At 37.5% G+C, this 72089-nt stretch overlaps 4 protein-coding genes, 1 long non-coding RNA gene and 1 pseudogene across 5 annotated transcripts; 5 read left to right on the top strand and 1 right to left on the bottom strand.

Annotated features, from left to right (window-relative positions):
- The first annotated feature begins 5209 nt into the window (after positions 1-5209).
- LOC110721683 lies at positions 5210-7654 on the top strand. Its single transcript, XM_021900884.1, has 4 exons — positions 5210-5525; positions 5928-6030; positions 6818-6979; positions 7099-7654. Exons 1-4 carry the CDS (start codon positions 5248-5250, stop codon positions 7231-7233), a joined length of 678 nt encoding a protein of 225 aa, XP_021756576.1. The 5' UTR covers positions 5210-5247; the 3' UTR covers positions 7234-7654.
- Positions 7655-12799: 5145 nt separating this feature from the next.
- On the top strand, positions 12800-16469 carry LOC110721684. Its single transcript, XM_021900885.1, has 4 exons — positions 12800-13198; positions 14088-14190; positions 15737-15898; positions 16012-16469. The coding sequence occupies exons 1-4, from the start codon at positions 12918-12920 to the stop codon at positions 16159-16161; spliced, it is 696 nt and encodes a 231-aa protein (XP_021756577.1). The 5' UTR covers positions 12800-12917; the 3' UTR covers positions 16162-16469.
- Positions 16470-20282: 3813 nt separating this feature from the next.
- Positions 20283-26709, top strand: LOC110721685 (myosin heavy chain IB-like). Its single transcript, XM_021900886.1, has 9 exons — positions 20283-20367; positions 20546-20686; positions 22285-22365; positions 22450-22538; positions 22697-22771; positions 24529-24593; positions 24670-24738; positions 24993-25190; positions 26325-26709. Exons 2-9 carry the CDS (start codon positions 20564-20566, stop codon positions 26414-26416), a joined length of 792 nt encoding a protein of 263 aa, XP_021756578.1. The 5' UTR covers positions 20283-20367; positions 20546-20563; the 3' UTR covers positions 26417-26709.
- A 2229-nt stretch (positions 26710-28938) lies between these two features.
- LOC110721350 (SKP1-like protein 1A) lies at positions 28939-30123 on the bottom strand. The gene is made up of 3 exons (XM_021900488.1): positions 29692-30123; position 29445; positions 28939-29166 (listed from the first exon to the last, which is right to left on the bottom strand). The coding sequence occupies exons 1-3, from the start codon at positions 30007-30009 to the stop codon at positions 28994-28996; spliced, it is 492 nt and encodes a 163-aa protein (XP_021756180.1). The 5' UTR covers positions 30010-30123; the 3' UTR covers positions 28939-28993.
- Positions 30124-30383: 260 nt separating this feature from the next.
- LOC110721376 lies at positions 30384-33175 on the top strand (annotated as a pseudogene).
- Positions 33176-37294: 4119 nt separating this feature from the next.
- On the top strand, positions 37295-39359 carry LOC110721686. The gene is made up of 2 exons (XR_002511455.1): positions 37295-37632; positions 38852-39359. It is a non-coding gene; the product is annotated as an uncharacterized LOC110721686 (long non-coding RNA).
- Positions 39360-72089: the final 32730 nt, after the last annotated feature.

Raw genomic sequence — 72089 nt, forward strand, 5'->3', positions numbered from 1 at the left:
AAAAAAATAAGTTTTGACATGCTTTATTGTTTAATGTGCGGTTTTTCATCGCTAAATATCTTTAATTTTGTAATGAAAAAAATCATGAAAATTACTTATTAATAAAATACACATTATTACGAATCTAACAAGACCCAAGATGTGTTTTTTCGTTATAGATTATCGTACACACAAAAGGTCATATCAGACCAAATCAGAGCATACCAGATAACATCAGATCATATCAGATAAGTAAAAATATGGTTATGAACTAAACAAGTCAGAGTTGTCAATTTGGGTATTCGAGTTACGGTCGGTGAAGTCGGGTCTATTTTAAATTTGAGTCATGCAAAATTATTGTGTCTAAACAAATCAAAATCTGAATCGAGTTTTGTTCAGATCGGATGGGTTGGTTTTTGTCAGAGAAAGGGCTTGATGAACACCACCACGATCCTGGTTAGTAATTGGGCAAATGCTTCCTTTACAGTGTAGAATCGGCCTTTCTGTGACAACATTCGCTTCTTTCTTCGAGAATGCGCAGAGCTTGGGGCAAGATTTACAAGATGACATGCCAGCACGCTCAATTCTTAGTCTAAATAGTAAGCCTTCGGCAATAGATGATGATAGAACTACCTCAATAAGAAAGCGAACTAAGAATATCTTCCCATGAAAAAATTGAAATGGTTCTTGCTTTAGAAAGATTGTAGGGGACCGTCGATCTCTTCCTTCAGGTGGCTCCGCCTTATCTATTCATCTCGAAAACTTACAGAAGCTTGCCAAACAAAGGCTAACACCTCTATGTATAAAGGCCATAAATAAAAGATGGCTTTGGGCCGGTTCGGTTTGGTTCGAGTTTTTGGCTTTGATGCATGGGGTATTTATAGGTTAGATCATGCAAGAATTAAGGTAAGAAATGTAGGAAGAAAAATGGCAAATTTAGTTTAAGGAATTACTTGGAAAGGAGAGCTAAAGAATTAAGGAAAATTTAGTTTTATGGTGATTAAGCAATTAAGACATAAGGTAAGTGTATAGTCATGAAATGTTAAATGGTAAATGGCTTTGCTTGGGGAATAATCAAGAAAGATTTTAAGGCAAATAAATAAGATGATCAAATCTTTATGAGGTGGGATATAAGAATTAGGGAAATAATATAAATTAAGGAAGATGATTAAAATACAAAATTACCAAAATAATTTGCTCAAAATTACCACATGGTGGCCGAAAATATTGAGCCTTATATGCTCATATTTTCGGACCTCCTCATTGGTTTTTAGGCATTATTTTGCTAGATTTTAAGGAATAAAAATGATTGTGTAAATAATATATTTTGTACAAAATAATTAATTAGAAAAAACCAATTAATCACTAATTAATTTAACTAAGAAAATCAGATTTTCTACACTTAGAAAATCCAAAATCCTAGCTAATTAATTAAGAGAATATAGTTTTTGCTTATTTAAAATATCCAATATATATATATATATTATCCTAAAATCCAAAAATAATAATTAAGTTTTAAAATGTTTTTGGCGCCAAAATTCATAATATCATTTTGACTCCAAAATTTAAATAGTAAAATAAATTACTAAAATACCCTTTTTAAAAAATATTAATTAATTAATTAATTAGAATATACGTCTCAAAAATATGGGATATTACATGTTGGGCCGAAATTGATATTGCAACACCATGGGCCAAGCATGGCATGAGCCCATGGGCCTTGTGGGCGTGTTGGACCAATCCATGGGCTATCCTCTACAAACCTATTAATTCTTATGTATATGACAGTACAATTAACTATGTATGCAATGAAGAATAAATTATGGCACTTATCATGAAACTCTCTTTGTTATTCCTTTTGCTTTGGAAGCTTATAAGTATGACATGCTACAAATCAACAACTAGTAGTTAATTCAATGTTTTCTTTTATCGGTGCTAGTCTATTTTGGTGTAACTTGGGCCATGTTTAGCTCACCTTATCTTTACTTATTTTAGAAAAAATAAATTCAAATCAGATCTAATCAGAAAAAATAAGTTTAGATTAGATCATCGTTTTATGTGTGGTTTCTTTATCGCTAAATATCTCTAATTTCAAAATAAATGATGCGAGAGCAAAGTGGATACTCAAGATTAATTATTTTTGGGTTTGGATTATTTTACAGATTAAGATTTTTTTTTTTTTAGAAAATTTTACAGATTTTAAGATTAAAACTAGTATTTCATCCAATTTGGTTCGTCAAATTTTGGATCCACATGTGAGTATATAATTAAATTAGGATTATTAGAGTTTTAGAATTATTTGTTAGTTATAATTTTATGTTAAGATATTGTAGATCTTATTGTGATCTTTGTTTCACAACTAAGATAGAATAATTGGTTTTATAATCTTATTTTTATTACTTAGGAATATTCTATATTTAATAACTTCGTCTATATAAAGACGTTAGGTTATAACTTTATTTGACACAGAGAGATTTGTCTTGGAAATTAATCCTTTGAGCGTTGCTTGTTTGATTGTGATCAACTTCTAGTTGCGACTAGGAAGATACCTTCTATTCTTGCGAGAATTAGAGTACCATCCCTTTAATTTCATCCATAATAACCATTTTTTCATCACTATAAGTTACAAAGCCATTAAACCATAATCGTGGTTGCATTCTACACTAAATCGGATCAAAATATGAAAATTACATATTAATAAAATATATATTAATACGAATCTAACAAGAACCCACTTTATATATTTCTTCTCTATAAATTATTGTACAAGGTCAAACTTTAGTTAAATCAGATTTGATTATACTAAATCAAATCAAATAAGATCAAACTAGATCGGATAAGGCAAAATAAGATGAATCAAACAAGCCCTTAGAGCACCCACAATGGTGGGCATTATTTTAGCTCATGGGCATTTTGGTGGGCAAGCATGTGAATTTATGGGTTACAATGGTGGGCTAAGGATAAGATGCCCATGGGCATGTCTTAAAATGCCCAAGAGTTGGGCATAAATGCAAGTGAACAGTGCTACGGTGGGCCCCACATATTGCTGAGAGAATTAAAAAAATTTCAGTGGACAAGGCAACTAAACGCACCGTTTAATGGTGCATGGAAGAAGAGCCTTGATCATAATGCAGCGTTTTGACCTGCGGTTTTTGAAAAAAAAAAAAAAAAAAGCTGACGTCAGTCAATGAACGAATGGTGGAGTTGCCAACGGTATAATTTTTGTAATGTAATTTCTGAAATAAATATTTATTAAAAAAATATTTATTTAATTGGAGTAATATTGTTAAAATATAAATGAAATTAATAAATAAAGAAGTGTTGTGTAGGAGAGAGAAAGTAATGGTGGGGTATTGAAAAAGTAAGAGAGAGAGTGGTGGGCAAGCATTATTTTTGCTCACCATTGGGAGAGAAATTGTGAAAAAAAATTGCCCATGAGCAAAACTGATTTGTTTAGAGAGAAAGTGGGTAGAGAGATATTGGGCAAGCATTATTTTTGCCCACCATTGAAAGTGGTCTTAGTGTCTGTCTTATACTTCGTACATTATAATGTGTTGTCTAGTTTTACTATATTTTTCATGTTTTAGCTTTTGTTCTACTGCGTGTCATTCTTTCTTTCTACTCCCTCTGTCCCTTTATTTTTGCTCCATTGCCATTTTTTGAGTCAAACTTTGAAAATTTTGACCATAATTTACCGTTAATTTATAAAAGATAATACAGTCATGAATGGTCTTGTTAGATTCGTCTCATTGTATATTTTATTAATATCATGTTTTTATAATTTTTACGTATATGGAAATAAAGATATAGACGTTTTAAGACGCGTCTTGAATACTGCGCACAATCAAATGGGGCAAAAAATAGGGACAGAGGGAGTAGTAGTTTGTGTATGTCCATCTTATAATATATCTGTTCTTCTGTTAAAAATATCTGATCAGTTAATAAACTTTTAAATAGAAATAAATTTGTCTTTTTCAAAAAAAAAAAAAAAAAAAAAGATTTGTCAAACTTGTAAACAATTACTCATCTAATTAACTTAGAAATAGATTTGTCAAACTTGTAAACAATCCACTCATCTCATTAACAATTAACAATTACAATAATGTGTATAGTGTATTATTTCACCAATATTAAAAAAAAAAAAAGATAAAAAAAAAATAAAAAAAAATAAAAACTAGAAATAATATGTATGCTAAGTTGCAAGTTCAAAAATCTCCCTCCTTTAAATGTAATACCCATGTGGCCATGTGGCTCGGGCCCATTTGTCTCAAAATTATGATCCAAACAAGTCTTTTACGGAGTAATAAACAAACAGAGTACATAGGTATTAGATTTAGGAAATAACTCTATTAACAATTTTATTTATTTATTTATTTATTTTATTATTATTTTTTTAAATAATGATGATTAACATTGCAAAAGAATGAGCCTTGAATTTGGACACTAATTAGAAGGAGATTAATATACTGACAATTATATTTATTTATTTTTTATTATTTTTTTGGAAGATATAGATTGACATATATCATTTAGTTGTCAATACAAGCTGTAAAAGGTAAATTGATAGTATAAGACTTGGTGCATTTACGTATAGTACTACACAGTATGACTAGATACTGTGGAATAATGGCAAAAATCAAGAAATTAGTTCAGATTATTTTCTTATTTGAATTTCTCCTGATCTTTAGTTATCAATCTTTACGGTATAAAGTTAAAAAGATAGAACTTAAAAAAAAAATGAAAGTTATAAAGATAAAGGTGAACATTACTTTTCTACCAATAATAAGTTTCCTTTTACCGAACATAATTACACGATAATATCTTTTCATAATATATGGAGAAGTTTTTTTTTTTTTTTTTTTTTTCCTTTTTTTTTAAAAGAATGGAGAATATATACATTAATGCATACTATATTCGTATTTGTAAGGCTCCGTTCACTTCATCTTATTTTGGTGAAGTGAATAGGCCTTACTGCTTTACATACACATTTTGAAATTGGCAAAAGTGAACGAGCATCCGGGGCGTTAGATAAGATTACTAATGTGGAAATATTATAGTAAAATTAACATAATTACACCGATCGACGCGTGATTTTGTCCTACATTCCGAACTTAATATTATTTTAAGTAATATATTAATTCCTTATCTAACGCCCCAGAGCGCTTGTTAGCAAGATCCAATGAAATTTCCCGGCTATAAATAGCATCAATCCTTTTCTCTTTATATCATATCATTTGCCAAAAAGCGTGCAAATAGAGCAAAGTAAAAATGCTAGCAATACACTCCCCAGTTTTATTGTTCACATTTATTTCATTTATTCTTGTTCATTCTCAATTAAAATGGGTAGTTGAAGCGCAAGTAATTCCTCCAAATTTCGACGGATTTGTGCATGGAAATCCAAGGAAATTCAACCCAAAAAGAATTCTAATTGAAGCTTTCTTTGATCCACTTTGCCCTGATACTCGAGACTCCTGGCCACCTCTCAAACATGCCCTTCACCATTATGGCTCCAAAGTTTCGCTTGTTGTTCATCCTTTTCCCCTTCCGTATGTCTCTAAATTATTTCTACTTTATTAGTCTTTGCTTTTATTTTTCGTGTTTATTATTTACTTCCTCTATTTCATATTACAATATCTTTATGAGGTTTCTATGATAAAGGTCTTATACGTAATAAATTCGATTGATAAGGCTTACAAGTTCAAATATTTATTGTTATGATTTATTTAAAAAGTTGATAAACTGATTATAGATAATATTTTCATATTGCATATCCTAAGTTTGAATTTATTTAGAGATTGATAGGACTTTCAATTGTTGTAATTAATGTTATCAAAAATATGCTTTGGAGACCATGTAAGATTAAAAGTGGATTGTTTGTTCATATACTTAGCTTGTTGATACACTCCAAATTAAATTGACTGAATTTTTTTCTTATAAATGTATTTTAGGTACCATGACAACGCGTATGTTTCATCTCGGGCAATTCATGTAGTTAATGAATTGAACAAATCTGCGACATTTCCCTTATGGGAAAGTTTCTTCAAGGGTCAGGTATATTCTTCATTCATGCTGGCGCTGTGTGTAATATTTGCCACAATGGAGAGTGTTGTAGACAGGATTTGTTCTCCTCGAATACCAACTTTTGAGACTTTAACCAACTAAGCTAACTGACCATCAGCTGGTTGTGTTTTTTTGAATTGGTTACATTAGGGTATGCTTTGATACTCTGCATCTCTATACATTTATCAGGTTTTTATTTCATGAATACTTTTGCGGATTTGTGCATTGTACATGTGTAAATTTTGTATACTTTAATATGGCATATCTTCTATCATTCTATATTATTAGGCTGTAAATATTAGTCCAAGATACTCTCAAACTCTGTCATAGCTTGTAGCTGTATTTTTTGCTCGTATATTATGCAATGTTACAACTCGTTTATGTCATGCCTATAAGTTAGGCTATAAAAGATACAAATATATACCAAATATATTAGGAGTATATTTGACTAATTGATTTAATGAATTAAGCCTTTTTCTGAGTTATGTACTTAACTACTTATGTGGTAGAAGATATATACCAGATATATCAAGGTTGTATGAGTAATTGGATTACCAAATATACCAAATCTTTCGCATCATTTTCTTCCTATTATCAGCTATTTATCATGTAATCTTTGGTTTCAAGACTCGGTGACATTTGACACTAAATACGTACATGGACATCTTTATTATTTCTGATACATACTGGAAATGTGCTTTTAGGTTTGAGATAATATACATAATTAAATTGCTGTTTCCTGCTAACTTAGACTTCCTATATGCTATATGTAATGCAGGAACAATTTTACAACGAGAAGACTAGTAATTGGACAAGAAATGAGGCCGTTGATCACATAGTAGACTTTGTAACAAAAACCGTAGGTGAAGAATACAAGTCTGATTTAATATCTGGCCTCAATGATCCGAATACTGATCAAAAAACAAGAGTTTCATTCAAGGTACATAAACCAGTATAGTTCCCATTAGAAATTTTCTAGTTGATCATAAATTCATAATAACTGTCTAAGAGTTTGTTTTCTATATAACGCTCATTGTAACTCTCTATGCTTGCTGGCAGTATGCTAGTTCACGGGGCGTGATTGGAACACCATCTTTCATTGTCAATGGCTTTGCTTTACCTGATGAAGGCTCTGCTATAGACTACAAAGCATGGAGGAAGGTTATTGATCCTCTGGTTAGTTCAAAGAAGTAAGATGAATGAGTGAACTAGGAATCTTAGTATTTCAAGTATCTAATTCGTACGAGTATATGTTTGTGTAGATTATCTTCTTTCTATTAGCTATAGCAATGTGGCGGAGGAACTATGTAAATAAAGACCACTGGTCTTTGCACTAGGACATTTCACATTTAAAATTTGAAAAAAGTGCGTTATTTATCCTTTATCTTCTCTATCGTGGGACAATTCTTGTGATTGATTTATAGTCTCAACCAACAAATATGAAGTACATAATTGATCTAAAAGGATTGGATTAAAAAAACGTGTTAAGAATTTTAGAATTAAAATCCTTGACGTACGAGGAGAAGGTTATATGAAGTATTTTTTAAGATGATTAGAACTACAAAAGAACAATCACGAATATGGTCAAAGATTGGTTTTTTTTTTTTTTTTTTTACAACAGCAACTAAACTAGAACTACAACTGAAAACTTAATAAGTTACTTCTACACAAATTCGCAATATTATGCGCTTTGGTTATCTGGTCCCTGCTAACTTTCCAAATCGTGCAAATGTTTAACGTCGCACCTTCCTTCAATAACTCCCCGATTGTCCATAGTAGTCTTACTTCCCTCCTTTTTGGGAGTAGATTGATTAGAGCTACTGAATCTGAAAAAATTGTAATACGTTGATAGCCCTTCGATCTTGCCCATTTGATTGCTTTTAAGCAAGCTATTATTTCTGCATGAAGAGCTGAAAGGGCCTTACCAAAATCACCTCCTCCATCCATAAAGTGTATGGCATCAAAGGAGTAAGCCCAACCAAAACCTGCATTTTCAGTTTCTTTTTTCGATGAGCCATCAACCATAATAATTGCCTCAATACTTCTATTTAAAGGAGTACTAGAGAGATCCACCTCACTTCCAATGTTATACCTGATAAAACCTGGTGGTGGTTCTCCATTACTAAAGATTAATGTTTGTATCAAGATGGAAAAAAAACATATTGATGCATGTTTAAATCATTTGCTTATTGATGTGCTACTAGTCTCTTTCTTTTCCACATGTCTAATGGAGACTAAGAAAAGTTGTAGATAAATAGGGAATTGAAGTTTATATGGGTATAAGATTATTAGACTCTATAAATGAACAATCATGAATATGGTTAGGATTGTATGATTTGTATCCATATGCAAAATAAGTAATTTTAAGCAATTGATTTTTCTTTAACTGTCCATATTATATAATGTAATTTTCAGTATATAATAATTGACCCTTTTGAGATTTACGGAATAATATATTAATCAAATTAGGTGACACATAAATTCAATTATATATATATATATATATATATATATATATATATATATATATATATATACACACACGGAAAGAATAATAGAATTTAACATAACTTTACAATCATAACTTTAACTATTTTGCAAATTTGGCATAACTCACACTACACCGCATAACTCACACTCCACTGCTTCAAGCTTGACACAATCAATGATTTTCGATGTGTTCGCATCTTTCCAAATAGAGACCTTCACAATTTGCGCTGAATTTTTAATTTTATCCTAGAGTTTACAATTAGTTGTAACTAGTTTTCATTACAAAGTCTAGTTAGCTAAGTCTATATATAGTCTGATTATCGTGTTTAATTATACCAGTGGATTAAAGTGACTCCTTGTCCCAAAAAACAAAAAAAAAAAAAAATTTACATCCGCTCACTCCACTCACCAAGTCATATGTTAAGTTTTTCAATTTTCTTACCTACATTATGTGCCCTTTAAGCCAAAATTTATCTAGACCAATGAATTTTACTCAATAACGTCAATATTTTTTGAAGTGTGTAATTTCAAATGACTTTATGAATCATAATAGTTAGAGTAGTGAGATTGAGAAATAATTTAGTTGATTAGAGCTTTTCTCTCAATTTTAGGGGTTCGTATCGAATTAACTAGATAGTTTAATAAAATCAACATAACCTAAATTAGATATTCGAATAAGAATTATATGGATCGGATTTTTTTTTTTTTTAAACCAAGTATTTAGATGAAACTCACCATGACTTTTTAGATGAAATGTATCATGAGTTCATAACTCATTGGCAGAATGATAAATTCGGTTGTTGGTCGATCACCCTAAGGCCAAACAATATTTCTACCTAAACCAACCTAAGACAAGTTTAGGGTAAGTAAAGGATCGTATCCACAGGGGATGGGTATGAGTGCACCAAGATTATGAAACGGTTGTAAGCTAATTGGGTCACAAGATTAGGGTTTTGATTACTTAACTACTATGGAGACACACACTAGGGGGAAATGGGAATCGACACCAACCAAATCAATAGATCAATACAATAGGTAAACATGAACACAAATTGGGTGATAGAAAGAACACTCAACATTGTCTTCTTTCGAAGCCACAACACTAAGCATGCCTAAACCAAACTCAACTAACAAGATAGGCTAACCAAGTCTTAATGATAGATAGAAAGTAGACTACTAACTCGGGTTTGTCGGTCTTTTGATCGGTTCAAGAAAGCATTAAGGCAAAAGTAATTGGGGATTTCTCACCTAATTATTGCAACTAAGACTATTACATTATCCAAACAAGGAACCGTAATCAAGAGGAATATAGCATAATCATACATGAGAAGGATTACAACTAGACCTCATCTTTCAATGCACGCATAGAAGTGAATACATGTGCAATAAGTGGCCATCCAATTACACATGCAATTAGCCAATTCTTTAACAATCAATCATCAACCCAAAGTGAACATGCAAGCACAAATATTAATCAACCCATGGCTTGGTTGGGTCTTTACCCAACCCCTAGCTAAGAATCTACTCACTAAATATGGTGTTCAACATCCTAACAATTCAACAATATCTAAGTTCAACATTAATCTAACAAGTTGAGAGAAGTAGTAAGAACAAAGTAGATTGAACATGCAACAACAATTAAGCAAGGTTAAGAGAGAAATTAGCCCTTCAAAGTAAATAAAAAACAAAAATAAAAGGAGATAAGGAAAGAGATTACTTAAGATGCTTCAAAGTTGAGAGGAATTGTTGAAATTAAGATCACAAACTTCAATTAAACTATTATAATAATTGAGTTATGAGAAGATCTAAGCTAATTATGAGAGTTCTAAGAAACTAAGAGTCTAAGAAGTCTAAAGGGGAAGAAGATCCTTACAAATGAAGCCAAGGGTGGTATTTATACCCTCGAAAATTACATAGAAAAATCCGTCAAGAAAACCGTGTTTGCATGTAGGAGCGCCCACTTCTACACATAGGAGCACCCGCTCCCGGGTCTGGTAGAATGTTGAAGATCAGGGAGGAGCGCCCTCTCCTCCATAGGTGCGCGCCCACTCCTGTTTAAATTCTTCGATGGCAGGAAGTCAGCATGAAGGAGGAGTGCCCTCTCCTTGGGGGATGCATGCCCGCTCCTGTTGTTCATTGCTTGCACTAAAGTTCTTCATTGCCTTGGCTAAGTCCTCAATTTGTCTTTGCACTTACAAACACGAGAAAACACACGAGAGGGACAAAAATACCAAAAGCTACAATTATGTACTAAAAGGAGTTAAAAAGGGATTAAAGAGGGGAAATAACTACAAAATCGTGTTAAAAAGACCATGATAAGTCGACACATAAAAAACTTATCACTCATAAGTCATAACACAAGGCTTTCTTTCTTTTCTGTAGGATAGTTACAATTTCTTACGAATGATACGTGCTTCTTGTCACATTTTTGATTCTTACGCATGCATTTGTATACTTGTCACCTTCGTTCTATGTTTCGTGACAGCGGGTCCTCTTAATTTTTTTGGTAAACTAGCAAATAATTCAAGTGTGCAACCTCGCAAAGGTTGTCTCGTCATGCTTATGTTGGCTTTATACCAAATTCTAAATGTTCACATCCTGCGGCAGTAAGGCCTATCGAAGTGCTTAGCTTCTCGAGCTTCTCATGCCATGTTAGGCACTCGGGCTTGTAGCAGTCTTTCTAGGTCATACCGTTTTCGTGTCATGTCAAACTGGTCTGAGCATGGCCAATTGTACTTCCACGCCATTTTTCTTTTCTCGGTATGACCCTATAAATCAATAACATAATACTAAAATAGACACCAGGAATGACACGTGTCATTTCCTGGTGCTGTTATTTTCCCTCCAAATCATTTTTGTTTTACATTTTTGTTTACTTGATCAAATCGTTAATGAATATTTAAAATATTATAATAATATTTCCTTCCCATTTATCCATAATCACAATTTTTTCTATGCAGCCTTGTTATACCGTGCGGCAGGGGTTGCTCGAGTTACTCGGTCAGGGGTTACTCGAGTTGCCGAGCTTACTCGAGTTTCTCAGTCAGGGATTACTCGAGTTACTCGGTCAGGGGTTACTCGAGTTGTTGGGGTTACTCAAGTTACTCGGTCAGGGGTTACTTGAGTTATTCCTGACCGAGTAACCCCTCGAGTAATCCATGACCGAACCCCTAGAGTAAACCCTGACCGAGTAACCCCTCAAGTAACCCCTGACTGAGTAACCCCTCAAGTAACCCCTGATCGAGTAACCTCTGACCGAACTTCTTAAGTAACCCTTGACCGAACTCCTTAAATAACTCCTACTCGAGTAACCCATGACCGAGTAACCCCTCGAGTAACCCTAACCGAGTAACTCGAGTAACCCTTGACTGAGTAACTCGAGTAACTCCTGACCGAGTAACCCCTCAAGTAACCCTTGATTGAGTGAACCCCTCGAGTAACCCCTGTCCGAACCCCTCAAGTAACCCCTGACCGAGTAACTAGAGTAACCCCTGACTAAATAACTCGGGTAACCCCCTAACAAAATACTCGGGTAACCCTTGCCACACGGTGTGGCCTGCTGCACCAAAAAGTTGTTGATCCATAATATATTTACCATATATATTCAACTAAAATATAATTTCAAATTCTATTTTTTTATTTAAAATATAAAATATATTTTTCTTTTGGTAAATTATTACTCTGTGTGATTGAATTAACAATTCATTATAAATTTTTGTAATAAAATCCGTGCGTTGTACGGGATTTTAGCTAGTCTAATATATAAAATTGTCTGTTCAATGTCAAGCGGAAGTAACATGCTTTAAGACATCGGGTTAAAGCCTTTAAACCGCCGTCTACAACCTAAACTACTTTAACCAAAATCCAACATCACCTAACTTGTATATGACTCGACATGAGCCTAAATTGTACCTGAGCAAGCATATATCTAACTTAATTTGGCTTGATATGATAGTGGTGTTTCAATGAAGAAGTAAATATGTAAAATCGCACCAATCTTAAAACATGCTAATAAAGTATAAATTTAAAATTTTAAGTTCAAAGTGTAGGTTCATTAAATTTTTTAATTTATCATAGTAAGATTTATATTACAAGTAAGATTTATACGGTATTAAAAGTATTCGCTAAATTAGATGATTCAATACGGATCATGTTGAATCGGGTCAACTTTTGACAAGAAATACATATGATGGGGGTCTGTGATTGTTGCAAATGACGCGTGCTTCTTTGTATTGCGCACTTGTGCGCATCTACTGATCATTCATACGCATGCATCTGTGTACTCTACTTGTTACCTTCCACGCCTTTTGTTTTTCAATTTTCTCGACCATAAATAGCTCCCAACTCGAACCTGGACATAATATTGTCAAACAGATTAGAGAAACAAAATGCGGGCCCAATTCACAATTCTTTCCTTTCTTCTTCTTAATCTGATTATTACAATTATTCATCCCCAATCAAAATGGGTAGTTCATGCTCAATTAATTCCTGCAAAATTCGATGGATTTGTGTATGGAAATCCCAAGAAATTTAACCCAGAAAGTATTTTACTTGAAGCTTTCTTTGACCCTGTTTGCCCAGATTCTCGTGATGCTTGGCCTCCTCTCAAACAAGCTCTTCATTTTTATGGCTACAAAATCTCCCTTGTTGTTCATCCTTTCCCTCTTCCGTAAGTCCACCCTTTCAAATTTTTTAGTGTTGCTTCCATTTTAGTGTTTATCAATGACATTATTTTTCTGGGTATTTCTTTGATTTTCAATTTGATTGGCTTTGCTCGTGTTTTGTATGATGCGTCACACACTCAATTGATGTCGGGTTCTTATTACCTTTATTGGGAATTGATTGTAAGATTAAGTAAATGGGTTTAATTTAAAATTTATAGACCAATAATCCCAATTACTGATTTTGAAGTTGGATTGATTAAAATCAAAGCAGTACATTGTAAGAGAACAATCTTGGTTTATTATCTTACTAGAAGGAGGTTGGAGTAGATGAGTCAATGCATTGATTTCTGACTAAATTTTCACAACTACAATATTGTCGCCATATTCAAGTCTATATCATGCCTTAAATGGGATTTGAAAAGGGCTTGAATCGCACAAAATTGACTCCCTAATTAGTCTAGGAGGATTAGAAACGGGATATCTATCCTACAATCGAGTGTAAAATTACGGGTTTAAGATGGACATTGTATACTAAATAGTATAAGAGATTTGATTTCCAGATGACTTAAAAGAACATTATCTTAAAGAACACGAAGTGTTGACATGAAATCTTTGATAAGGAAAAACAATAATTCATGTTTACTTTAGGAAATTAGTATTCTTTAGAAAAAAAAAAAAAACAAACTTGGTAGTTAGTACCATACTACCATGATTATGAGCATATGTATCTTAAATTAAGAAATGTATTTTGATCAATTTATAGACAAATTAGGTTCTATAGCTCAAAACCGTTTTTATTGGTGTAGGGGTTTTGTCAGAACAAAATCTATTGGAAATCCTTCGCCTTCATAATGTCTTATTTGTGATGTTGATGCTATTGTGATTGTATTTCAGGTACCATGATAATGCGTTTGCAACGTCTCGAGCATTGCATATTGATAATGAATTGAACAGTTCTGCAACATACCCCTTATGGGAAAGTTTCTTTAAAGATCAGGTAAAATGCTCTTGATGGTTTTTCTCTTCATATGTTTCTTGAATTCAGTCATATATGTTGTTTCTAGTATAAATTTCGTGATTAGCCCAGCTCTCTGCCTGAATTGTAACTGTTTCTGCATTGCTGTTTTGGAATTGTTTTATTATGTGTTCTTCAATTTGAGATTTTATGAACGACGTGTCCTCTCTGGAAAATTGGAATTGTTTGTTGTGGTCTATTTGCGATTTGGTGCAACACTGTAACCATTTGAGGTTGCAAGATTGATGGATCTGTCATTAATTATCAGTGTTAGGCTCATTGGCTGTGCAATATCTGGTCCCATACTTAATGACTTGATTGAAAGTTCATGTCTTTTCCTACCATGGCTGGAATTTAGCCCCTGCTTGATTCTGTTGTGAAGTTGAAGCTTAGAGGATTTTAGTAGAATGTAGTATGTACAACTAAAAGACCAAATCTGCTTGAAACAACTAATGTGAATTTAATTTGTTATCTGTAAGATGTAGTATTGTGCTGCTACATGTGATTTATGAGCTATGATCCCTGCCCCCTCCCTCCCCTCCTCCAAATTGATGACACAGCTATAGGAGTTCAAGATAAGTCATGTGGGTATCTAGTTTAATAGTAGCAACAAAATATATTTGTCTGTGAAAGTTTCTGAAACCAGAAATTTCTGAGAGTAGTTGTGCAAGATTTTCAACTATAGTTTAGCTGTTACTCCCTTCTATAAAATTAGAAGTATTGATTAATTAAATCACGTGTTTAACAGAAGGTGGTCTTTAAATACACTACTAGTTTGTTACTTTGTTACCAACTGATTTATTGAACCAAGTCATCACTCAAGTATGGTGTTTTGTTATATTTGCAATTTGGTTTACTGTTGGGTTACATGGCCTCCCTTCTTTTTAGATTTCAACGAGTAGCCCGGGCGTTGCCCCGGGTTGCTACTTTTGTAATTGTGCAATTGGGGTAACTTTTTTTTCTTAGAATTTTGAAATCTGAAATCGACATTATTGAATGTGTTTTTTTTTTTTTTTTTTTTTTTTTGATAATTAAATCATGTGGTTTACAATATGTACATTTCTTTTTCATATTTATAACATGCTTGATAATGGGCTAAGATGGTTAAATAGTCAACTTTGTTATAAGTGGTTGGGTGTTCGAATCCCCTTAATCTTATATTTTTATATGAAGTAAGGTTTATTCAGTGATGGTGTGACATAAAGACATGGTGGGTAGGTGATGTGGCGTCATGAAGTGTTCGTGCAGTGACATGGCGTAATTTAAAAGGATCTATGTGGCACATGGACGTTTTTATAAACGCCTTCTAATATATTAGTATAGATATAGATGTCTGTGTCTTACGTATAGTTTTCTTCCTTCTAATTATCAAATGAGCTATAGCTACAACTGTATGCTATATATAATTGAAGATCTTTATTTTGAACACATACTGGACATGTGTTTGGAGGTTTGTGATGTAGAGAATCAATATGTACTATGATTTGTTGTTTCTTGCTAATTAAGCCTTGCTATATGTGTGATACAGAATAAGTTCTACAACAAACAGACTAGCAGCATGACGAGAAATGAGATTTTAGATCACATTGTCAACTTTGTAACAAAATCTGTAGGTCATGCCTATTACTCTGATGTAAAATCTGGCTTCAACGACAGGAAGACTGATCTCAAAACAAGGGTTTCATTCAAGGTATATAAGCCATCAAAGTTCCTTAAACTCCTACTCTCTTGTTTAAAATCGCTCTAATCCCTGTCAAAAGTTTGCTTTCTATTGTGCTCATCGCATCTGTACTGTACATGCAGTATGGTTGTTCAAGAGGTGTCTTTGGAACTCCGGCTTTTTATGTGAATGGCTTTCCTTTGCCTGATGTCGGCTCTCCAATAGATTACAATGGATGGAGGAAGATCATTGATCCACTTGTTACTTCAAAGAGGGAATATGAATATATGTAGTACGAATCTTAGTACCTCAGCATTAATGAGGATGACTGGATGGGGAACTTCTCGAAATATGTAGATCAATTCCCTATTGCAGATTGTCATGTTTGAAGTTAGTTTCCAACTTGAATGTTTGTTGTACCTGTTATATTCTAGCAAACTTGAATACGGAGTATATAATCAACAGAGTACATAAGGATTAAAGTGCCAACTCTCAAGTATATCAAATGACTAGATAGAATAATTGATTGTCCATTTAAGGGCCAAATCTGGGTCGACTGCTTGGAACTTTTTGCAAATGAATTGTGAATACTTGTTCTTTATGTAGGACATCTAAAGTTGGAGCATCACATAGCCGAATTAGACAACTAGGAACTCGAGTTTACTCAATGGGAGGATTCAATTAAGTTCTTTTGTGTTTAAGTTGTACTTAGGCCTTGTTCTTTTGAGCTTCTAGGCAGAGCAGAAGAGATTTTAGTAGAGCAGGGCAGAGCATATTTCATTATTATTATTATTATTATTATTATTATTATTATTATTATTATTATTATTATTATTATTATTATTATTATTATCGCATTATTATCATTTATTATATATATTTTTATATATAAAAGACAGATAATGTCATACAACCTACAAAAAATTAGTGGGAAGCCGAGATACAATCTGGGCCCCCACTCCTCTAGCTATTGCAAATCCTATCCTAGTGAAGATATGAGTTGCAGCACGTGTCCCAATGTCTTGAGTCTTCGAGAATTTCTGGATCCGCTTCAGCAATGCAACCACCCCTTTATCTAATTCCCCAAGTGAAGAGAAAGAGAAAGGAAGGAAGTCATATCCAATTGCCTAACAACTGGATTCGTACTTGACCCGCTTCCGATGAGTCGCATCAGCCACAACCCGCCCAAGAACAAAGTCAGATAACCCAGACTGTGTCAAAGGAGAAGACCTTGTCAAGTCAACACAGACATCGCAACCCCAATCCCAGGAATAAAGTAACACATCTACAGGTCTGAGGCCCCGTCGTTCCCTCCAGACATCCCAATGTCAACCTCTTTTCTAGCTGAAATCCCATATCGATAACAAACATTAGCAAGGGTATCCCGAACAACATTATGCCGATGTTTAATACCCACCATACCAGCACATGACACCGTGTGATCACCGAAAATATCCCTGGTGAAAACCCTTGAACAAGCAGAGCACGGCGTCGAGGCAGAGAACAATGGAACACCCAAGCCATAGCACGACACATATCGGTAAGTCTTTGCGTTCATTGTCTGACCCAACCCTGAAATAGGAACCACCCGAAGCCAAGCGAAGGTGTGATCTCCCTGCTGTGATTTCCACAATGCTAATTGTCGTGGAGATAAAGAGAAGGTGGCTTCCGTAGAAGCGGTAACCTTTGTGAAGTATATATTTGCCAATTTCTTCATGAGTTTAGGGGCACCGACCTCACTAGGATTACTCAAAATGTCAGACTCAATCGTTCCATTAAACAGACTCAACGCATCCTCAAAGGCTCGACCAAGGCCAACAACACCAGCATGCCGTAGAAGCTTTGTCTGCAACCCAGCAGACTGTAACCGAGAGGCAAGAAAAGCATAATGACGAACATCACCTGCGGAATAAACACCAAGTCTGCCAAACACAAATGGTAAGGTGGCAAGCCGCCACTGCCAATCGCCAAACCCAGGCCCCGAAGAAGTAACGTTACGTTCCAGAGAAGATCGAAGAGCCTCGTCGAAAGTGCGCTGAGCCACCTCAAAAGTACTAGGAGGACAAGTACGTAAAGCAAAGTAGAGTTTAAAAACTTCGGTACATGCCCTAAGTAACAACAGCTCACACCGAGGATCATCAAGCATAGCTACCTTATCCATAAGCGCAATGGTCTTGGTCACCCTCTCCATCGCAAGCTCACCACTAAAACCGGAATCGAAACTAGCGGGACCACCAAGCAACTTAACACCATGCAAGGTCGAGCAATATTAGGTGGAAAGACACCCACAAGCTTGCTTCGAGGGTCTTCTGTAGGCCAGAAAATTTCAGTTTTTTCCACGTTAAGATATAACCCAAAACGAGACCCTTCCTTCATAATCAACTGCAGAACCTTCCCCACCACCTACGTGTCACCAATAACAGTGCCATCATCCAAATACCAGGCCTGAAGACATACATCAAAAGTGTCTCTGATTTTATTATTATTATTATTATTTTATTTTTTTAAAGATTTTTTTACTCTTCTTATAACATTAGAAAATGTGTTAAATGATATAAAATATTAATTATTATCATTAAATATTAGTTATTATTATCAATTAATATTGTATATTAATTATTATTATTTATAAAATATTAATTATTATTATTATTATTAAATATTAATTATTATTAATTATTTATAAATATTAGTTATTATTATTAAATGTTAAATATTAATAATTATTTTTAAGCAGAGCAGAGCAGAGCAGAGTAGAGCAGGGCAAAGCAGAGCAGAATAGAACAGAACAACTCAAAAGAACAGGGCCTAAGGCACTCAAGTGAAAAGGATTTTTAAACAACTCTTTGAAATTTCCCCTAAAATTTTGCTACAAGAACATACTATGTTTTGTTCGTAGATCGTAGTTGGTATTCATCTGAAGGATTCAGTAAATGATCAACTAACTTAGTTGGTTAAAGCTAGTTGGTTAAAGTCTCGAGGTTTGTTACTCAATACTTAAGATTAAATCTCGTCTACAATGTTTGCTTTATTGGCTCTCTCTACACTCAAAATAAAAAATAAAAAAATAAAAAAAAATCTAAAGTAATAAACACAATGAAATAACATCAATTATTCATCTAATGTGGCATACATAATGAAATTAAATCAATTACAAGTAATAAAAATGTGTTTAATTAACATGGAATACGGTACCATAAGTGATTAACCTATGAAGCACAAAAAGTTGCGATGAAATTAAGGACTTTTGTTTCAATAATTGAGACTGATGGCATATACTAGAATCTAAATGTAACTAAAATTATTAAAACTGATTGAATGATTGAATCTAGTTTGAACTTTTTATAAACTCTTTAACTATTGCTATTATTTGTAAAGTCATTACTAATAACTACAAAGTATAATTTAAGAACTATATATAAATAAATTAACTAGTAGTAAGAAAATTATTATGTAGTTCATCCATTACTATTACATAACAATTATGTACATAATACTAAGATACTATATTGCACTATAATTATATTAGATTTGATTGGAACTTAAGCTTGCTAATTGTCATATTAGCTTGTCATGCCACATAGAATTTCAAGCTAACCCTCTTTATACTTTTATAGCTAGTTTTTCCCCTATAGTTAGAAAGTATGGGTAGCTTATTAATTAAATAAGCTTTGATATCTCCCTGAAAAAAAAAAACACTTTGATATCTTAAATAGCTTTTAGATTCCATTTTGTTAATATTTCAAATTTCTAAACTTTTTCTCAAGCAAAATAAACTAGCTTGTCACTAATTTTATTTTTAAGCCCCAATAGTCAAGTTAGTAAGGGACTTTTGAAGCAAGCAAGTCCCTATTGACTAGGATTGTTCAGTTTCGGATATTGGATTGATTCAAAATTCAGATATTCGAATATTACGGATCGGAGAAATTAAGATTCAAACCAATTCGAAATTTTCAAATATCTAGAATTTCGAGTTGGATCATCGAATTTTCGGATAAGATATTTTTGAACACCCGTACTATGTACAATTATTGTAGTTGCTCTTATTCCACATATAAAAAGTTATTTTATTTTTTTTTATTTTATCTTTTCGAGCTAACCCAAAATCTAACCCCAAAAAAAATATTTCACAACTTATTAAAATCAACATAATAAATATCCCCTTTAATGTCCCCTAAAGTTTAATCCCCAAATCTAACCTTGTCATAAAACAATATAATTGTAACTTTAAGTTGATCAAAGTCCTTGCCATGCTAAGAAACTCCTAGAGAATAAAGAGTTTGTTCTTATTAGGGATTAAAAATATTAAACCGGCAAAAGACACCAACTCGAACCGGCCATTGAATAAAGAAAAAACCGGATTAAACCGTTCAAAAGAAGGTGGTTAGGGTAGTTTTGAAAGGAGTATAAAAGCAATAGAAGAAGCCAGTCAGCAGTTTTAGGGCTGAAAAAGAAGATACAAAGCCGAACATCAGGGCTCCCTTCTCTTACTCTTCAAGGTTTTCTTCATTTTCTCTTTTTTTTTTTTTTTTTTTTTTTTTTTTTTTTTAAACCCAGATTCAAACTTTTCTCCTTCAATTTTCCTCTGTTATTGTTTAATTTAATTAATTTTTTTGAATTTTTTGTGGATTAATTTTGGTTTTTTATAATTAAAATAAATTAACTTTTTTGTTGCAGAAAAAAAAAACAGAGAAAATGGAACAATACGTAAAGGTTGAGAAGCCGAAAGTGGAAACTCCGATTGATGAAAATGAGATTCGCATTACTAGTCAAGGCAGGATGCGCAGCTATATCACTTACGCCATGACTCTTCTTCAGGTTTTTTTTTTTTTTCATAATTAATTAGCAATTTTAAAAAAATTTAGGTGTTTTTTTTGGATGAATTTGTACATTTGGTTGATACTTTGTTGTTTATTGTAATTAATTATTGTACTAGGTTAATTTTATATAATTAAGTGAATTATCTATTAGGTGCTTGTTTGAATTTTATTTTGTAAAAAGGTCTTATTTTTTAATTTTTTCCTTTTTCCTTTTTCCCAAATTGATGCTTTAATGTTGAGGTTTTGGGATAAATGGTGGTGTTGTGAATTGGCCTCAACTTTAGACTACCTCGCCCAGCAGTTAATAGTCGTGTTGATAGTGTAATTTGAACTAATAATGTGACCACTAAAGTTGGATTGATGGAGGAGTTGTAATTTATCTGAAGTTCTTGTTGTGAAAGAGAAAACATGAATTCACTGAGATTTTTAATAATAATTTGTTGATAATTTCTCTTACCATTCTGATTACACTGGTAAGTGCAGCTCGGAAAATCCAATCATATCCCGTCACTAGTTTAGGATATTCGACTACTTTTTGTTGGGTAGCACTGTTATTTATGAACAAAGGGAGTAGAAAACACATTTGATTTCTGGGTGCTGTGCAATATGAAGGAAGAAAATGTCTGTTGGAAGTTTGGGCCACAACTTGGGTGCAGGACAACTTGGCTGAGGTAGGAATCAGTGAGGAGAGAAGTGAAGAGTAAAACTTGTGTAAACGGAAGAGCCAGGAGGGATTGAGCGTAACATATGCAAATAAGGTGAGGTGAGAAAGTGGAGTGCTTGGAGGGAAATGAACTGAGGGCAGCTGAATCATTTTGGAGGTTTTGGCCATTTTCTTGATTAGAAACATGTGCCTTTTGTTTCCTAACTCTTCTTGCTCTACGTTACATATCTGTTGATTCGGTTAGTGGCCTTTCATTTGGTCTTTAGATGCTTTGAGGATAGGTACATTAAAGATGGAAATTTTGTTTGTTAGAATTGCAATATGGATAGAAAACATAGCTTATAAATTTGGGCTGGCATTAGACAGAAAAAAGTGCAAGTGGACTTTGATGGTCAACAAGTTTGGATCTTAATTCATTTGAGAGTTTGTTGAGTTGATTTGATTTCCCTGTTACTTATTTACTGCTAATATGGAAATGTGGAGCAAATTTTGTATTTTTACCATAAAAAATAATTCTCTCGTGGAATGTTGTGGAATGTCATTTTTGTTGAGCTCTCTTTGTAGGTGCCCAGCACATTCTGCTATCATGTAACCACCTGTCTCCCAAAAACTTCCATAGCTTTGTCAAACTGAGTAGTAGTTTTCTAACACACCAGCTCTGATTTCTAACCCCTGGAAACCATTGTGTTGACCAATAAATATGGTGTTTAGTTAGATAATAGATTTTCTTTGACATTGAAGATGTTCACTACATTTACCTTAAACATTCACATGTAGTTTGGGTTTGGTTCTGTTTATTTACAATTTAATGTGTTGGTGGTGACTTTGCAAAGGCATTTCTTTTCTTGATATTCATTCTTGTCTCCTTGAAAGCATTTTGTGATGTTTCTGTTGTGTAAGATTTCTAAGTTTTATTCTTGTCTTAATTTCAGGAGAAAGGTTCAGATGAAATTGTGTTTAAGGCTATGGGTAGAGCAATTAACAAGACTGTGACAATTGTGGAGCTGATTAAGGTATTTCTTATTTCATTCATAATCTTTCTGAGTTTCTGGCTCAAAGTACTTAGTCATTTTATACTATTATATACTCATTTGCAGAGAAGAATCGTTGGCTTGCACCAAATCACATCGATTGGATCCACAGGTATCACTGATACATGGGAACCATTAGAGGAAGGTCTTAATATGTAAGAATTCTCTCATATGTTTTGAGCAGGCTAATTTTACCTTTCTTTGTACCTATTTCTTCTTGTCTAGGTTTGAGTTAAATTTGTTGTTGCTTTGATTTCACAACATGCATTTATTTGTATCGCCTGTGCTCTGATTTTCACATTTGTTATTGCAGTATTGAAACCACGAGGCATGTTTCGATGATTACTATTACCCTTTCAAAGAATGAGAAGGACACATCTGCAATTGGGTAAGTTGGCATTTGCTGCTTACTGTTTTTGTAATATTAATTAATCAATCAAGCCTTAATCCCTTAAGTGAGTTGGCTAACATGAACCAAATTTGATTATTCCGTGTAGTCATGGACATGGATCTTCCTCCTCCATCTCTTATGATCCAATGCTTTACCTCTTGCAAATCCATAAATTTCATATCTTTCCTAACTCCTTCCAACCAAGTCATTTTCGGTCTCCCTCTCCCTTGTTTAACCCCTCCATGGTCCCACTCTTCCACTCTCCGGACCGGTGCACCCTCGGGTCTACGTCTTACATGCCTAAACTAACGCAAACGATTTTCCCTTATTTTCTCTGCAATGCCTGCCACACCTACTTTCTTGCGGATAACCTTATTTCTGATTCTATCTCTTAGAGTGTTCCTACACATCCACCTTAACATGCGCATTTCCGTAACCTTCATCTTTTTAATGTGCTCTTTCTTAGAAGCCCAACATTCTGTACCATAGAGCAACACTGGTCTTATGGCAGTCCTGTAGAATTTCCCCTTCAATTGTAAGGGAATGCTTCTGTCACATAACACTCCCGTGACCGCTCCCTATTTAAGCCACCACGACTTAATCCTATGGGCCACGTCTAGATCAATGTCCCCATTCTTCTGGATGATCGACCCAAGATACTAAAAACAATCAGTCATGGCCAAACCCTTCCATCCAAACTCACCACTACATTACTTGTCCCCATCTTAGTACCAAAGCGACATACCAAATATTCAGTCATACTCTGACTTAGCTTAAACCCTCTGTATCCCAACCTTTGCCTCCATTGCTTCAACTTGGCATTAACCCCATCCTTGGTTTCATCCACCAAAACGATATCATCAGCGAATAATAAACACCATGGAACCTCATCTTGAATTGGTCTAGTTACTTCATCTAGGATTGTTGCAAAAAGAAAATGGCTTAATGCAGACCCTTGATGTAATCTGATTGTAATAGGGAAATCTTTTGTCAACCCTCCACATGTCCTCACATTTGTTGACACATCCGATACATATCCTTAACCAGGTCCACGTACCTACGTGGGATACCTTTCTTCAACATTGCCCACCAAAGTACCTCTCTTGGCACCTTATCATATGCCTTCTCCAAATCAATAAAGACCATATGAAGATCCTTCTTCTTTACCCTATAAAACTCCATCATTTGTCTCATCATTTCCTCTCTTGGCACCCTATAAATCTCCATCATTTGTTTTTGTAATATTAAGTTGTTAAATTTGTTGTGACACAGGCTGGAAGAAAAAGGATGATGTTAGTCTGTAAAAATGTATAGTTGATGATTTAATAACTGATAAATGTTACTTTCTTTCCTGTGAATTAAATTTCATGTAATTTACAGTATTCCTGGCTTTGGTTGGGGTTGTACCCAATATCAGTGGGAGATTCTACCTGATAATCCTTTTCTTTTTATTCCTTTTCTTATCTAGTGTAATAGTGAAATTGTCAGGTGTTAAAACTAGAGTTGATAGATACTTTAGCTACAGTATTTTGTAGGAGTCTTTTACTGTCTTTTATCTCTTCCTGAATTCATGATCATACTTGTTTCATAGAACTTCAATCGCCATCTGAACTAATTCATTCCCAAACCTTTCTTTCATTTTTTTGGAATATTAGATTTGAGTTTTGACTTTTGTGAGATTATGTTTCTTGTGGATTGTTTTGTAATGTCCTGTTTATCTTATAACAGATCTCTTTCTTTGTATTATTTTATAGGTATCAACCTCCATTGCCCGCTGATCAAGTGAAAGCATCAAATGATTATGATTATTATGAAGGAGGTATTATATGTCTACCATGAGTTGATTGTCAAAGATTTTTATTAACATTCCTAATTTTGAACACCTAATTTTTTAGAGGGCTCTCCGAATGCCCGAGGCCGGGGTCGTGGTGGTAGAGGAAGGGGAAGGGGCAGAGGTCCACCAGGTTTGTTTTTCTGCATCCCTTTAATAGTAATTATATATTTTTAGACTCGGATAGTCGGATTGTGTACAAGCCTCTCCTTTGGAACATATGTTTTTTTGGTGTACCTTACTTTGTAAAATTGATGAAGCAGGTTTTATTTGTCCAATGTTATTGTAGTTAAAAATCTGTCTTTCATTAGGAGAGACTGTTAATTATTTTGAAAAGGTAGTCTGTTACATATTAACATTTGGGAACATAATGATGATCTATTTCAGGCAATGGATTTATGTCTGCTGATTATGATGATGGAGGCTGGGATCAGAACCGAGGCTATCCCAGGGGTAGGGGCAGAGGAAGGGGCCGTGGCTTTCGTGGCCGTGGAAGGGGAGGGTTCAATTATAATGGTCCTATGGTAGATCCCCAGCAAGATGCAGGAGGTTATGTGCGAGGCCCACCACCTGTCCAAGGCCGTGGTAATTCTTCCTTGGCTGTCTATAACTTTCATATGCTTGTTGAGTTGAACAGAAGCTCATAGAATTAGGTCCATTAGGTCCTTTATACAATTTTTCTGATGATATGCTATTAGGCCTGTCCATGCCCCACCTACAATAGGTGGGTAGCAATTTCAAAAAAGGCCTGTCCATGTATGTAGATTTTCAATAGGGCCGTCCCAGTGATTATGGAGGACTGGAGACCTTGTGCAAATGTGCGTTTAAGAATAAATTGGGCCCTTGTTCAATTTACCATATAAAATTAAATGCAACTTTTCAACAATTGCCATTGCTAGTAAATAGTGGATGATGGTTAAAAGTCTAAGGGATAAATGGATAATACTTGAAACATAAGATCAATCCCTTCCGAGACCATTTGTCATTTTTTACACTTTTTAATCTAGCAAATAGGATTTTTGTGCTCATGTTGCTTTAGATTTCCTTGTTTTTACTTTTTATTGATTTTGTTTTGTTGTTGGTTTGGCTGATTTGATTCAATGTATTTGTTAGATTTATGTGTACTCTGTATATAATTTTAGTTCAAGAAAATTTTAGAGTGTTGCTCATTGGTGACGAGGAAAGTAGGATAACGAATATATGAAGCTTAGCAGACATTTATTACTATGTGTAATTATTTATGTTGCTTTCATGACTATGGGATATGTAATAGTTACTAAGGGGAATGATGAATGAATGAATTAATTGGTTGTGTGGAAAAAAAAAAAAAAAAAAAAAAGCAATCTAGGCGCAAAAGAGTGATTCTCACAATAATCGGTCCTTGGACTGCTTTCTAAAATGCATAAACGCTTGACCATCGAGCTACACTCTAGCATTTACATAAAAGTTGCAATTGTTGTATTATATTCTTACACTGATTTGAGGCCCCAACGGCCCAACAACATATGGGTCTTGTGCAGTTGCACAGCCTGCACTTGTTAAGGGCTGTTCATCTGGCATTTATTTTCTTTTCTGTTACTTGGTGGGGGTAAGACCTGGCTGTCTGTTTTTAAGTTTCTGTTGTCTATACTCTATAGTCATGACGGGATTGAATTAATTGCTACCAAGACAGACTGATACGAGTCTCATATATATGATTGTGTTTTTAATGCATTATAGGTCGTGGTCGCGGAAGGGGAGGCAGTCGTGGAAGGGGTGGCCGAGGTGGGCGTTCCAATGGCCCTGCTCCGGTTGCTGCTGGAGATTCTTAATTGCCCTTCCTTTGAACAGATAATGTGCAGGGGTACCTGTTTTGAAAGTGTGTAATGCCTGCTCTGTCTCTATGTTTGACATTGGTTTCTTTTTTGTTGTTAACTAATTGTACTTTTTAGGACATCGTGAATGTGTACCATTATAGACTGTAGTTTAGATTAAAGTTTCGTGTAGTCCAATTTGTGGCAATTTTTCCTTTTTCTTATCTAGAAGAGTAGGTTGAGTTATTTGTTTCGGTAAATGTATTTTGTTCCTTATTACATTGGTGAGCAGTGCATTCTTTTATTGTTTACGTTGGCAGGATTCTGATCGTCACAGCATTACCATCCTCACACAAATTAACTCCAGCTATCAATGCTGATAAATGCAATGCAGTTAGGGAACTATTGTATGATGTAAATAGCTCTCTGAGGAGTGTCTTTGGTCGGCTCTCAAGGCTGTCCTTAGTCTGTGTATAGCTACTATTTACGAAGATTACAACCTTAGTCTGTGTATGACTACTATTTAATTAGTCAAAAAGGGATTTCAAGTGCCCGTGTTGCTACCTTCATTGGTACTCTTTGGAGTCATTGCCTAAATTTTACGCAGCTCATATGGGGTTCAACATTTCAGGCACATGTATGACTACAATGGGGATAGATGGCTAATGGTTTGAAGATACATAATGAGCTAAAATGGGATGGTGCTTTGATAATGATCGAACTTGTGGGCTGTAGATCGAATTATTGGAGGATACAAATTTGGTAAGGATAACGCAGCATTGCATCAAGAGGCTCTAGCATGTTTATAAGGACTTCAATGAGCCTCAAAGTTGAACATTCTATCTCTTATAGTTTGGTAAACTAAAGGGCAAGGGTATGAGATTAAGGAAGGGAATGAGGGAGAAAGGAAAGAAAAAGTCATGATTTTTGTTGTTTGTTTAAAAGAGGAGAAAAAAAAAACCCTTCCCTCTCTTTCGTGAAACCACCAAACTCCTCCCCTCTCAACCCACCTCCACCTCCTCACGTCTACAAACACACTAGCTAGCACCAACCAACACTAAACTTAAATGCTCCACCGCACGTTTGCACCACCCCGGCCACCAGTGATTGCCTCTCACTTTTTCTCTTAGATCTAGGTTTTTATTTTTATGGGTGGTCGGGTTGCTTTTCGGGGTGAGGGTGTGTTGTTTGGCGACAATGGTGGTAATTCGAGGAAGGAGGCGAGGTTTCCGGTGGGTGGGAGTGGATTTTTTAGGGTGAAAATGGTGTTTCAGGTGGGCAGGGATGCATTTTCGTGGTGGTTGATGTGGGTTTTTGGTGGTGATTTGCTAGTAAGGAAGGCTAGGGTGGCGGCGATTGTGGAAAAAAAGTTACTAGGAAAGGGTAAGGGAATCAATAAGCCACTGGCCACATATCAGAATTTGTGTATACTACAAACTTTTCTCTAACTAGTACTATAAATTAAACTTTCCTTCAATTTTTTTTGGAAAGAAATCTAAGCTAATAGACTTCCTTTATTTTTGTGAATAAGTAGGATTTTTGGATTTTTATTTCAACTTGTTAATGCACATATATGAGTATATGACTATTAATCTCTTTGATCCAATAGCAATTAGTAAAAATTATTAAAAAAATTGATATATTAAAAGTTTATGTCGAGACTAATTTAACAAGATCTTACATGATTATGTTATTTCTTAATACGTAAAAAATATGGTCTAAGAGACTTGATTGAATAGGGTAAAACACTATAAGTTTGTGCACTAAGATAAAACATAGAAAATATTACAAAACAATCACTATACAATTCATATGTCATCATTCTCATAAGGATGATTTGAAGCAGACTATAATAACAGACCATAATACAATTCATATGTTATCCATGAGACCTAAAATCTATTCCCTCTCAATTCCATGAAGTTTTATTGTAGAAACACATGCCTAGCAAAAGATATGTAATGTTACATGTGATTATTTTAAGATCGAAGATAGAGCTAGATAAATTGTAATTAGAAAAGTAGTCGCAAAAAATGTGCAAGTTGGGGTAAATAATTAATAGTGTTTTTTTGACAAAGAAGAATAAACTAAATGTGAAAATTTCATGGACCAACACTAAAGAGTGAGAAAAAAATTTCTCATAGAACGATGGGAGTAATTAAGAGCTTGACACACAATTTTTAATTTCTTTTTTATTGTTTATAGATCTTACTCTGTCTTTTTTAATTGACCAGTTGTGATTTTTACCGAATAAGAATTACAAATTATGAAATAAGTTCGTCATTGACTACTTAATTTCTTTCAAATCAATATTATTTTGATGTAGTTTCTGAATTTTCAAAATTTTGAAATAAAATATATGTTAGATTATGAAATACATTATTGTTGTCAAACTTTTGATCAGCCATATATTACTGAATTTTTCGAGATAGCAAGCTAAATGATTAAAGTATAAAATTTTGGTTTTCATTAAAGTAATGCAATGTATATAGTGTACTTCACTATACTTATCAAAGAATTAAACTGATTAAGACATAGTTTGAAATAAAAAGAACGAAATATAATGATGGAGTTATTCTAGTAATTTCCAATCTATCACTCGAATGCCCATTGATTCTCCCTTCGAACTTCTTCCTCTTCTTCGGGTGTATAATCATTCACGATGTTGAAGTGCTTCCTTATCTCTTCCGGTGATTTTCCTTTAATCATATCGGCCACACATTGACAAGTTAAATCAAGCAATCCCTTAATATCCATGTAGTTTGCAGCTTACAATTCATCAACAAAATAATTAATTAATTCTTCATTAGTTAACCACATAATTCTTCAAAAGAAAAAAAAAACCACAAATCTTTGTAAAGAAAAACACGTATGACACTATGACTTAACATATGTAGCTTAGTGACATGAATTGACTCGTCAAATAAAGATACTTTCACAAATAATCAATGAATTTTAAACTATAATTTAAATATAGTTAACCGTACTTTAAATATTATAAATTTCAAAACCCTAAACAATAAGATTAATTCTTTATAATATAAACCCTAATAATGATCTGTTAAAGAAATCATATTTCATAAACTTCTGAACCGTAACACAAAAAAAATAGACTTAATAATAATAATACACTTATATCATATTAATATATATTAGCCCTAATCATATAATCAAGCAACAAAATAAATAAAAACAAATGAAAGAAAGAAATTTAAGAAAAAGAAAGAAATTAAAGTCAATCACAAATCAATTAAAATAAAGAAAATAGATCAAAGTAAAAGAAAGTTTCTTACAAGAATAAGATCAAATAGGGTGTTTTGGTTGACATTGAGGAAGTCCTTATCCCATTGCTTGAGTTCATCATCAGACATTACAGCTACGGAGTTATCGGCAACAGCGTGTTTGTTACAATACTCGATTACCTTAGAGAGAATTTTAGAGGTAACATTATGTAGCGGAATTGGATCGGTGCTATCACCAAGGTCTTCGATCATGTTCTTGATGGTTTGAGAAAGCATTGCTGCCTTTTCGTCGACGTTGAAAGTCTCTTTATCAGAACTCCTAAGGATTATCTTCTTGGAAGAAGATGAAGAAGAGGTTGATGCTGCCATTGCTAATTAGGTTAAGAGGTAAAAGATCGAAAGAGTTGAGAAAATTAAAGAGAGAGGAGTTGTTTGATGTATGAGAGAATATGATGAGAAAACTAAATGAATTTATCGGAAAAATAAAAAAGTTTTCCGAATTCTAGTCTAATACGGGGTAAGTCCTTGCCCACCAAGTTTACATCTACTCGTACTAGGATTCTTCCTCTATCTTTTTATGAGTTTTTAGCATAAAGATAAATTTTGTAGATTTTTATTAATTTTTTAAAATTATACTTACAGGCCCGTATTTTGGTAAGCACATCTCAAACAAAACAAGTGGCTGCTCTTCAAAAAATTGATCAGTTGAGTAATGGATCAAGTGGTTTTTACACATACCGAAAATGTGGATGAACGTGACATTTTTAGCCAAAGAACTCCAATGCAAGAAATTTCAAACAGTATGTATCTTTTCATTTATTTTTATTTACATTCTATATTGTTTTATATCTTACTAGCATTTGATATAAAAGTTTTATATTGTTATCTCCAAAGTTCTTGCAGCTTTATATACATGATATTGAAAATGAAGTCTCAAATAGAATGTCATCAGTGAGGTAATAAATTTAATCTTCAATAATTAAATTATATTTTAAACAATAATCATTAATATTTTTTATATTTCAGCAAGTTTAAGATTGATTTTATGTATTATGCATGTGTAATAATTCAGTTCTGGGAGAAGTTCGGGGAATAGTTCTGATGCATATGATATCAATATTACAAATGAGTTAAAGAGGATGCTTGATGAGCAAAATCCTCTAGCTAAAGCATTTCGGATGGCAAAAGATCAATTCGAGTCTAATGAAAGTGACGGTGTCAAGCCAAGGCTCATTGGAAGAAGAGATGTTGATGGAAGGGCATACAATTTACCTACTGCATCAGAAGTAGCGGCTCTTATTGTAGGCGACATAGACAACTCTTTTGATAAAAAAGGTTTTCCGAATTCTAGTCTAATACAATGTCCTACTGGTGGAAATGACAAGAATAATGATGTTGTTGATGAAATCAAAATGTACTATGATTGTAGATATATTTCTGCTTGTGAGGCTGTATGGAGGATTTTTGGATTCAACATTCACTATAGATATCCAGCACTAGAAAGATTGTCTTTTCACCTTCCTGGTGAACAAAATGTTGTTTCCCAAGATGAAGATACAATTGATTCTGTTATCAATAGACCTGGCATTGATTACTCGATGTTTTTAGCATGGATGAATTATAATAAAAACTATGAAGATGCAAGGAATTTGACTTATGTAGATTTTCCTACAAAATATTGTTGGAAGCAAGACCAACTTTCTCGATTGGGAGAATTCATCATGTTCCTCCAGGTTGTGCAGTGGTGAGCTCTACTATTTGATGATATTATTGAATAAAGTCAAAGGTCCTACATGCTATGAAGATATATGTACAGTAGACGGGATATTGTACCCTTCTTTCAAAGAAGCTTGCTATGCTTTAGGTTTATTGGATGATGATAAAGAGTACATTGATGCCATAAGAGAAGCAAGTTTTTGGGAAAGTGCAAGTTACTTAAGATCTCTTTTTGTGATGCTTCTAATGTCTGACAGTTTATCTAAACCCGAGTTAGTGTGGGAGCAAACATGGCAATTTTTATCAGATGATGTTCTTTCTAAGCAACGAAGAATCCTTGGATTACCTGGTATAACTTTTTTACCCTATACTTGCGTAGCTTACATATTGAGCAAACATCATGAATGCTTTGTTCAGGGGTGAAGGAGGTGTTTTTTCATTTATGGCCATGGAGGAACGGGAAAAACATTTATTTGGAAAACTTTGTCTGCTGCAATACGTTCAAAAGGTGAAGTAGTATTAATAGTTGCCTCAAGTGGTATTGCATCGCTTCTTCTAAGTGGAGGAAGAACGGCACATTCTAGATTCACAATCCCTATAAATGTGAATGAAGACTCAACCTGCAACATCCGTCCAGGCACCCACTTAGCTGAGCTATTGATCAAGACCAAGCTTATTATCTGGGATGAAGCACTAATGACTAAAAAATTCTGTTTTGAAGCTTTAGATAAAAGTTTAAGGGATATCCTTCAATCTCCTAATGATCAAAACAGCTTGGATAAACCATTTGGAGGGAAGGTCATTGTTTTTGGTGGTGACTTTCGACAAATATTACCTGCCATTCCAAAGGGAACTAGACAGGATATCGTTTTCAACACCATCAACTCTTCTTATTTGTGGAATTTTTGTAAAGTGCTAAAATTGACAAGAAACATGAGGCTTGAAAATGGATGTCTTGATGCAGCTTCAAATGAGGCTAAAGAATTTTCAAAATGGATACTAAAGGTAGGAGATGGGAGTTTAGGGGAGCCAAATGATGGGGAAGCAATAATCGAAATACCAGATGATATCCTCATTAAAGATACAACTGATCCTATGGCTTCGATAATTGAGTGTACATATCCCTCTATACTTGAGAATCTAATGGATCCAAATTATTTCCAAGAGAGGGCGATTCTTGCTCCAACACATGAAATTGTGGACATGGTTAATGAATACTTGCTATTAAAGGTAAAAGGAGAAGAAAAGGTTTACCTTAGTTCCGATAGTATCTCTAATGCTGATAGGACTACAGGATGTCAAGGTGATGTTTATTCTCCTGATTTTTAAAATAGCATCAGGTGTTCTGGACTACCAAATCACCAGTTAAAGCTGAAGGTTGGTGTTCCTGTAATGCTTGTAAGAAATATTGACCAACAAGAAGGCTTGTGCAATGGTACTAGATTGCAAGTATGTCGATTAGGAAACCATGCAATTGAGGCTAAAATAATCACAGGTCGCAATATTGGGCATAAAGTGTTCATACCTCGCATGATATTAAGTCCATCAGATATCAGGTTACCTTAATTTCAGACTACAGAGAAGGCAATTTCCGTTGGCCCTTTGTTTTGCTATGACGATAAATAAGAGTCAGGGGCAATCTCTTTCACATGTTGGACTATATTTACCAAAGCCTGTTTTTAGTCATGGTCAACTATATGTTGCAGTATCAAGGGATAAATCTAAAAAAGGATTGAAAATTCTTTTTTGTGACAAAGAAGGTCACACCAGTCATATTACAAACAATGTTGTTTACAAAGAAGTATTTTAGAATTTATGACCAGGTAACTTCATTTAATTATGATTTTTTAAATTAATTTGTCACTGTAATTTTAAATTGCTTATTATGATATTTAATAGTTGGATTTTTTTTTGCTGTACGAATTTTTTTGGGCATTCATGGATTTTTACCTTTGAAATATTGTTTGATAAAAAAATAAAATTATAAAGCTTAACCATTACTCTGTATTTCTTATATAAATCTAAATTCTAATTTTGCAGCTGTTTGTACCTGTATCCGTCCCAGATATTATCCCCGTATCCGTCTCGGTAGTCGGTACTACTTGTGATGTACAACTTTGAGCTACAAATGAACATGCGAGATTCAAAGTCGGTCTCCAAATTTTGATACCAAGAGCAAGATGAATTTGTCTATAATTTAGTTTTGTTAATTTTTTTTTGGCAGGAGTTTTATTATTATTATCTGACAATTATCTATCTATATATGTAATAAAATAGATCTAATTAGGTCTTTTTTTTTTTTTTTTTTAATTTTTTAATTTTTATTTTTACGAGTATATTAATTGTGTGATTTTTTCAATTCGTATTACTCTATTAAAAACCCATTAAGGTACAAACATATGATTGAGAATAATTCAAAGTTAATTTGTTTATCAAGCAAAAAAACTATTCTACCATTTTCCATCACAAACTTTCTGGCTTATTTTTGGCTTCAAAATTGAAAGCATAGTAAAAAATAAACGTTTTTTCACCAAATACCCCTGAGTTTTAACATAATTCACCGAATAACACCAACATTTTTCAAATTCACCAATACTCTTCAATTTTATGAAAATGTCACAACATGTCATTTTGTTAACTCAGTTAGTCATCAACGTTAATTGTGGCACGTGGCAACTTGTAATTAGTACTTATTAATATTAATTATTAAATTAATTAACTTTGGAAAAATTATTAAAAAAATTAAAAAAAAAAACAAAAAACACCACCAACTCAGCCACTGCTGCCACTAGCCCAGCCCCGACCTCTACCCCGGGCTGGCCGCCTGGTCCACTTCCTGGCCGGCCGGCGACCATCCCCCCTTACTCATCGACGAAAATCTCAACCCCGACCACCTCTCCCTCTCGAATTCCCAGCCACCACCTTAGGCGAATTCCCCTCGCCCTCTCGATTTTCCTAGCCACCACCTTATCGCAATTCCCCAGCCACCACCTTAGCACCGGTCATCACCTTCGCCGGCAGCCCAAACCCTTTCCCACACGTCGCCGCCGCCTAATTTGCCCAAAACCAGCACCTCGAAACCCTAAAACATCAAAATCGAAACCCTAGATTTTGGTTTTAGGGTTTCGGCGTACGTGGTGGATTAGTGAGGTGGAGATGGTACCGGGAGAGGCGAATTCAGTTAGCCGACACGGGGGAGAGGGGTTTGGGTGCTGGCCGGTGGTTAAGGGAGTGTTTTTTGAGAGAGATAGAGGGTTTTGGTCGAGGGAGACACAATGGTTCAAGGGAAGGGGAGCAGCACAGGCGAGGGAATCTGGTTGGATTTTGGGTCGACGCGGAGGGGTTTGGTAGGAGTTCGGGCCGGCGGTCGAATTCCATCGGCGGGTGGTGGGGAGGACGTGGGTGGCTGGGGTTTGGTTTTTATTTTTTTTGATAATTAATTAAATAATTATTCTAAAATTAAATAAATTAAAAGGGGAACATTATATGTTGTCACGTGGCATATTAGCCTTAATGACTAACGGTGTTAACGTTCGTTAGTCATTAATGACATGTTGTGACATTTTCCTAAAACTGAAGAGTATTTGGTGAATTTGAAAAATGTTGGTGGTATTTGGTGAATTATGTCAAATCTCAAGGGTATTTGGTGAAAAAACCGAAAAATAAATATTACATTTTAACCTCAACACCTTGACAATGAGGAAGAATTGCATGAGAAGAAGCTCCAAATTCAATTATATGCTCCGTGCATATTCAAAATATGATCCAACTTGTGCTTGAATTGGACCTAAAAACTACCCAAATTGTCCTAAAATCCATAATTTTTTGACCTATATCAGACCTGAATGGAAATTGACTGGATCTTAACTCAATACCCAAAGTGACCCGATTTAGCTGTACCCGATCCAAAGTTGACAACATGCTCTCTAAATTTAGAAAATTAACATGGCTAACTCGGGTATGTTGACAACATCCTCCTTATACAATTATTTTCTCACTTTCTTTGATCTACCCAGTGAATCTCTTAATCTTTAACTGTAGAGCAGAAAATTAAGGTCCTGTTCTTTTGAGATTCTAGGCAGAGCAGAGCAAATTTTAGCAGAGCAGAGCAGATTTCACCATTATTATTATTATTATTATTATTATTATTATTATTATTATTATTATTATTATTATTATTATTATTATTATTATTATTATTATCGTTGTCGTAATTATTATTAGTATTATTGATATTATTAAAATTATTATTATTATTATTATCGCATTATTATCATTAATTATTTATTATTATTATTATTATTATTATTATTATTATTATTTGATTTTTTAAAGATTTTTTAACTCTTTTTATAACATTAGAAAATGTGTTAAATAATATAAAACATTAATTATTATCATTAAATATTATTTATTATTATCAATTAATATTATATATTAATTATTTTATTATTATAAAATATTAATTATCATTATCTATAAATATTAGTTATTATTATATAATAATAATAATAATAAAATTTATTAATTTTATTAAATAATAATTATTATTTCTAAGTTGAGCAGAGCAGAGCAGGGCAGGGCTGAGTAGAGCAGATTTTAGTAGAGCAGAGCAAGGTAGAGCAGAACATCTCAAAAGAGTAGGGCCTTAACATGGCTAACTTTTTTTTTTGTAACTTATACGGAGTATAATTGGAATTCGGAGAGCATGTTAAAATTAAGAAAGGAAAGAAATGGTGGGCTGAGTTTACAAAGAAAGGAAATAAATGGTGTGGTGTGATTGGTGTCAATGTGTCATGTGGTTATAGAAAAGATAGTACTTGATAAGGAGGAAATGTCAGAACCTATTTTTTTATGTGGTTAAAATAAATATTGGTTTTATATTTAATCAATGAAAATATACCATCTAATTATTTTTTTCAATTTTTTTTTTGAAGAAACGCTCAAGGAGCAAAAAAAAAAAAAGTAAAATTGCATAGGTGTTAGGCGTATACTCCTTATTAAAATCTCTGCCTTTTTTTTACTTTGGGAAGTTGAAAATCAATTAATCAACTCCTTCAATTTGGAAAGATGAATATTCCAATTTCCAAAAAATATAATTAATTATAGCCTAAAATCCTTATCTAATATATATCCCTCTTCAACTTCCTTCCCAATTTAATCTCCAATTCAATTGGGTAATTTTTCTAGTTTCTCATTTTATTTGTTTCTGATTTTTGTTCTTCAACTTAGTATACTCCGTATTTTATTTCTATACTGATATAATCTTTTGTTTTTTTGCTAGTAATTCATGGCTAGTCTTATTAAAAAAACAAAAATCAGTTGGTTTGGGGTGTAAATGTGTAATAAGAATATAAGATAAGATATGGAGATAAATATTGGTAACAAATTCAGTGATAATAGTTTTTTTAAAAAAATTTGAGTATAATTTTTTGAACTTTTTTGCATAATCTAATTTTTTTTCAGATGTATGAATATAATTGAGTATAATACGATGTAACAATTATATTAATTATGGAAATAAAATTGATGTTGATGTTTTATAATCCATAGAATGGAACTTATTGAGTACTCCGCATAATATTCTGTTTTCTTTTGTTTTTTCATGAATAACTAGCTTATTTATTTATTTATTTATTTATTTGTTGCCTTGATAATTTGATATTGAGACTGAATTTTCGTTTGACTCTCTTCAATGCCGGTGGAATACCATTGACAGCTTGAAAAAATATTTTGTATGAGCATTAGGCTATTAAATAAAATTTAATTTTTGTTATGAAATATTTGTGGATATCCATTATCCTCCTTGTATCATTCCAGAATATTCTTTTATTGTTATCTAAGCAAACCTTAGTTATATTGTATGTATATATATCCCCACTCTATGGAATAATATAGACTGAATTATTCTCTCCTATCTCTCTTTATTTCTCTTCCATATTTAACACCTATTGCTCTAGATTGATTTTAATATCAATTGAAACATCATAAATTGACTGATCTCAAACGACAATCAAAGTAACTCCCAACATACTCTCAAACTTCTCCCTAATACTACTACCTCTTGATTTCACGAACATCAATCAGAAAAATAATTTCCCAAACCCCTCTGCCGAAACCACCGTTGCTCTGCCGATACCACCGATCCCTGCTGCCACCGTTGGTCAGCCGTACGTCGGAGAGGACTCAAGCCCGTAAGCTGCCTGCTGCCGCCGTTCACCGCTCTGGCCTCCCGTGCTTCGTCATCCACCCATAAAATATTCCGTGACCTTATAGGTGAATCACTGAATTTTTACCTCTTAATTTCTTATATTTTACATACTATTTGTTTTGTTAATTTGTTTATAGATTTATATCTTAAACTCTTGATAATAAATTATGATGTATTGAGTTCATATTGATTGATTAAGTCGAATTAGATACTTTAGTAGCTAGAAATCAAGATCTTAGTTTCTGGGTTTGCTGTAATTCAAGAATAATAATGCAGAAATTAGAAATAAAATTTGATAATCAATGAAATTTGATTTACGTAAAGATTGCGAAAATAAGTTTTTTTTAAACATAAATTGCTCCTTCGACATAATCAATTCATAGTATAAGTTTAATCGTAAGTGCAGAATAGCTGGTTTTAGGCTTCAGTTCATGAGGAAAATAGATTGCTCCCTATAAACTTCTCCTCTGTAGACCTTTTAAAGGGATAGATATATTTGTTAGTTTGCTCAGTGATTGTGTGAGCTTCTGTATTGCAGACATTGCCGTATTGGTGGAATGGTGAATGGTTTGCTTATTGATATTTTTGGTCTATTTCTTTCTCGTATCCATTAATCGTTGAAACTAATGAAATTTGAGTATTACTTACCTTATTAACAATGGACTCCTTTTTGGAGGATTAGCTTTGTACTCAATGAGTCAATGTTTAAGATAGAGGAGAGAGAAAATGGAAGAAGATAAACATATTCACAGAAGCAGAACAAATAATACTTACTCTTTTAGAACAGTAACATAAAACGCCAGGTGATTAAGAAAGGAGGCTGCTTTCGAATAAATACAATTGAGAATATGCTTTTCAACGATGTTTTTTTTGGGTTCTCAAATTATTGATGTGTGGTTAGTAATTTGTTTGATAAGAGTATAGTATTATGTTGAGTTTAGATGAATTATTGGAGTTAATTACGAGTTGTGATTGGTTCTGTAATGTATTTTTCTTTTGAGATTCTTTCCATGAAAGATTTATTGTTTCCTTAATAAAATTTATCAAGGTTTATGTTTGGTTATGATAATTGATTAGTGGACTTAATTGTGGTCTCATGAACAATAACCTTCTCAAGGTTCAATACGCAAATCTTGTTATAATTAATTACTTGAAATTAGTCGTCTCATTTGAAACTTGGAATATATATATATATATATATATATATATATATATATATATATATATATATATATATATTATACCACCTTAGTTCCTAATTTATAATATTGTTTTATATATCAGTGAATCATGTCAAACCTTGCAATACTCGAATTTGTTGCTCTTGATATTACTGGAAACAACTATCTATCTTGAGTGTTAGATGCTGAAATACATTTAGATGCAAAGGGACTTGGTGATACTATTAAAGAAAACAACACTGCAACAAGCCAAGATAAGGCTAAAACTATGATATTCCTTCGCCATCACCTTCATGAAGGTCTTAAGACTGAGTACTTGACTGTTAAAGACCCACAAGTCCTTTGGAGTAATCTAAAGGAAAGGTATGACCACCAGAAATCTGTGATATTACCAAAAGCTCGTTATGACTGGTTACATTTAAGATTATAAGACTTTAAGTCTGTGAGTGAATACAACTCAGCCATGTTTAGAATTACATCACAATTGAAATTATGTGGAGAGAAAATCACGGATGCAAAAATGTTAGAAAAAAACATACTCTACTTTTCATGCAAACAATGTTGTCGTGCAGACACAATACCGTGAAAAGGGTTTTACAAAATATTCTGAATTGATATCTTGTCTCCTTGTGGCTGAACAAAATAATGAACTATTAATGAAAAATCATGAATCACGCCCAACTGGCTCTACTCCATTCCCTGAAGCGAATGCGACATCCCAAAAGGCTAAAGATCACGTCAGCAGGGCGTGGTCGAGGCCGTGGTCAAGGTCGTGGTCGCGGTCGTGGACGTAGAAATGATCGTGGTCGAGGTGGTCATTTAGGAACTCATACTCTCACCAGAAGTGGGACAATAAAGATGGAAATAAGAATGAGAAGGGTAAAAATGAAAATATATGCTACCGTTGTGGAGGAAAAGGCCATTGGTCTCGTATGTGTCGCACACCAAAACATCTAGTAGACCTCTATCAACAATCAATCAAACAGAAAGGAAAGAAAGTGGAAACAAATTTGGTGTACGAGGATGGCGAAGGTGATTTTGATTACGATGATAAAACTCACCTGGAAGCAGCTGATTTCTTTCCTAATCTTGAGGAAAATAATTGAATAAATCATGATCCATTGGCGAATAAACTCTATTAATTAGCTTGCATTTATTATAGAATTTTTATCGTAGTGCTATGATTTTATGTTTTATGGGACATTTGTTTTTGGACAATTTTATGTTTTTGGATATTTTTATGTTTTTGGATATTTCATTATTATCATTATCAGTCATTTATTAATTTAAGTTATTTGGTTTAGTGAATCTTATTTTAGAATATTAAATTGAGAATTTTTAGTATAAAGATTCATATAATTGGGCAAGAGGAACGAATATGAGTTTTATAAGAATCATTTAATTTGCTTGATACATGCATTGATAAAAGAATTTATGGCTTAAAAGGTGTAAGAGATTTAAAGGCAGTTGGATCAATTTAATGCCCCCACATGCAAGGATTAGGGGGGAGATAATATTTATTTCATTATTTTATGTAATCCTTGCACATATATAATAAAAATATATTGATGGTCAGTTTGGTACATACATTAACTTAAATATTAACGTTTTATTTAATAAAAGTGGCCACATGTTAATTAATATATTTCAAGATGATACCATCCTAAAGATGGATATGAATAGATGTTATTAGCTAGCTCTAAGTAAAATTAATGTCCCAGAAGGACAACATCAATTATTGATGAACCTAAAGCACGCCTAAAGCGTGGTAGCCGTAGCCGAGCCCAATAGATTTCAAAGATAAGAATCTTGAAACAGGAAAAGAGCAATTATTGACAATAGCAAATTTGAGGAAGTAATACATTTTGATAGATCTTTATAAGAGATTATATTTAGTAAAATGGATATGTACCATGATTATATAGAGTACTCTAGAAGAGTATAGAATATCCAACAAGCTTAGCATGTATCAAGATTATAGTCAAAGCTCCAGCAGAGTATAAAATTTTGGATCAAGTATTAGTTGATTGTCTTGCCAATTACATAAAGAAACACATGTTGGTGTTCTAATATCACATCATATTCATGACCAAGCATAAAGTAATATTAATAAAGTGATCACTAGTGTTGGAAAACTGACCAGAGTTCAAATTTAGAGAAATGACTAGATGTGATGATTAAATTAGGCCATCCGGGTTTAATAATTACCCGTCATGAAAACTTGAAGTTTCACTTGATTTAAAAGAAATTGTGTGCTGACACTCTCTCATGTTAGATATATAAAATGAATTGAATGGCAAGACATAAAGTTGAGAATGAGCTATATTTAGATTGTGATTTAATAGTTTGTTTTGAAGAAATTTCAGGAGATTATATGCTAGTTTTGAACAATTTTGCATGTGAACAAGCTAAGTAATAATAAGTGGCCAGAAGCTCACTAAAACAAGTTGTGTGTGTAGAGAGATTTTGAGTAACTAGATGCTCATTATCAAAATATTTGGAGAATTAGAAGATCTACATACAATGGCTTTACAATTTACATGCAAGTGGTCAATCTCTTGATTGGGGATATTTTATGTCATCACATAAGAAATAGAATAAGGAAAAACGTACAACTGCACAACACATGTCTCCACATTGACATTGATCTCCAAAAGAGAATATATTATGAAAATTGTAATAATAAATACACATGCAATGTAAAGTTAATGAAGAAATGATTCTTCATTGAAATTCTTCTCCAGAAGAGATAAGTGTTGTTTAATACAAATCTTCTGAGAGATAAATTTTGATTGTGATCCTCGCAATGAAATGAATTTTAATGCAAATTTATATATTAAGTTGGTATAGAATTAGACGCCCCCATAAATGAGATATTTTACCAACTTAGGGGGAGAAGAATCGACAAAAGTTGGAAAATCGAAAGGAATTTGATGATCCCTATAATGGTAGTTTGAAAAGTTATATGCCAACTTTTGTCTATATATTATCAAGATATGTTGCACATTTAGGATTTGATTTGTATTCAGTTATGACTCATGTTGCATAGCGTTGAAGATACATTTTGGTCATTTTATGTGTATACATTGAGATAAAATCTTGCCAATTATACTTGAATCACTACACCTGAAGTGTGGTTTGTATGATCGGTTCCAAAATAAAGATAGATATGTGGCAAGATAGTGCAATTAACACTTTTAATATTGTAATAGTATATAAATACCATAGTGTATGAAATAACCTAAAAGTTGTATAGATATCTGAATTATTACAATAAATGGCCTATGATGTAAGGAAGTTATGATGGTACCAATAAGAAATGTATTCAGATATCATAGTAAAATAGCATGCGAAATGTACGTTAAGGGAATATTATGATACTGGCACACAAGGGAACCAATAAATAATATGCATATGCATGATAGAATGGACTAGTGAATAAAGGATCTGAAATATATATGTCCATTTTGATGTCGACATAATGATAATGATCAAAAGTTTATCATGGACCAGAAGTCCAATGAAATATGGATTTTTAAATCCACACGGTACAATGTCTTGCATTATTTTGAGTCCTATGTATGTTTATATGCATGTATGAGTCATAGGTTAACAGATTGGTCATTGCATATGTCAGTAGTTGTTAGATGCATTACTTATTGTATATTTTGCTTAATATGTTATCATGTTTTATATATCTCATATTGTAATTATTATCAAACTCTTGAAAAGTCTGTGTAACTACATCATTGACATCTCAACCTGAAGTTTGAGCATATGAAAGTTCGTGAGATTTGCTTTTTGTATTTGCAAGAGAGCTATCATGTTAATTATGAAACTTCTACAGAATATCAATGGAATACTTATGTGTGAGAATGTTTTCTTATGGTCTAGAAGAACCATGATAGATTAGCATATCTAATTACATGTGTTATATTATAATTCAGATGAGATTGAAGTACAACATTAATAATATCAAGTTTTGTCATCAAATTATTATTAATGAATGTTTGATCAAATAATGATCATCGATTTCTATTATTCACGACCTCCAGAAGAAGGCCTAACCGCATAAGTTTAACTTTTAAAGTAACTTTATTCAAACAGAGGGTTGGAATGATGTAGAGATAAATACATGTATGGTGAAATGAAGACACTTCACATGTTCACTTGAAGACTTGAAGATGCAATTTTAGTTTAGGAGGATCGAAGACCAACAAATGATATTTTACTACATATTAGAAGATATCCAATTATATTGGATTCATTGTCACAACACTAGAAGATCTCAAGTTATGCATTCACCAGGGGGAGAAAATACGTGCTGCACTCTTTTTTACTTAACCATGGTTTTGTCCCACATTGGTTTTCCTGGTAAGGTTTTTAATGAGGCGGCATCTCGAGCGTATTACGAAGAATGTTGTACTCTTTTTCCTTCATTAGGTTTTTATCCCAAGGGTTTTTCCTAATAAGGTTTTAACGAGGCACATTCTTCGATAATGGACATCCAAGGGGGAGTGTTATGAAATAGGATTAATACCGTTTTTTAATCCCAACTTTTACCAATTTAGTTTCATTAATCCCAACTTTGGATTATTCCTCAATAATCCCAACTTTAAGGTGACCTATCTTTCTTCAATCCCAAAAATTGGTTACCGGTTGAATGGGTTAATTTTGTTTTTTTTGTTAAAGTGACATGTGTCGCAAATATTGGTTAAAAAAAAACAAAATAAAAAAAAAAAAAAAACAATTAAGAGAAAAAAAAAAATCAAAGCCCCTAGCCCCCTTTTTACGGCCTAATGACCACCCTACGCCGCCGTCTACAACCCACCCCTTCCCCTTCCCATCCCCACCTCTCCGTCCTCGGCAACCTAGCCCACCATCACCACTGCCGTACTCGCCATAAAACCCACCACCTACAAACCCATGAAATCCCACAAAATCCGCCATCACCACCGCCGTAATCGCCATAAAACCCACAACATCCCACAAATTAGTGGCTGGTGTTGGTCGCGGTTATTAAGGGGGCTCTGCGGTGTAGTGTTAGTGACAATTGGTGTCGATGTTGTTGTAATTGGTTGTAGTGTGAGAGAGATGCGAGGGAGCAGTGGTTGAGTAAGGGAGATGCGGTTGTCGGGGTAGAGTGAGGGAGATGCGGCACTGCTGGTTGCGAGGGAGACTCGGGTTTGTGAGTGTTGTAGCTATTGTGGTTAGTGGGTCTGGTGTTGAGGGTTTGTGGTGGTTGGTGTTTTGGGTGGTGGTGAGGGTTTCGCGGTGTTCAGGGAGTTTAAGGGTGGCACTGGGGTGCGAATTGCTGCGATTTGTGGGGCTGTGTGGGTGGCGACTGATTGGTAGTGGAGAGTTGCGAAGTTTGGTGATTTCGGAGGTGCGAATGGACTGGGCAGTGGTAGTGGTGGTTAGGGTGGGACGGTGGGGAAGGGGAGGTTAGTTGGGTTTTTCTGATTTTGTGGTTTTTTTTTCTGTTTTTTTTATTTTATTTTTTTTATTTTTTTTAAACCAATCAGGCCTTGACACGTGTAAAGTGACCTGATATAAAAGGTTTAGTTACCGGTTGGGTATGAAGAATGATAGGCCACCTTAAAGTTAGGATTATTGAGGAATAATCCAAAGTTGGGATTAATGAAAATAAATTGGTGAAAGTTGGGATTAAAAAACGGTATTAATCCTATGAAATATTTGTGGATATCCATTATCCTCCTTGTATCATTTCGGAATATTCTAAATCTAGGGTTTATTGTTTTCTAAGCAAACCCTAGTTATATTGTATGTATATATATCCCCACTCTATGGAATAATATAGACTGATTTATTCTCTCCCCAATTTCTCTCCTTTCTCTCCTTTATTTCTCTTCCATATTTGACAATTTTATTAATAGTTGATGTTTTCTTAGCCGCTCGTAATAAAAAGTGTTTGTAAGAACATAATTTTTTGAATACCCGAATATTTTTTCTAATTGCAAAGATAACTTTTAGTTGATTATGGCCCCGATTTTAATGTTCACCCATAGGCCACTAAATTCTCAGAAACGAGCCTGTATACTTACGAATTATTCCGTGTGATACCGATTTAATACGAGTAACATCAATTAATTTATTAAAAAAAAAATTAAGTAACCTTTGTTATTGTAGCCCTTTTCTTTCATTTTAACTAGAGTGGCTAACACGCTTAACTATGTGCACCATAATTAGCCATGTTTAGAAAGTCTTTTTAGTTGTTGGCAATGTTAATGATGGACAATATGTAAAAACAAATATAATTAAGGATATAAATGTTCGCACACTATTTTAAGAGTTCCAAAATAAAAGACAATTAATATTAGTGAGGGCAAATAAGTAAACAAATATTTTACAGGGTATAATTGTTCAAACACTATTCATAAGAAGTACTCATCAAATTACACAAGGAAAAACTTAGATACAATTAATGTCACATTAATAGGGGCATATAGGTAAACAAACATTTTAAGGATACAATTGTCCTCACATTATTTATAAGTGTTTTCTAATACTTTTTAAAGGTAGAGATTATTAAAATATTGAATATTCTTGTTTACAGTAATAATAAAACCTCTATGTTTTAATAAGTGTTAAATTTGACTGGCACATAGTTTTAGACAATTTAATTGATTTAAATAAAATAAGAGGTGAGTGGGGTAGTTGGAGTATTAAAAAATTGTAGATGAAAGATAGTGGATTAATAATTTATTGATAAATAATGAATGTGAGAGGAAAGAGTTTATTGATAAATACTGAATATGAGAGGAAAAAAATACTTAGTAATAAAAAAAAGTAGTAGTGGGTTTAGGTGGGACCATGAAATGAGAAAGATATAATATTAAAATATAGTGTTTTGCCAAAAAAATAAGTGTTACACTTATTAAAACACAGTCGCATTCAGTAAGTGTAACACGTATTAAAATACGAAAGGAGTATCGTAATCTTATTTTCCCATTACAATAACCTTTATCCGTCAAGGTAACTCCATTAAATCATTGTCTTAAGCCCTATTTTATATTCAGCGTGTTTTCTGTATGGCTAGCCACATTGTGTGACCTCTTGTAAAAAAAAAGGAACAACTAACCCTTATTACACTAATAAGGTATCCCCTTATTTTTATTTTATTTTTTTAATTTTTTTTTCTGGGTTAAATAGGTACTTAGATTAGATATTTAAGAAAGTTTTCAACATAGTTTGTGGCCACTGCCAGTATACAAATGCACCTTCATAGTTAAGATGGCTGCTAAATTAGTGGACTTCCACCCCTAGGTGTTAGGCTGTTAGCTGACCGGCTATGGTAGCTAAGTTTGTATGTACCAAAATAACAGTTAGAGTTATAACGGCAGGGGGACTGCTAGAAGTTTAAGGTAGATCCAACATGACTTTCCTGGTCACCACATCTGCTTTAATATGGAAATTTTTTGTTGAACAAAATAAATTGATTAATAAAAAGCCTTCCAATATATATAAATGAAATCTAAATTAACAAATACATAAAATAAATAAAGGATTCCTTCATCAAAACTACGACCGTTGAAAAGATCTTGCACTGTGGTACATCTCTCGTACACATCGCTGAAATATGCAACCTTTTCGGAAACATGGTCTAATTGTTGTAGCTGTAAGGATGATTAATATTGATTCTCTTGAACGTATTTGAGAATTCAATAACCGTTGCGATACCGAACAAATCTTTACCAATGAACTGATAATAGGGCAAAAGATGATTGCGTTTTTTTATAAGCCCTGACACTCATATAAACCCTAACGAAAAAAATAACTAATGTAACAAAAAATAATGACTCCACCATAAGGAGACACATAGGAATACAGACGAATATCTGTACTACTTGTGTAAATTTATTGAAACCTATAATGCAACGCTATAGAAAAACAAGAAAAAAAGGGTCAGAAATAGTCTAATTTTCGGAGCAATTAGACTATTTTCGGCCTATACGGCCAAAAAATTTTAAACCCTAAAAGAGAAGAGGAGAGAGGAGAGAAGAGGGGACGAGCTAGCCGGCTACTTGCCATTAATATGGAATATAATTAACAAATCGGTCCCTTAAATCAAAGAGAAAATCGTTTTAATATTTTTTTTATTATTGATAATATTTGTATGCAATGTTCTTTAATTTTTGTTTTTTGGGTATACATGCGTGTACATGCACATGTTACACCCGGGTGTGTGATGAAATTTTATAAGGAATATCACTCGTAGAAGAGCATAATCATAGAAAATAATTTGATAATTTTAGACTTGGGTTACCATAATCATTCCTAATCTTAGACAGTATCACATTATCATAAATCTATCTTAGAATATCACTGAGATATATTATTATTCTAGATAATATCATAAGATCTATATGGAAAATATATCACAATAGTATTGTTTCGGGTAAAAACAATAGGTCCTTCGTCTGGACCTTTCTTATGGGCTGAAGACTGGACTCGACCAAAGTGATGACTGGGACGAGGGTTTCCTGCACAGCAAACACACGTAAACTGGCCTCGAGGGTTGTGCCGAGGAAGGCTCCTCCGATGCCGAAGTCAGTACAGTAATTTTAGAGAGAGAAAGCTATGTAAGAGAATTAATTGCTTGAGGCTACAAGTGAATCAATTGAGAGAGGGAGAAGTGAAGGCTTTTATACCTTGCTTTAATAGAATAAATGGGCCTTGAGGTCAAATGGGCTTGCCATGTTGACTAGGCCTTTGACTTGGCATGCTTGAAAGAGGGTTGAACCTTCTTTGGACTGATAATTGAATCATTTGTGGACTAGCCCAATTAGGGTGAATTGGACCCAAACAAGTTGCCCCCAGACCTGGTTCGAAATTGTGACCAAGTGGGTTTTGACTTGCAAATTGGAGGGAAGCAAATGATTTAATTAGCATTTAGATTTTTAAGGTTATTGAGGTAATAACGGCTATTTAGAGTTAATGGAGGATGTGGATGGTTTAGTGGGCGGTTAATTAGAGAAGAAGACGGAAAGGTGGAGCATTGAAGTGGAGTTAGTGGGGGTTTTAGTGGCGCGGACTCCCAAGATTCCCATTTCTGGAAGGTATTTAAGCCACTCGTCCCACACTCTCTCCTCATTTCATTTCGCTAATTTCCAATTTCTTCTCGCTAATCACCATTGCTAAACCCTTTTCCTTTTCTCACTCATACTCCCAAAATCACTGATTTGAAGGATCGACCTCTCAACTTGCACGAGAAGAGGTTTCAGATAGTCAGTGCTGCTGAGTATCAGCAGCAAAATCCTTGGTGGGAAAAGAGCGACCCATTCTTTATTTTGACTAACGAGGAACAAGCCGTTGCAGCTCGAGCTTGTGTTGCTGCTGGGCCCTCTGCTCTTGTTGCTGAGCAAACTGAGACAGCTGCTCTAGGAGCTGAAGAAGGTAAAGACGAAGACGAGCTTCTCCTGAAGACTTCGTTGAGCCTTCAGACTTCACTTGTTTGTTGCTTCGTCTCTTTCATATTTTTTTTTTGGTTTGTACTTATATGGTTCTTTGCCCCCCTGTTCCTTGTCTGACGAAGAAGAAGGGAACACGAGAGAACCTATTGAAACCGTCTGGGACTCTTCTTCAGACGAAGAAATGAATGGGCCGAGGAAGAGGAGAGCTATTGTAAGACCGGGGCAGTTTCAGGCTGCCCCCATTCCTTCGAAGAAGCTTCGGCTCGAGGAGGAAAAGGTGGAAGAGAAGGTCCCCCCTCTCGGGCCATCCGAAGAAAAAGCTGAACAGAAAATTGAGGAGCAGATTCCTCTTTCTGAACCGTTGGCCAAAACTCACGAGGTTCAGTCCAAGGGTCTGACTCCTCCTCCATCTCCGCGGCATCTGGCTGAACCTTTCGCGAATGAGATTTAGCAAGAAGATGATGCTCTGGATAATTTACTGGTTCAGCCAGAAGAGGAGGTGGAGAATCTGGATGGGAAGCCTGAGGGTTTCGAGGCTGAGACCCTGAAGGGTGCTGAAACGGTGAAGGGAGATGAGACTGTCCTTTCAACTTCTATAAACCATTCTTTCAGAACGTTCCAGTTTGCGGATATGGCGTGCGAACTGGCTTCATTACTTCATGTTCTTGACAGTACCAGGAACGTTCTCTAGTCGCACCGAGACTCTGCTATCACATTCTTCGGTGACCTGTTAGGCCATTCTGAGCTGGAGAAGGCTAAAACTTGGTCAATTAGGGCCATTGCTCGGATAGCCGAGCCCAATGTGAGGGTGCCTGACCCCTTTGCTGAAGCAAAAAGGTTGCTGATGCTGGTAAGGCTTTCCGCACTTAAGCATTTTTACTTAATTTTTTTTTTTTTCCCAGTAACTCTTTTGCTTCGGTTGACTGGTTTTCAACTTCTACAGGCTGTTTAGAACCACACCTCGGCGGTGGAAATGAATGAAGAGTTGAAGTTTAAACTTGAGGAGGTCGAGGTCCGAGCTAACCTTGCTGGACTCCGCCACAACTGCTGAAGAAGAGGCTGCCGCAGCCAGGAATGCCTTAGAGAATATCTTCAGAAATCCGGAGGATCACATATTCCCCATTTTGGATTAGGGATCCATATTGCTGAAGAAACATGGGGTCGATGACATCCCTGGTCTTGAGCTTCGAACCCAAGAAATTCGACAGTAACATGAGGAATCTTAACAGATGATGGCTGAAGAATTCAAGCAAAGGCCGGTCGCTGCTGAGGAGGAGTCGTTGAGAAGACAAGCTGAACTGCAAAATGAAGTTTAGCGACTCCAGAACGAGCTGAACGCCAAGCAGGTGGAGTCCTCCAAGTTATATGATGAGCTCAAGGAAGCTCAGGAGCTACTGAAGGCCTAGAAAAAGGAGGTTGCCCAGACTCAGACCAAGCTCGAGGAAGTTCAGAAGCTGCTGAAGGTCCGGATCTACACCGAGGAAGAGTATACCGAGGGCTACGAGAACGGCTTTAACGTAGCTCGGCGACTCGCCTTTCATGCTGAACCAAGCATCAATTGGGACCAAGCAAAAATTTGGGCTTCGGATGCTACGGATGTTCATATGGTGAACCCCAGCCAGGCTGAGATCGACTTTCTGGCGCGCCAAGCTGAGGCTGAGGCCCAAGAGAAAAAGGAGGCTTAAAGGCAAGAGAGAGAAGCAACCAAAAAGCTGGAAGCCGAGAAGGCCTTAGCTCATCTTGCTTCATCCTCTACTACTATAACCTCCAACGGCATCGACATTGCTTCTCAACCGGATCCTGCCCATGATGAAGTATAGGAACTCGAGCAGTCGTCTATAGAATCTTGAGGATCTACTTGCTCTTAACTTTAGAATATGCCGCATCTGTTTTTGCCTTCTGAACCTTTTTTTGCTTCAGCTTGCCTTGATGTACAAACTTTACTTTACTTTTGACTTTATGTAGTTGTACTTAGTTCGGTAGCTGCTTTTATCCGTCTTGTGGATGGCTGTCGATTAGTGTATTTGGTTGTCTTTTGTTGGGTTTTGTAGAGTCCGACTCTACGCGGAAGAAGAAACCCACCCAAAACCCGCACACTAATTAAAGCGACTAAGCATGCAATCACAAATTAAACAACAATTAAGAGAGAAAAGGAAAAGACATTCTTACCTTTGGCGCGTGCTTCGCTCGAATCCCGAGCTCTTACTTCAAAACTCGAACCCCTTAAATGCGAAGGTCTCCGACGGCTCGTACCCACGAACCTGACTCGAACGGTCCAAGTCCCGAAGGTTAGTCGGGACCCGACCAATAAAAACTAGAGTTTTACGAACTTAATGTTTTCTCACTTTTCTAAGGAGATGCCTTTTTAGTTCCACTCAAGTGTTCTTCCCAAATCCCAAAACCTTGGTATTTATAAGGAAATGAACCTTGAATTCCCGTTCTCAATCAATGTGGGAGATTTGCAATTTTCCCATTTTATTTTAATTCAAACAAAAATAAAATTGCAATTCAATCAATAAGTTACAAGTGGCACAAGGAGGATGAGAGATTAGGTGAGGACCATTTCCAAGGGGGGACCATAGCCTTGCTCCCCAAGGCAAAGCTCACACCCTTGGTCCCCACAAGCAAACCGACTCTCCCCATCCAAGTGGCTGGCTGGCCAAGGTTTCCAGCTGGCGCTAAGCACCAAGGTTGGGCAGCCTGGCCAGCCAGCTAACACACACGCACACAGCCCGCATGCATGCGCAACCAGCCAGCACGCACTGCTTCGCTGCTGCTTCGTGCGTGGTGCTGGGCACTGCTTTGCGAGGCACACACACACACGCGCATACAACCAGCATGCATGTGCATCCAGCCAGCACAAGGCCAGCCAGCACGCAATGCCTCGCTGCTGCTTGGTGCGTGGTGCTGTGCCATGCTGCTGCTACCAGCGCCTAGCATGCTAGCAAGGCCTAACCTTGCGATGCTTGTTGGGCTAGCTGTGCGCCAGCGCCTAGCATGCTAGCAAGGCCTAGCCTTGCAATGGCTGGGCGCATGGCATGCTAGCACACACGCAAGGCTGCGATGCTTGCGGTGGCTAGCTAGCATGCATGGGCCTAGAACGCCTAGCATGCTAGGCTTACAACTAGCATTGCGATGCACATGCTAGCTCGAGATAGCTTAGCCCTCGCATGGCTAGGCCAATGCGAGGCTACGGCCTAACTCGAACTTGTAACTTGATTGATTTCACGTCTCGTTGAATTCTAAATTTGACTCGACTTGCGACGCTCAGTCTTGACGCTCTAAGCTCGATATCCGATGTCTTTGTTCGTAAAACTCTGACGACTCATCAAATCCTTCGGATTGATTCGTCGTCTCGGATCGGTTGTTCGATTGGGTTTGACCCAAAGGGTTCAGTCAAGATTAAGCTGTAATATTAATTATACATTAATATTACTGATCGGAAGCGGCCTCCACCTAGGCATTCCGATCACTTGACCTTACTGGAGAATCAACTTTCTAATAATTCTGAACCCTTTATCGGAATAATACACTTGTTGGAAGGACACCATTCCTTTCATCTTTATTTCTTCAAACTTGATTCGATTTAGCTTGGTGATCTAAGCATAATTTGCTTGCTTTAAATGCGTTAATTTCACTTCCAATTGCGTTGCCTATTTTACTTAGTTTTGCAACTTTCTTTTTGTTTGTTTTCGCAAAAAAATTTCTAAGTTTTCAGCTTCGGCTTGGAGCTGTTTGGCCCCAACTTGCTGAAAGAGTAAAGACTGAGCTGAGTGCTTTTTACCCCCCCAGAAATCTGAAGGTCCAGTCTTTGGATTTCTAAGTTGTTTGCTCAGACGAAGCTTTGCTTTTTCCTGCTTTTTATTACTTAGCAGAATTTTCGAAGTTTATGTTCTTCTTCTTCTTCTTCTTCTTCTTCTTCTTCTTCTTCTTCTTCTTCTTCTTCTTCTTCTTCTTCTTCTTCTTCTTCTTCTTCTTCTTCTTCTTCTTCTTCTTCTTCTTCTTCTTCTTCTTCTTCTTCTTCTTCTTCTTCTTCTTCTTCTTCTTCTTCTTCTTCTTCTTCTTCTTCTTCTTCTTCTTCTTCTTCTTCTTCAAGGAATCTATGAGTTTGCTGCTCAGAAGTCTTGGACTCCGAGAGCAGTATTCTCTCGATCTTTGAAATTTTTTTGGGGGAATGACTATCTGAAGCACAATGCCAGAGTTTGGAAATGCCTCGAATATGACTCCTATGAAACACAGTGCCAGCGTTTTGCAATGCTTCAGATTTGTCCACGACCCCTTTGCTCCAAGGAACTAATTTATCCGAAGTACCGTGCCTCCATAAGGCTATACTTAGGTGGTAAAATCATTGTTCCTAGTTGGGCGAGTTTGGCGGTAATCCAAAGTACAGTGCCACTTTTGGGCTATACTTTGGATAGTGCCGAAGAGAAACCCTTTTCAAAAAATATAGAAGATAGAAAATAGAAACTTGCAAAATTGATAAGAATGGTGGCTCAGAGGCCTTTCATTAATTTTAAAAGATGCACTTACATAGATTGTTCCTCCCTAAAGGGCTTAGTTATGAAATTTTTTCAGTACATCAGCATTCCAGTGGTTTTTCAGCTCAGTTCCATCCAACTGACGAAGTCAGTAGGTTACAGGCTGAAGCTCATCATAAATTTCATAAGGTCCCTCCCAAGTGGTTAAGAGTTTCCCTTGAATGCGGATTTTTTGCACTTCTGCGACATTCCGAAGAACCAAGTTCCCAATTTTGAGTGGTCTTGCATTGACACTTCGGTAGTAGAATTTGCCGATTCTTTGTTTGTATGCCGCCATTTTGTCTCGAGCCGAGTCTCTGACCTCATCTAGAAAATCATGGGATTCTTTCATGAGTTGTTCATTTTATTCGGTTGAGAAATGGTGCTCCCAAAGACTTTCTGTACCAATCTCCACTAGAAAGACGGCTTCGGACCCATACACTAGCTCAAATGGTGAATAGTCCGCAGCCTCTTTTACAGTTGTCCGAAGTGATTAGAGGGTTCCAGGGAGTTCCTCTATCTGCTTGTTTGCTACTTCGGCTTGACCGTTGCTCTACGGATGGTAGACCACAGAATTGGCTAACTTGATGCCGAACTGATTAGTGCATGTACCGCCTTAGCGACAGATTGTCAAATTGTCTCCCATGATCAAAGACAAAAACCTTCCGAATTCTGAAGCGAGTGATAATGTTCTGCAAGATGAACTTTCTAACAGTTTGCTCGGTTATGTTCGAGGCTGCCTTGGCCTCGATCACTTTGCTGAAATAGTCAATGCCGTCTATCAGACATCTTTTCTGGTACGGGGCATCTGGAAATGGCCCCAAGATATCCAACCCCCATTGAGCAAATGGAAGGGGATTCAGATTAGGCTGGAGATCTTGGGCCGGCTAATGGATATTTAGTGCGAATTTTTGACATTTCTCGCACTTTCTTACCAGTTCCTTTGTTTCCAAGACCATGGTGGGCCAGTAGTACTCTGCCCTCAATGTGGTTCCCACAAATGCCAAGGTGAATCTCCTGAAGGATATAATCGGCGTATGTTGGCCTTACACATTTCACCAGTAGGGCTGAGAAGAATTTTTTCAGCAGCTGTCTTTTGAAGACGATGAATCTTGAGCTGATACTCTTCAGCTTGGAGGCTAGGTTTCTGTCCTCGGGAATTTCTCCCCAAAGTTTGTAAGCTAGGATGGGGTCCATCCAGCTTAGTTTGGGTGTGATGTAGCAAATTTCAGGTGCTTCGTCAACATTCCTTTCTTGCCGCACCTCCACATAAATTGAACGGTTCAGCTTGGTCAGAGTCGAACTTGCAAGTTTGGAGAGTGCATTGGCTTGTGCGTTTTGACCCCTGGGGATCAGCTCGGCTTCAAAAGTTCTTAGCTTCGCAATCACCATTTTGATCTTTGCAAGGTAAGAAATCATTGAGGACTCTTTTGCCTCGTACTCACCTTGGATCGGATGTGCGACAAGCTGAGAGTCTGTTCTTAAACAGACATGCTCCGCTTCCAATAATATGCACAACTCTAGGCCAGCGATTTCTGCCTCATATACTTCTTCGTTGTTCGAAGCTTAGAATGCAAATTTGAGCGCATACTCAAAGGACTTGCCTTCAGGCGAGGTAAGTACTACCCGCCCCCGAACCATTTACGGTGGAGGACCCATCCGTAAAAACGATCCAGGTCTTTTTTTCTTCGTCTAGCGTTTCCTTATATGAGCATTCGGCCAAGAAGTCCGCTAGAGATTGTGCCTTGATGACTGTTCTCGGCTGGTAGCTGATGCTGAACTCGATGAGCTCGAAGGCCCACTTTGCCAGCCTGCCAGATTTTTCTACTTTGCCGAGAACTTTTTCCAGTGACTGATCAGTTAAGACCACTATTTGATGACATCAAAATAGGGCCTTAAATACCGAGCGGCTACCACTACTGCATATGCAACTTTTTCCAATAGGGGGTAGCGAGTCTCGGCATCCGCTAGAGTGTGGCTGATGAAGTAGATCAACTTTTGGATCTTATCTTCTTCTTTCAGCAGAACCGCGCTTATAGTGGCAAGGCTAACTGCCACGTATAAGTATAAGGTTTCTCCTTCGGCTGGGCGTGCCAGCATTGGGAGTTGAGCCAGGTGCTCACGGAGCTACTTGAAGGCCTCTTTTTGCTCATCTTTCCAAATGTGCTCCTTTATTTTTGGGAGATTCAAGGCTTTGAAGAAGGGTAGTCCCTTGTCCGAAGCTTTAGAGATGAACCTGGACAAGGCTGCCATTCTCCCGATGAGACGCTGAACATCCCTTTTTGTTTTCGAAAGATCGATCACTTTTTGTACTTTGGCGGGATTGGCATCAATCCCCCTTTTGCTGACCATGAAGCCTAGGAACTTGCCTAACCTCACGCCGAAGACATACTTCTTCGCATTCAGCTTCATTTGATGTTTCCTTAGGGTGGCGAATGTCTCGGTCAGGTCCACAACATGGTCTTTGTCCTCTTTGCTCTTGATGATGGAATCGTTAACATAAACCTCCATGTTATGGCCTTTTTTCTCGGCGAATACCAGATCAACCAGCCTTTGATATGTTTCCCTTGCAATTTTCAATGCGAAAGGCATCATTTTGTAGTTGCGCACCCTGGCATTCGTAACAAATGCCGTTTTTGCCTGATCGTCGGGGTGCATGAAGATCTGATGATACCCCGAGAATGCATCCATGAAACTAAGAAAAGCATGGCCACTTGTCGAGTCGACTAGCTGATCAATCCTCGGCAAGGGATAGAAGTCCTTCGGACAAGCCCTATTTAGGTCTGTGAAGTTTACGCATATTCTCCAGGTGTCAATTGCCTTTTGAACCATTACAACATTGGCCAGCCATTCCGGGTACATGTAGGATTCGATGAAACTTGCATCCAAAAGTTTTTTAACCTCGGCTGCAATGTCTCGGTTCTTGTTAGCGGAGTAATTCCGCTTCTTTTGCTTAACGGGTCGACAGGTGGGGTCGACGTTCAGCTTGTGAGAGATGAGGTTCGGGTCAATCCCAGGCATGTCTGCGGCTGATATAGCGAACACATCTCGGTTGTCCCGAAGGAGCTGGATAAGTTCAACTCGGATTTTCGTATCAAGTCCGAGCCTGATGCTGACACATTTTTCTGAGTCCCCTTCGGTCAACTCAATTAACTTAATCTGCTGGTCTAGCTCCATTGCTTTGGAACCGGGGTTTTCACAATCGGGCTTGATGTCAATGTCAGTAGGCGTCCTAGACTTCGGGTGGCTTTCTAAATCTTTTGCTTCGGATGAGGAGCCAACCTTTCCTTTCCCCATTGATTTTTCTTGAGCAAGGGTCCCCTGGGCCAAAGCGCTTAAGCCTTTCTGCTTCTTAGTGCTTCGGTCCTTTTCTCTTTCTTTCTCCTCATCATCCTTGTCTTCACGAAGCTCTTTGGATGGCATGAGGTAGTTGCACTTCCGGGTAACCTCTTGGCTCCCTTGAATTCTTTCAGAGTGGCCTTCGTCAGACACATATATCATCATTTAATGATACGTGGAGACCACTCCTTGGATCTGATGAATCATGGGTCTCCCCATGATCACATTGTAGACAGATGGAACATCCATGAATAAAAATTCGACCATCACGTTCCGAGCTGCTCAGTCTCTGCCGATGGTGACAGGAAGGGTGATCTTCCCATCTGGATAAGTTACAGACCCATTGATTCCTGACACTGGGTAGGGTACCGGACTCAGGTCTTTGTTCTGCAGCTTCAGCTGGTCGAAAGCATCCCAAAAGAGGATGTTTGCCCCGTTACCACAGTCGACGAAGGTTCGCCAGAAGTTGTGGTTTGCGATCCCCGTAATGATTACCAGCAGGTCATCATGGGGGTATGCCACCCCCGGCAGTCTTCGGCTGTGAACGTGATGTTCGGCACCGGAGACTTTAAAACTTAGATGGAGGCGTGGCAGACTTGATGGGTCAAACCCCTCAAGCAAGTGGCGCTTTCGAGCATTGCGGGAGCTCGTCCCCCCGGAGATGACAAGGATGTCACAATTCTCCTTATCCAGCGTCTTGTCCCTTTATAGGGATTTTTTCAAACCCAACCTTGAGCCCCACTGTGATCATGCTTTTAAGCACGGTGGCGTCCAAAAAGGGAAGGAAGCTAGAGATAAAAGAGTTGCCAACAAGTTTTAGAAACTTGTAAACTGTTCACGGGTGTGAAGGTTACACCCCATTCACGATCACGGAGATCACTATCTCCATAGTGGTCCGGAACCATGACTGAATATTCGGGGATGATGGTACGAATCTAACCTAAAAGAGATTGAACTCGCCCTAAATCGGCCTCTACTTAATTCTTATGATATTCATGTGCGCTTTCCTATCAACATACATACAACATGTTAGCCTTAAACCTGTTTAATCTACGTTGGTTGATTATTAATGCACAAAATAAATCTATTATTGTAATCACTTGAATTAAAATCATATTAGCCTAAATCAAATTATTAATCATCTTATTATTAGGCGTGATTTCAAGTACAAATTCCCTTTAAACCTGCAAAATGGGGCGTGACCAAGCAATAACAATCAATCATGAATAATCAAGCAACATAATAATTGACACAACAATCAGCATCGTAATAATATCATCAAAATATCTTTAAAACATGATTAGCAAGATCCTAGGCATGATACTAAACGGATTAATAACAAACCGTAACATGTCACTATTAATAAAGATCAAAGCATTAACCTAAACATGATACTAGAAGTCATAAAGACATCCTAACATGATTCTAGAAATCATAATCAATTCTGAATTTTATGTCATTTCACTCGAGAAGCAAAAATGAGTATATTAGAGTTGGTTTGGTAAGTTTTTTATGATCTGTTTTCTTACTTTTTTTTTTTTTTTTTGAAAATGAGTTTCTTTGATTATTTTTAATTAAATTTTTAAACGGCTATTTTTTTAAATTAATTGATTTTTTTTATAACTTATTTTAATATGGTTTAGGGCTAATACATAGTTATTCCTTCAGAGTTTTGGATTTGAATTATTTTGCAATTAGATTATAATTAAATTTAATCTATTAATTCTAAATTTCATGTCATTTCAATCTAGAAGCAAAATTGATCGCATTTTTGAGTTTGTTTTGTTAGTGATACTCATAATTACACCATGTTAATAGGAATCTATCTTGATTGTCAAATATTTGTAGATATGATTTTTTTTTTCGAGGGGAATTATAATATGTAATTAGATCTACATGAATTCGTATTCTATTTTTTCATATATAATTTTAATGTTGTGGAATATTATTGTAGAATTGACATTTTATTCTATTGATAGTAAATCTGCTTTTGATATGAGATTATATCATCAACATTGTTTTGGGGCTTAAATTGCGAGGATGGGTTTTTCTTGAGATCGAAAATGTATGATATTATTATGCTAGAAGTTTGTCAATTTGGGTTTTTAAACCACTTGATTAAAACGATCAGAAGTTTAATGACCACCTTTTAAGTTTAATCTTGGAGCCATAACTCTTAATCACTTATTAAAAATTTGCCTGAACAATTGACATGACTACGTGATGGCTCATCAATGATCATAATTGACTTATTAGTTTGTCTAACATGTAATCTATTAACTTTCTACGAAGTATATATGTTTTGCTGATAAGTACGTAAATATTATTACAATGGACACAATTGTACGTATTAAAACATGTTGCATTTGTGTTGAAATCTTGATTCAATTAATTACTTTGCTGTGCAAATATTTCTTACATAATTTTATTGGTTTGTTTAATGAATGTGTTAATTATCCTCTATATACATTTACTTAGCTTGGTCAATTAATTGAGAATAACTAATTAGTTGTATGATGATGGTATGTAGACAGCGAACTATTTGGATATCAAGAGTTTCCTAGCAGTAAATCTCTGTTACTCACTGTGAGAAACGTTTCTCACAGTGCCAGTTTCGTAAATAAAATGTATCACAGTTATTAAAGTGGTACAATTTTATCATCCATTTCGTAAATAAAATGTACCACCGTGACTAAAGTGGTACATTTTATTTACGAAACTGGCACTGTGAGAAACAAAAACGTTTCTCACAGTGAGTAATGGGGGCGCCCTTGTTTGCTAGAGTTAACTTGCCAAACTGTGGCCAACATGATGAGAAGAAAAACACCGGAGCAGATCAGGGAGCAGTTTCACATCAAGAATGATTATACGCCCGAAGAAGAGGAAGAAGTTCGAAGGGAGTACCAGTAGGCGTTCGGCCATCAAAACTAAAAAGGAAAATGATGTATCGATCTCGATCAAACAGTTTCATGTTTGATTTAGCCTTGTGTTGCTCTGCTGCTGCATTTGTGTACGGGATGGTTTACTTATTTTACTGCTTTGTTGAATTAGTAGAACCGCAGGAATATACATTTCCGTACTGGATGTTTTACTTACTGTTTGGGTCCAATTTAGTCAAAATTGGGCCTAAGCACTAAATGATCCAATTAAAAGCCCAAGGTCAAGGTTCAACTCTCCAATTGCTCAAAAGTCAAAGGTCAGCCCACAAAGTAAGCCAATTGGGCTAAAGCCCAACCTCTCCATATATTATGAGGTATAAAAGCCATCATATTGACACATACACATTCATATTCCAATTCATATGCTCATTCTTGCATTCAGAAATATTCCACAAAAGCCTCAAGCTACAAACTCTCTTGCATAGTGTCTTCTTTTTACACATTGTACTGACTTTAGCATCGGAGGGGCCTTCCTCGGAAACACCCCCGAGGCTAGTTTACGTGTGTTCACTGTGCAGGAAACCTTCGGCCCAACACAACTTGGACCGAATCTAGTCTTCTCCATTTCAGCGGACCTTCGGCAAGGTCCCATTGTTTTCAACCGAAACAATTTGGCGCCGTCTGTGGGGAAGACTTTCAAAAATCTTTAAGCCAAATTCCTAACCAAGATCATCTTGCAATTATCTTAGCAGCCATGGCTAAGAACCGCAAGAGCAAAAGCCTCCGTCAAGGAGCGGGCGAAAAGCCTAAAACCCCTACACCATCGCCCTCGCCGGACCGGAACTCTCCCAAGGGTGCCGGCTCGGGGGAGGATCACACAAGGAGGATTCCCTATCTCCTATAATGCATGACTCTCAATATAGGCCGGACCACTCTCGGTCTAGCAGGGGTCAGTCTGATCATAGGACATATTCAGTGTCCCAAAGCCAACCATCGGCTGCACGGCCTCATTACCACACTCGGCCGGGGACCCCTTTGACGGGGCCCAGTTCGGAAGAGGTGGCAAGAGCGCTGGCAGTACTCATGGAGGCAATGAGGGCACAGAATATGCCACCGCCTCGTGATCGAACTCCTCCGCATACCCGGCATCAGCGGAGGAAGTTAGACCATGACGGTGGGAAGCTTCCTTCCTTCCGGGAACTGGAAGAGTGGGAGGAGGATTCTTGGAAAAATGAAAAACAGAGGAAGAAGAACTCTCAATTATTTAAAGGATCCTCATCCTCAAGACCAGCAGCGCATAAGAGCAGCAGCTCAGCTTCTCGGCCAGAATCTACTCGCCGGGAACCTGAGACTGCTCGCAGAATCGTCCTTGACCGACTCGGCGGCCAGGAACCGAGCGTGCGTAGTCGCCTCTCGTTCCCTGCAGCCGAGGCCCAGACTTCCCAGCCAGGGACGAAAACCACTCCTACCTCTCTAAGAGGGCGGAGCGCGGTCCCTTCGGCCAGGAACAAGGGCAAGGCCATTATGCTACCCGCTAGTTCACCATTCGAGCAATGGATACTGGAAGAGCGCGTACCCACGGTAAAAATACCGTCGCATATCACATATGACGGGACCACGGATCCGAAGGACCACGTGGCCTCGTATGAGACTCATATGCATCTTTGCCCCAGATCCGAAGCGACTTGGTGCAAATATTTCCCAACTACTCTCAAGGGGGTCGCACAAGCGTGGATCTCCAAGGGAGTAAGGCAAGGCTCCATAACAGGTTGGGATGATCTGTCCTCCAAGTTCAGGAGCAAGTTTTCCACGGCAAACCGCCGAGAGAAGACTACCGCAGAGCTCATGAGTCTGCAACAGGGGGAAACCGAAAGCCTCCGAGACTACCTGACCCGTTTCAGTAACGAGTCATCAAGCGTCTCTCAGCTGGACCAGGGGCTAGCTGTTTTTGCAATGCAGAATGGCCTTCAGCCAGGAAAATTCCTAGACTTCATGGTCATGCAAACCCCGCAGACCTTGGAGGAAGCTCTTAGTGCTTCGGATAAGTTCATCCGAGCCGAAGAATGGAATAAAGCAAAAACCCAACCTCAATCCGGGGGAGGGAAACAGAGGCAAATACCTTTGTCTGAAGGCCAAGGCCATAAGGCAAAGGGAAAATCAAAGGCTCCGGAGCCATCTCCGGCCAACGACCTAAAGAAGGACAGGTTTGCCTCATACACAGGCAGATACGAGTCCTACACTCCGCTCTCTCTTCCACGCGCCAAAATTTACAGTGTGACGAAGGAGGAGCAGAGTTACCGAAAGCCGAGACCACTCCCAGAGTGGTATCAGCGAAAAAATAAAAATCAGTGGTGTGAGTTCCACGAGTCTTCGGGCCACAACACTGAGGAGTGTATCCAGCTGAAGGACCAGATAGAGGACATGGTCCGGAAGGGATACTTGAAAAAATACATCGCGGATCACCGCGAGAAAAAAGAATCCGAGAGGCTAGCAAAGGACCCTCGGCAGGACCTTGATTTCCCCCGAAAAAACAGTAAAAAACCGGAGGGGAAATTCCCTCCGATCAATGTTATCTCGGGAGGAATATACTCTCGGAGGGAGCACAAGCGTCACCTTAGAGCTTTGACTCACCAGGTGAACAACGCTGACATTCAAGCTCCCCAGTCGCCGGTGCCGAACATGACGTTCACAGCCGCCGATTGCCGGGGGATTACGTTCCCTCACGAGGATCCGTTGGTGATCATCGCCACGGTGGCCAACCACGACGTCAGTAAGGTCCTTGTTGACGGTGGCAGCGGAGCAAACATTCTGTTCCGAAAGGCCTACAACCAAATTAAGCTGAGGCCCAAGCACCTTACGCCGGTACCCTATCCGGTATCCGGGTTCAATGGGGCTTCAACTTATCCAGATGGGAAGGTGACACTTCCTGTCACCATCGGTTGCGATGAGGCAGCCCGGAACGTCATGATTGAGTTTTTGGTCATCGACGCTCCTTCAGTGTACAACGTGATTTTGGGGAGACCCATAATTCACGAGATCCAAGGGGTCGTCTCAACTTATCATCAGCTGATGATTTACGTCTCAGACGCCGGCTTCCCCGAAAGGATACAGGGCAACCAAAAAGACGCCCGAAGGTGCAACTACCTCAAGCCATCCAGTAGTCGCCCAGATGACGACAGGGATGAGGAGGAGAAAGAAAAAGAAAGAGAGCCAAGCACAAAAAAGCCGAAAGGCCTAAGTGCTTCGGCCCAAGGATCCGTGCCCAGAGAAAAAGGTCCCGAAAGGGAGAAGGTTGACTCTTCAGCTGAGCCGCAAGACTTAGAGAGCCAGCCGAAGAACACAAAGACTGGGACACCTGCTGACATTGGCAGCAGACCAGATTCTGAAGAGTCCAGTCCATCGGCAATGGACATGGATCAACAGACTGAAACAGTTGAGTTGGCCGAAGGAGATGCTGAGAAATGTGTAACAATCGGGATGGACCTTGATCCTAACACCCGTTGTGAACTTATTCAGCTCCTTCGGGATAACAGAGATGTGTTTGCTTTCTCGGCAGCTGATATGCCCGGGATAAGTTCAGACCTCATCTCCCATAAGCTTAATGTTGACCCAGCGTGTCGACCAGTTAAGCAAAAGAAGCGGAATTACTCCGCCAATAAGAACCGAGACATCGCAGCCGAAGTCAAAAAATTATTGGAGGCAGGGTTCATTGAACCTTGCCAATATCCGGAATGGCTGGCAAATGTGGTGATGGTTCAGAAGCCCAATGGTACCTGGAGGATGTGCGTTGATTTCACGGACCTAAATAAGGCTTGTCCAAAGGATTTCTATCCCTTGCCAAGAATCGATCAGCTAGTCGATTCGACAAGTGGCCATGCCTTGCTTAGTTTCATGGACGCATTCTCGGGGTATCATCAGATCTTTATGCACCCCGACGATCGAGCCAAGACAACATTCGTCACGAACGCTGGGGTGTATAATTACAAAATGATGCCCTTCGGATTGAAAAATGCGGGGGCAACCTATCAAAGGCTGGTGGATCAAGTTTTTGCCGATCAAAAGGGCCGAAACATGGAAGTCTATGTCGACGATTCAATCGTCAAAAGCAAAAAAACTAGAGGACCATGTAAAGGACCTGGCTGAAACTTTCGCCACCTTGAGAAAGCATCAAATGAAGCTGAATCCGAAGAAGTGTGTCTTCGGCGTGAAGTCAGGGAAATTCCTGGGTTTCATGGTCAGCAAAAGGGGGATTGATGCCAATCCCTCTAAAGTCAAAGCGGCGCTCGACCTTCCTGAGCCGAAAACGAAGAGGGATGTTCAGCGGCTCACCGGAAGAATGGCAGCCCTTTCGAGGTTCATTTCCAGAGCTTCGGATAAGGGGTTACCCTTCTTCAAAGCCCTGAAACTCCCGAAAACAAAAGAGCTTGTTTGGGAGGAAGAGCAAAAAGACGCCTTTCAACAGCTTCGGGAGCATCTGGCTCAACTCCCAACGCTGGCTAGCCCAGCTGAAGGAGAAACTCTATACCTATATGTGGCCGTTAGCCCGGCCACCATCAGCGCAGTATTGCTGAGGGAAGAGAGTAAGAGTCAGCAACCGATTTATTTCGTCAGTCATACACTGACGGATGCCGAGACCCGCTATCCTCTACTCGAGAAAGTTGCTTTCGCGGTAGTGGTAGCTGCTCGGAAGCTGAGGCCCTATTTTGATTGCCATCAGATAGTGGTCTTAACTGATCAGCCGTTGGAAAAAGTTCTTGGCAAGGTTGAAAAATCCGGTAGGCTAGCCAAGTGGGCTTTTGAGCTCACCGAATTCAGCATCAGCTACCGTCCGAGGGCTGCCATTAAGGCTCAAGCCCTGGCGGATTTCTTGGCCGAATGCTCATACCAAGAAGTGCTGGACAGTGAAAAGAAAGTCTGGACCGTGTTTACGGATGGGTCTTCCACCGAAAACGGTTCGGGGGCAGGAGTAGTGATAACTTCTCCCGAGGGCAAATCCTTTGAGTATGCACTAAAGTTTTCTTTTAAGGCCTCGAACAATGAAGCCGAATATGAGGCAGCAATCGCCGGGCTACAATTATGCATCTTCTTGGAAGCCGATCACGTCTGCTTAAAAACAGACTCTCAGCTAGTTGCATATCAGATCAGTGGCAGCTATGAGGCCAAAGAGCCCTCCATGATAGCTTATCTTGCCAAGATCAAATCAGTCATTGCAGAGCTGAAAACTTTTGAGGTTCAGCTGATCCCAAGGGGTCAGAATACTCAGGCCGATGCACTCTCCAAACTTGCTAGTTCATCTTTTACCGAGCTGAACAGGTCTGTATATGTAGAAGTGCGTCGAGTAAGAAGTGTCGACGAAGCACCTGAAGTGTGCTGCGCTGACCCAGAGCCTAGTTGGATGGAACCCATTTTAGCTTTTAAGCTTCGGGGAGAAACTCCTGAGGACAAAGCTTTGGCCTCCAAAATGAAGAGAACCAGCTCTAGGTTCATTGTCTTCAGGGGGGAACTTCTGAAAAAGTCCTTCTCAGCCCCATTGCTGAAATGCGTGGGACCAACAGATGCAGATTATATCCTGCGGGAGATTCACCTCGGCATCTGTGGGAACCACATTGGGGGAAGAACCTTAGCCCACAAGGCATTGAGGGCTGGATATTACTGGCCCACCATGATCGCAGATGCTAAGGAGCTGGTTCGGAAATGCGAAAAATGTCAAAAATATGCTCCAGTTATCCATCAGCCAGCAAGGGATCTTCAGCCGATCCTTAATCCACTCCCGTTTGCCCAATGGGGACTGGATATACTGGGACCATTTCCAGAGGCTGTGTACCAGAAAAAATGGCTGATAGTTGGTGTCGACTACTTCAGTAAATGGATCGAGGCCGAAGCAGCCTCGAACATTACAGAGCAAACTGTCAGAAAATTTATCTGGCAGAATATCATCACTCGCTTTGGCATCCCGAGAGTATTTATCTTCGATCATGGGAGACAATTTGACAACTTACCGCTGAAGCGATATACAGATCAGTTCGGCATAAAACTGGCATTTTCAGCAGTATGCCACCCGCAAAGTAACGGACAAGCCGAAGCAGCAAATAAACAGATCTTAAATGCCCTCAAGAAGAGGGTGGAAGATCAAAAGTCCAAATGGCTAGAGGAGCTCCCTGGAACCCTTTGGTCCCTTCGGACAACTGAAAAAGAGGCAACGGGCCACTCACCTTTTGAACTGGTGTATGGTGCCGAAGCCGTCCTTCCAGTGGAAATTGGCTCGGAGAGCCTTCGAGTGCACCATTTCTCGGCTGAGAATGAGCGACTGATGAGGGAATCTCTCGATTTCCTCGACGAAGTAAGAGACTCAGCTCGAGATAAAATGGCCGCCTATAAGCAGAGAGTCAGCAAATTTTATAACCGAAGGGTCCATGCAAGGCCTCTCAAAATTGGAGATCTTGTCCTTCGGAATGCTGCTGCAGTTCAGAAAGGCCGAATCCATGGGAAGCTCTCAGCTACATGGGAGGGACCTTATGAAATTTATGATGAGCTTCAGCCAGGGACATACCGACTTCGGCAGTTGGATGGAACCGAGTTGAAAAATCACTGGAACGCTGATGTACTGAAAAAGTATCATGTGTAAGCCCTTCGGGGCAGAACAATCTTTGTAAGTACATTTTGAACTAATGAAAGGCCTTGGAGCCGCCATTTATATATAAATATTTACAACTTTTTATCCTTTCAAAATTTTCTTTGTTCTATCTACTCTTTAAGGGTTTTTTATTCAGCCTCGTCTGAAGCCTTCGCCTTCGGGTAACTGGGTTTCAGATTGCTGACAAAACTCGTCTTTTAAAAGAACACCGGTCTTTCAGCTGAAGTCAAACTTCAGTAAGACTTGTTCTCCAAAGACATGAGTCCATGGACAATTCTGGGATATTGCCTTAACTGAGCCTTGTATCCCAGAGAGTCATTATCCGAAACATTGCCTTAAGTTGGCCCTGTGTTTCGGGTATCCATTTTTCAAAGATAGACAGAAAATCAAGGATAACAGCAACAGTTGAAAATTTTTAAATCAGCCTCGTCTGAAACCTTCGCCTTCGGGTAACTGGGTTTCAGATGGCTTACAAAACTCGTCTTTTTAAAGAACACTGGTCTTTCAGCTGAAATCAAACTTCAGTAAGACCTGTTCTCCAAAGACATTGGCCCATGGACAATTCTGGGATATTGCCTTAACTGAGCCTTGTATCCCAGAAAGCCATTATTCGAAACATTGTCTCCTTTAAGAACGCTGGTCTTTCAGCTGAAGTCAAATTTCAGTAAGACTTGTTCTGAAGAGGTTAGTCCCAGAAAGCTAAAATCCCAAACATTGCCTTCAGTTGGCCCTGTGTTTCGGATATCCAACTTTCAGACAGTCAATCTTCAGTAAGACTTGTATCCCAGAAGCATTGCCTTCAGTTGGCCCTGTGTTTCGGATACCCATTTTGAAGAAGTTCAGAAATTGCTTATTTAACTGAAGTCATACTTCAATTTCTGTGGGGGCAAGAAGCATTCAGTGCAACTATGTTCGGCAGAGTTGAAGAAAAGAAACAGTAAAGCATTCAAAAGTAAAGCAACTGAAGAAAAGAGCATTAGATTAATATTTCTCAAAAATTGAGCTACAAGTTCAATAATTCAGTATCGGCAGCCGCCCACAAGCGGAAAATAACAGCTGCCGAAATACGTACATAAGCAAAAAAATAAAACTGCTGTACGACAAGGCAAGCTGAAGCAAAAAACAAGGCAAAAAACTCAGAAAGCGGCAAGTCTAAAGTTAAGCACATGATGAACCGCAAGATTCTGAAGACGACTGCCCGAGTTCCTATGCTTCAGCCGGAGGATCAGACTGATCAGCGTTGAGCCCCATGGTGGCCTCAGCTCCAGCAGCAGAAGAAGCGGGCTTTGCACTTTGCCGAGCCTCCCTTTCCCTCTGCTCAACTTCCAACTCCAGTCTTTCAGCTTCCTCTTCGGCTTCCTCAGCCTTAAGAATTTCAGCTTTAGCTGGAGTTGCATACTTCATGTGAGGGTCTTCGGGATTCTGGACCCACTCAGCACATTTAGACCAGTCCAGTTTCGGCTCAGCATGAAGGCAGACTCTTCGGCATACTCGGAATCCGTTTCTGAAACCCATCTCATATTCCTCTTGGGTATAAACACGGACTTTGAGTAAAGCCTCAGCATCAGCCAGCTTCTTCTGGGTCTCCTCCAAGTCTTCCTTGGATTTCTTCAGCTCATCAGCGACTTGGGAGGAGGAACCTTTCAGCTCATTCAGCTCTTGCTGAATTTGGAAAGCCTTTGTCTGGGCCTGGGCCACTTCAACTTTCTGGATCAGCAATTGATCCTCAGCCTTTTGGAATTTAGCTCTTTGAGCTTCAGCAGCAGCAGCAGCCTCTGAGAGTTGGACGTCTTTGGCCAGGAGCAATTCTTCAGCAGCCATTCGGCTGGCTTCAAGAGCCTCTAGACGCTGCTGCACTTCAGCTTGTGCAGCAGTTCCTTCTTGAATTCGGCTCTCAATGGCAGCCTTGAATTTGGAGACGTCCACTCCCATATGCTCCTGGAGGAATTTTTTCCCCTTCCATCAGTGGGGGAAAAACCTCCTTCTCCATAGCATCGCAGAAGGTTTTCAGGGCTTCGGCAGCTTTTTTACCGTACTCCTCAACCTCCTGCTGCTTCTCTTCAGCTGCTGCTTGCTTCAGCTTAGCAAGCTTAACTTCCTCTTCAGCCACCTTCTTTTCGTGCACAGCAGCGTCTACCCTATCTTGTAGGGTATCAATCAGCTCTACAGTGAGAGTCTGATTGTGCACGAACTGAAAACAGGAAGACAAAAAAAATATAAATAAAATAAAAAAAAAAAAAATATGTATATATATATAAAGAGCTGAATTTCGGAGGAAATGAAGGAAAATTACCTGCATCATCAGCAGTTGGTTAGACCTGGCTGGGTCAGGAACTGATCTGCTGGATTCGCCCATCCCAGCAGTGGCCTTCAGCGACCAGATCCTTGCCCTGTCTACTTCGGACATGCCAGCAAAATTGCCGAAGTAGGCTGCAGCTCCTTCTCGGTTTTGACCCCATATGAGGTCCCAGATGTGATCTGGGATTGGAATTCGGGGGGCCGAGAAACCCATTTCTCCAGAATGCAGAGTCTGGAAAGAAGGGAAGGACGACGATGGAGCTTGATTAGCTTTGGTTGTCTCAGCATCGTCCTTCTCAGAGGAGTCAATTACTATGACCTCCTCTTCTTCAGGGGTGAGGACGAAAGCCTCAACCTCTCTTGCGATATCTGCCGTGAAGCCCTCAGCACTGGACATCACGGCATCTTTATTTTCGTGCTCAACAGCACTCTTCTTGATTTCTTCTTGGACCCCTCCCTTAGGTTCGGGAGTTCTCTGATCCACCTCCATCTCAGGAGGTGGCGGAGGGGTCTTTTGAGGAGATTGGGGTGTTGGCTGGGGAACCCTCGGCGATCCATTGCCTTCCTCAGGTTCCCTTATTGCGACGCCGATGGTCATCGGCCTCTGCTGAAAGTCATGAGGGCCGATGATGGCCATCCTTCGGCGCCTTTTCAGAAGGGGCTGCTCGTCCATATCTGAGTCTGAAGACTCTTGTATTTGATCTTCGGGACGAACAGGAGCTTTGCCTTCTCTGTGTCTGTTACTCTCTTCAGACTGTAACAGACAGGGGGGAAGAAGAGTGTGAGTAATTAAAAAAAAAAAAAAAAAAAAAAAAAAAAAAGAAAAAAAGTTGTCTGAAGCTCACCGAGGTTTTCAGCAAAGCCTCGTCTTCTTCAGCTGCTCTAGCTGCAGCTTCGGCCTCAGCAGCTCTGGAGGACCCTTCTCCTCCTTCGCAAGCCTCAAGTACCCGTGCAACCTCTTCGGCTGTGCGGGCAGCTTCAGCTTCTTCGTTCAGCAGCTGAAACCAAGGGTCTCTCTTCTTCCACCAAGGCTTCTGCCTCTGATACAGAGCAACAGCCTCAATTTGGAAGTGGGAAGAATCCAGATGAACTTCCCTATGCCTCGGCTCAGTGATAGACGGGGCCCGTTCAGTTACAACTCGCTCTCGGTTAACACCAAGACGAGCGTAGTTGATACCAACGTTGGTCTCGTCCCGCTCTGAAAAAAGGAAAGGGAAAAAGTTTAGCTCAGATATGTTGGCACAGCATAAAAAAGCAAAGCGAGAGAAGAAAAAGAGGTAGTTAAAAAGCCTCGGCCCCAGCCGAAGAAGCTTACCATCCTTAAACTTTCGGCTGAGGCCAACAGCTGCTAGCATATTCTCTTGGAAAACGTAATGCGTATCGGGGAGCCAAGTCTCCGGGATATGCTGCATTCGACCACTTCCCCCCGGGTTCGGCAGCTTGCCGAAGATATGTTGCTGATCCAGGTTCGGATCCGCCCCGTTATCTGCGGGGGGACCTAGACTTCCCATTTCGGGATCAGGCTCAGCTAAGTACCGGGGAGCGCTGAAGACGCAAGGGTGGCCCGGATCTGTGGGTGCCCTAACCCAAATCCATTGACCTCTCCAGTCCTTGTCTGAAGAGTCATTTGGCCACATGGTCAAATATTGGGGCCGGGACTCAATCCGATACCACCCAGAACCATGGCTTCCGTGCCCACTTTGAATATTTGGCACTAGCCAATGGAGCTTTCTGAAGCAGTGCAGGTTCGGCACGTATTTGAAGAACTTGCAGACCCATAAGTATGTCATCACCCTTCGGATGCTGGTGGGGGTTAGCTGACATAGGGAAATGTTGTAATGGATCAGCAAGTCTCGGACGAAAACGTCCAAAGGGAACCTCAGCCCATACTGAAGCTGTCTCGTGTACACCCCCACATACCCCGGGGGTGGACGATGGATTCTATCGGATGCTGAGGGCATTCGGCACCAATATCCATCAGCTTCAAAAATGTCGTAGTGCAACTCAATTTGCTCAGCAAATCGATATTGATCGGCGTTCTCTACCCACCATGAGTAGGGGCGGTTCTTTATCATGGCCGAAACGACTTCGGCATTCTCCCACTCTGAAAACCCAGGGAGGATATCCCAAAGGACAGCGGGAATTTCATCATCCCGTCCAGAAGCGCTCGGCTCATCCGTTCTTTGAGGAGGAGCCGAGGAAAGGGGAGTCGCCCTAATCCCTTCAGCAGGGTCAGACTCCGGCCTTTGACCATTCCAGGTCCCAATCCTGTTCCTAGGATCGGGAATCGGCCTTGCTCTTCTTGGAGCACGGGCTCTACCTCTAACTCCTCTTGCCATGGATTGTTTCGAAGAGAAAAGTCGAAAGAAAAGGGGAAGCAGTTCGAATTCGAAGAAAAATAAACTGAAATCAAAGGAATTTACCTTAATCTGAAGCGAAAGTTGCCGATTTACGAGTTCGTAGTGGCAAGTCTCAGTTTCTAAGCTCAATGCTCGGGGAATTTGCGAAGTTTTGATGCGGGTTCTTGGTTTCTCTCTCGAAGAATTCTGGGTTTGTGTTGGTGAATAAGTGAGGAGAATGACGCGCCTCTGTTTATATCTCCAGGTACGGGATACGAAGAGTCTGTGCTTTAATTTCTCTTAAATACCCACTAAGTAACCATTAAACACATGTCTTGTGATTAAACTGCCCATTATCCGTCCAACTTCCGCAAATCATTAACCGTTGTTATCTCATTAATTACGGTTTAAATTCAAATTTTTGGATCAATTAAATCATTTACTTCCCTCCTTTTCTGAATTAAATCAAACCCGACCCGTCATCCTTCCAAATCGGGTCTGGGGGGCAAGTTGTTTGGGTCCAATTTAGTCAAAATTGGGCCTAAGCACTAAATGATCCAATTAAAAGCCCAAGGTCAAGGTTCAACTCTCCAATTGCTCAAAAGTCAAAGGTCAGCCCACAAAGTAAGCCAATTGGGCTAAAGCCCAACCTCTCCATATATTATGAGGTATAAAAGCCATCATATTGACACATACACATTCATATTCCAATTCATATGCTCATTCTTGCATTCAGAAATATTCCACAAAAGCCTCAAGCTACAAACTCTCTTGCATAGTGTCTTCTTTTTACACATTGTACTGACTTTAGCATCGGAGGGGCCTTCCTCGGAAACACCCCCGAGGCTAGTTTACGTGTGTTCACTGTGCAGGAAACCTTCGGCCCAACACAACTTGGACCGAATCTAGTCTTCTCCATTTCAGCGGACCTTCGGCAAGGTCCCATTGTTTTCAACCGAAACACTTACTATGATCATTGCTCTGTTGAACTAGTATAAGAACAAGACTATTATATATATCTGGTTATTCGATCTTATGAATCTTATTGATAATCGTTGTTGTATTATTAGTTGATCGAAAGCTCGAAAGCATGGTAAAATCAGTAATCATGCTTGTTTATGCTGCTGTTTGATAGACCTTATATTAAAACTGATGGAGGCTATGAAGCAGTGTCTTTAGTCCTGTTAAGTTAAATTTTGTACGCAGCTCATATAGGGCTTAAATCAAATCTTACATTGCTAGCACCCCCTCGTAGTTGTTTGAAAGAAAAAAAAAACTATTTGGATTTTTTGATTTTACCACTTTTATAGATCCTCGAATTCTGTGTACATCTATAAATTAAACAATCCTTGCGCGTGCGCGCACACACAAAAAAAATAAAATAAAAAAAATAAAATAAAAAAAATAAAATAATGTATTTACCAACAAAAAAATGAAATTTATCACGTACGTTCAAATTACGTCCATAAATTAGTTATATGAATTAAATTTTGGATATTTTCCCTTATTTTCCACAAATTGTCATCCTTATTTCCTCAAACCTCTTTACCTATTCAATTATTTATATGAACTAGATTTAAACCCGTGCGATGCACGGGTTTTTTTCATACTTAAACTTAACATTAAACATTTAAATGAAATAACAAAATATTAATACATAATATTACTATTTTTTTAATCTTCAAACAAATTTTAATCTTCCAGGCTTCCATCAATCTTTGTAAATTAATCGTTGATCGTGCCAGTTGATAAGTTGCGTAATTAAACCCACCCCTTGAATTGCAAAATTAATTTCCTGACTTCTTAATTATGATCACTGTTTCGCATTCAAGAATTTCATGGAGTTTAAATTCTATAATATGCTTCTTTTCCTGCAAATGTTTTACGTTTATTTGTGTGGA

This window comes from Chenopodium quinoa, unplaced genomic scaffold (genome assembly GCF_001683475.1).
Source record: "Chenopodium quinoa cultivar QQ74 unplaced genomic scaffold, ASM168347v1, whole genome shotgun sequence".
Taxonomy (NCBI): Eukaryota; Viridiplantae; Streptophyta; class Magnoliopsida; order Caryophyllales; family Amaranthaceae; genus Chenopodium; species Chenopodium quinoa.

What these genes read in the sequence shown, in the direction of transcription:
- LOC110721683 (XM_021900884.1), top strand. Translation starts at nt 5,248, where the DNA reads ATGCTAGCAATACACTCCCCAGTTTTATTGTTCACATTTATTTCATTT. An exon ending in GTTCATCCTTTTCCCCTTCC is followed by an intron (nt 5,526 to 5,927) that starts GTATGTCTCTAA and finishes AATGTATTTTAG; the next exon opens with GTACCATGACAACGCGTATG. An exon ending in AAAGTTTCTTCAAGGGTCAG is followed by an intron (nt 6,031 to 6,817) that starts GTATATTCTTCA and finishes TATGTAATGCAG; the next exon opens with GAACAATTTTACAACGAGAA.
- LOC110721684 (XM_021900885.1), top strand. Translation starts at nt 12,918, where the DNA reads ATGCGGGCCCAATTCACAATTCTTTCCTTTCTTCTTCTTAATCTGATT. An exon ending in GTTCATCCTTTCCCTCTTCC is followed by an intron (nt 13,199 to 14,087) that starts GTAAGTCCACCC and finishes ATTGTATTTCAG; the next exon opens with GTACCATGATAATGCGTTTG. An exon ending in AAACAAGGGTTTCATTCAAG is followed by an intron (nt 15,899 to 16,011) that starts GTATATAAGCCA and finishes CTGTACATGCAG; the next exon opens with TATGGTTGTTCAAGAGGTGT.
- LOC110721685 (XM_021900886.1), top strand. Translation starts at nt 20,564, where the DNA reads ATGGAACAATACGTAAAGGTTGAGAAGCCGAAAGTGGAAACTCCGATT. An exon ending in CAATTGTGGAGCTGATTAAG is followed by an intron (nt 22,366 to 22,449) that starts GTATTTCTTATT and finishes ACTCATTTGCAG; the next exon opens with AGAAGAATCGTTGGCTTGCA. An exon ending in TTATGATTATTATGAAGGAG is followed by an intron (nt 24,594 to 24,669) that starts GTATTATATGTC and finishes CTAATTTTTTAG; the next exon opens with AGGGCTCTCCGAATGCCCGA.
- LOC110721350 (XM_021900488.1), bottom strand. Translation starts at nt 30,009, where the DNA reads ATGGCAGCATCAACCTCTTCTTCATCTTCTTCCAAGAAGATAATCCTT.